The following is a 72,089-nucleotide window of genomic DNA, read 5'->3' as shown; positions in this document are numbered from 1 at the left end:
TCTCTATTCTTCTTTTTCTCAGGTCTTTCCTAGCCGTTTTCTTTGTCTTCTAGCACTTCGACGGCTAGTTTCTGCTGGATCTTACCGGACATTCATGACGGAATTATAAAAATTCCAGAGTTTCTTCTTCCTTTCTGCATGTTTTTCTATTTTCTTCATTACCCATGATGAACAACCACACCTGCACATGTAACTGCCTCAATCTCAACATGAACTCCAACAATCACTATAAGTCTAATGACTCTAATGGCATCTCACATATCACAAATACCAAAACTATCTCAGAAATCAAAGGTATCTCAGACAGCACAAGCATCTCAGGTATCCAGGCATCTCTGGTATCATTGGAACCACAAACTTCACAGACAATCCTAAGTTCTCCAATGTCACTAGGCTAGTTCAAAACTCTGAAAATCATTGCTATGAGAAACAGAGTACTAGCATCCTTGTCTCTGATGTTTTCTCACTTTAATGGTTATACCTTGAATCTAATCTTGGCTTCATGTCACCTGATGACAAGCTTCCTCAGACATTCACTGGATCAATACCTACAATATCGAAAATATTTCTCTGATTGAATCACAACCCTACAACAATTCAAGATATTTCAATCTCATAACCCATACCCCTAAACATTCAATTTCTACCAATAATCTATGGTACGTTCAAATCTCTTGGAAAGAATTCCTACAATTTCATGAAAGTGTACAACAACAACTCAAGTACTATAAACATTACGCCCAAATCCAAAAACATCCAAGACATTCCAATACCATCGAAACTAAACCCAAGAATCACAATTATCCTTACACAAACCACAAAAAAAAAAATTAACGCAAATAGTTCAAGTGTTAACAAAACAAACAAACCAAATATTCAAAAGCAAATGAAAAGTATACCCAACAGTACCACTCAACTTAAACCCACAAGCATCAGTCAAAACCTCAGCAGAAGTAAATTTGAAATTAAACAAGAAGAGTAACTGATTCTGTTACTGCAGATTGAGACGAGTCTTGCTCCGAGTTCCCTGAATCACATTCTGAGTTCGATTACGAGTATTGTGAATCACCGGATCAATCTTTCGTCGCTTTGGAACAGGAGTTTGATTCTCACCATCAGCAACTGCTCCATCAACCTCAGAATCTTTTGGGGAATCGTAAGCTGCACTTTCCGGGGTCTCGGGTACATTCATCTCACGAACAAATGCTGGATAGGTTGGATCGGTAAATGGCTCATAAACTGGATCAGCTGCTGGCTCTCCCTTTCCTGCAAAAATCGCACGACCAATCTTACCAGTAGCAGGACAGAACTGGGAAGCGCATTGGTTCGTCGCATCTTCAAGGTTGACTAGCCAGTTGATGGACCACAAATCTCTCATCAGCAGACAGAGTTACGGATCGGAATCCAACTTTACTCAACCCAAACACCAGGAAACGGTCATCAACAACATCAACTCCCTCATGCACCTCAAATGGTCCATACCTTGGATGAAAAGCATACAAAATCCGCTTTTCCTTCAACCCATTTGAGGATGACCAAAATATTTGGGAATTCCAGTAACATACCTCTCTCCACTACTTCCAGCAGTTCTCTTCTCAGATACAAATGGATTACCAGTGTCCTGATTGATGGGTGCAGGCTTTGGTTGATTGAAGAACTGCCAAAGACGATCAACTGGAGAATCCACCAGCATCTCATGCACAAATCCTGGAGGACCATCCTCTTGCAGACACTCCTTGATATTCACTTCTACATTATGTTGCAGATCATCCAAATACCAAGAAAAGTTTTCTTCAAATCCAGGCGATTCACAACCCTGGGGAAAAGCTATTCCATAGGGCTCGACAGCATATTATCGGTGATACCAGTGTATGCTTGGCTCTATATCAACCTCCACCATCTTTGTTTGCCTTTTCGATCTATTTCTCTCTAAGAATTAGACATGTTGAATGGATCGAAGTTAACAGGATGGAAGTAGAAATCAGAAAGAAAGAGAATGAGAAGTTAGAACATTTTCTAACTCTGGATAAAGAGTTTATAAGGGTCTTCATCAATAGGTGTTGGGACTTCTCAAAATTTATTGGTGATGATTCCCAAAGGAAAAATCCTTTCATCACCAAAGCACTCTTCCTCTGCTCCGTCGTTTCAAATTTCCCGCAACTAGACCATAATCACTTATAACCTAAGGTGTTTAAATACCAATTTGCACCACTAATTAAACATTATTTTTCATCTTTTGATAGATGGAGAGCAGCAGTGGACTAGCATTACATTTGTCACTAACAAGAGATCGGTGCATATGAAGGATGCATTAAAGCTCATACCAGTCACTCGCTCACAAATCAAATGCTCATAGAAAGGGTTAGCCCAAAAGATAAGACCCTTTGGCAAGAGGAAGTTTTGAGGAAGGCCTTCGCACGCCACATCCACACGAGAACGACTCAGGCCATCATCCATCTGAATCGAGTAAACTCCACAGCTGAGTTGCATATTAAACTGCGTTTGGCCTCTCTTCATCTAAATAACAAAACCGGTGGACAACTCTCTCACTTAAGGCTCAGTATTGCTATCCCTTTTGATCTCTCTTTAATTTTTCGTGTCCTTGTCTTCATTTTCTATTGGCACATTCATGAGGGAAAAAGCTGCAATAACCTAACCATGGTGCACGCTAGTCTTTCCTATCCCATAACCACACTTAGGAGCAATCAAGTCAATAATTCAGACTCCGTTAACTTTTTTAGAACTATTGGGCTAATTAATCATCACTATTATCATACTCTATTTTGCTCTGGAAATTGGTTTATTAACAGGTCGCTCTCTCAAGGTTCGCCAGTAGTCAATAGCTCCAATTTGGTTCGCCAGTAGTCAATAGCTCCAATTTGGTCAGTAAAACTAAGCAACAAGAACACTAGGTCCACATAGCTAGCACATGGTGCTTATACTTCATCTTAGTTCACATTTGGACTATTGAGCAACATCACTATCACCTTCAACTAAACAACAACTTGTACCTTAGACACACAACCCACATACACCTCGGAATTCAAATTAAAGTTCATAGTCTAAGTACTACACCCAATATCACTCTCTACACCACCAACATCATCACCACCACCATTAGAACTATTTTCATGGCCTCCTCCTCATGAACTAAATCCATAGATCAAGTGGAAAATCTTGTTAAACAAATGAACTCTATATTAAACATTTGAAGACCTATTTCCCAAAGTCTTTATGAATGCTCAAAATGCTTTACCTAAAAAGAAAGAAGACTGGAAATGGGTCTTCATTAGAAGATATTGTAGCAAAAGCTCTCATGAAACTAGAACTATTTCAAAGTTTATCAACTCAAATTGGGAACTTAGGAGAAATGTTGAAGTCTTTATCTGGAGGAAAAGAAGAAACTACTACTCTATCAAGCTTGGAAGCATAGAAGATTACAAAGTGTTTAGAAAAGGTGGTACAAGAGGAATTTTTGACAAACTTATAGTGCTTACTGAAGTCCCACCTGCTGGACCTGATTTTATTGATGAAGCAAATTTCTACAGAGTAAAAGAGTTCCAAGACATATCTTACCTGATATGAGAAACAGGATTCGGGCACTGGTTAAAAGAGTTCCAAGACATATCTTACCTGATATGAGAAACATCATTAGGCCAGCTGAAATCTTTCAAGAAGAAAAATAAAGCTTATGGAAGAGATGAAGATGAAAAGAATCTGGAAGTTGTTCTAACCATTGATGTCACTAGAGATCTAAAATATGGTATTGATGCCTATGAAACACCTACCATTTCCCACTTTCTGGAAATGGCATATGCTTTGAATGGTATTGCTTTCTGCAAGATTTGCAGAATTCTTGATCACCCAGGACCTCTATGTGAGAAAAAAGATACACAGCCTCAAAATGCTACCCACAAAACCCATCCATCAAATCTCAGTAACTCTTACCCCTCAACTTCCAATACCCCAAACAAATCCAATACTAGTAGCCCTCAAAAAAATATCAATATTAGACACTACTCTGATAAGGATGTTGGACAAGAGTTTGCTATCAAAATGAGGATAGGACAAATACAAATCATCATCGAAAATAGCACAGAAGAACTTGATGAACCTGAGAACTACATCATCTTTAAAGCTGGATTAAGTCAACCCATCAGTGGAGAAATCCCAACTACAAACATTAAAACCATTGCTTGTCAAAGGAAACACAAAAAACTTATTGATAGCAATACGAATAAGGATAATATGATGAAGAAGAAAGGTATCAACATCAAAGCTACTGCTAGGAAACATAACCCAAGTACTGAGACTAGTGTGGTAAATACAATCATTCCTGAGAACATTTTCCCCAAAATCAATACTGAGAATCAATACCCAAACATCATAAATTCAACACCAAATGTTTTTGAAGCTCTTCCTTTTCTGGCTGAGATACAAAACAAAATGAATGAAGATTTCAACAATCAAAAAAATATGCTCTGGGAGATAAGAAAGAAGGAACTTAAACTTAAGGTCGTAGACACTGATTCCCATCCTCAGTTGATTGACCCAAAGAGGAAGCTCTTCAATTCCCCTGCACCAAATGGTCAACCCCTTCTTCAATGGGACCAAACTCTACCTTCCAAGAAGAGCAACACTCAACCAATGCAATTGGAAGAAGATCACCTGACTGATATGAATACTGGATGCCCTGAGGGAGAAATTCCATTCTTAATTACTCAGGTATCTCCTTCCATAACTATCTCTTTGTCTCAGAGCTTGCACTATAATTATACAATGATAGTTCTAAGAATTCTATTCAAACATGGTCTAATCATCAACAACACTACCATGCAATTTAGTTTCACTTACTTAGGTCACATAATCATCATTTTCACTTATCCTATTGTCTCTTACTTCTGGCAATTTTACTCTATTATATCTTGGAACTGTGAAGGACTATGACAACAAAATACTAGTAGGCACTTGAATAATATGATTAACAAACACAATCCTGACATATTTTTCCTATCTGAAACTAAAAAACTAAATAAGAACCTAAAAGCTATGCTTAGCAATATAAGAGTCACTAACTTTTGGTTTGTTGATCCTGGAGGAAAATCCAAAACCGTAAGTGGACTTGTCTATCTTAGCCTGGAAAACAAAACCTAAATGTCACTATACAAGACTTCTCCAATCATCATATTAGTGTCACTGTTTATCCTAGTGTAGGGGAACCTTGGTTATTCACAGGCTACTATGGAAGTCCCTATACTAATCTTGATAAATTGCATTCCTGGAAAATGATAGAAAACACTAGTAAGATTAACACCCTACCTTGGCTGATAATGGGTGACTTAAACTTTATGTTACATGACCATGAAAAATTAAGTCAGCATCCTATTGATTCTTACGAAGCTAAAATCTTTCTGGAGAAACTGGAAGAAGCTAATCTTACTAATCTGGGTTATACTGAATGTCCTTTAACGTGGACTAATAGAAGAGCGGGCCACCTTCTTACAGATAAAAGATTAGATAGAGAGTTAGCTAATGAAAGCTGGCGAGAAATCCACCCAAACTCCACCATCTCAAACCTCCCTGCCATTGGCTTTGATCATAACCCCATAATTCTCAATACAAATCCTAATTGGAACACAGGGACATATTCCTTTCAATTTTTTTGGTCCCTGGCTAGATCACAAATATTTTAAAGAAATCATTGCAGAATGTTGGAAAAATCAACACAAGGGTTCTCTTGCTATCAAGATTGCCAGAAAGTTAAGGGACATTAAAGCCAAATTAAAGAAATGGAACAAGGAAATTTATGGCAACATCAATACAAATCTATAAGACAGTATTCAACAGTTGGAATGGATCACCAAAACTCAATTCAACAACAATAGAGGTCTTTCCATCAGAGAGGCTAAGAAGAAAGTTGAACATTGGCAGAAGATTCAAGAAAGTTTTTGGAAAACTAAGAGCGGGGACCAACTCATCAAGCTTGGAGATAAAAACACAAGCTACTTTCATATCTCTGCTAAGAAAAGATATAGAAGAAATAAAATTACATATATCCAATAAGAAGATGGTACTTGGCTACATAACAATGATGAGATAGCTCTTTGCTTCACCAACCACTTTGCTACTATGGCTACTTCTGAACCTATAACCATCAAAAAAAACCTCATAAATATCATCCCCACTACCATCACTAGCACTGAAAATAATAATCTATTAAGGATAACTGATGAAGTGGAAATCAAAAACATTATGTTTAGCATGGAAGGGGACAATTCCCACCAATTTTTTTCCAAGCTAACTGGGAAGTTGTAGGTGAGGACATCATCAACATGGTCCAAAATTTCTTCACATCTGGATATATTCTTAAAGAGATGAACTCCACCTTTATTTCTCTCATCCCCAAAACTGACAAACCCAACACCCTTCTCAATTCAGACATATATCCTTATGTAACACCACTTACAAAATCATATCCAAACTTCTTTCTCAAAGACTGAAACCCCTTCTTCCCAAGCTCATATCCCCATTCCAATCTGTTTTTATTCTTGGCAGGAAAATCTCTGACAACATACCCATAGCCCATGAACTTATTCACCACATGAACACCAGAGAAAGGGAAAAGGAGCTAATGGTACTATGGGAATTAAAATTAATATGGCCAAAGATTTTGATAGGGTCAATTGGGAATTCCTTCTCAAAGTTATGACTCAAATGGGATTCAGTACACAATGGTGCAACCTAATACACAAATGCATTTCCACCACCAATCTTGTTGTTCTAGTTAATGATTCTCCTGAAAACTTCTTCAAACCAACTAGAGGTCTCAGTCAAGGGGACCCTCTATCTCCTTACCTATTTCTATTTTGCATGGAGGCTCTCTCTAGATATCTAATATCTGTTGAATCTAAGAACCTTATACATGAAACATAAATTTGCAATGAATCTCCTGCAATTAATCATCTCCTCTTTGCTAATGACTGTATGATTTTCTGCAAAGTCAATATGGAAGAATGTCACAACCTCATCAAGACTTTCCAAGACTTTGGACAATCTTCTGGACAACTGATCAATTTTGCCAAATCAGGACTCTTCTTCAGCAAAAACACTGCTCCATATATTCCAGATAACATAAGTGAAGCCATGCATGTTCAAAGGATCAGCAGTACTGACAGATACCTGACATCACCTATCTTCACCAATAGAAGCAAAGTTTAAGCCTTGTGTGGATAAACTAAAAACCTGACTAGTTGGTTGGAAAACTAACTTATCAACAACAGGGAAAATCATAATGATCCAAACTGTCACCTCAACTTCCAGCATATACCAAATGAACTGCTTCAAGATACCAAAAGATACTTGTAAAGAGATAAATGCTATACAAAGGGACTTCTTATGGAATAAGGAGAAAGGTAAGTCCAAAGGATTATTTTACATTGCTTGGGATGCTTTCAATAAACTAAAAGACTTAGGGGGACTGAGATTCAAAAACATGGAATATTTCAATCTAGCTATGATATCCAAAATAGCATGGAGATTAATTAAAAAACCAAACTCTCTCTGGATAAACACTATGAAGGCCTCTCATTTTCCAAACCAAGAAATCATCAGAATGGATACCAAGCCAAAGCATTTTGATTCTTGGATATAGAAAGAAATTCTAGAAGGTATTTCCTGCATCCAAAAATATTACTTCTGGAAGATAGGGGATATGGAAAAAATCCACATTTGGGAGGATAGATGGATTGCCAACCTTTCATGACATTATCCAAAAACCCCCTCAATGCCCTCCAAGCCTCAAAACAGTTAATCAACTATTCAATACCCATGGAGAGTGGGATACTGACATCCTATCCCTCTGGTTCACACAAGATATCCAAAACCACATTATCCAGACACACCATAACCCGAATTCTGAAGATTCCATAAGATGGAGCTTAAATCATACAAGGAAATTTACTATCAAGTCGTTATATAACAAGCAAATCAATGATAAATATGCTAATGATACTCTTATAGCACCATGGAAGCAGATATGGAAACTTGACACCACTCCATCTATACATCTCTTCACTTGGAAATGTGCTCATGGCATACTCCCAACCAATGCCAAAACAACTAGCATCTTGAACTACATTGATCCCATTTGCACTCTATGCAAGAATGCTCCTGAAGACACTACCCATTAACTATTGGCCTTCCCAGCTGCTTATGATGTTTGGGAAAAACTATTTGGGGAGAATCATCAACTGTTTACTGCTTACAGTTCTTTCCATGACTGGTTCAATAGTTGGTTTCACCGTAACAACCCTTCTGCTAGCTGGAATACTACCTTTGCTACTATCTGTTGGTTCATCTAGAAAGCTAGATGTGATTGGGTCTTCAGGAATATTAGGCCAAATGCTGCTGAAACTGCTTTGAAAATCACTCAACATCTATGTACCTTTAATAAAGCGAATCATAACCTAGGGCATATCCTCAATGATATATACTACGAGGAAGATGACATTGATCAGATTCTAAGATCCAGTAGTCTGATCAGAAACAATAGAGAGAAATTTGGAATCACTATTAGCATACACATCTTGGAAATAAACAATAACATGGCTACTATCTTATACTAACCATGCTTTTATGGCAATATCTCTAACAGGTCATTGTGTGGGAGCAAGGAACATCAAATACACTACAATGGGCATAAACAAAGCAGACAGAGCAAGTAGAGGAGATCATCTAGTGCTGATCTGGGCCAAGGAAATGTATCAAGCCACCATTAACTTTGCAGCAGAGGATGGAGAAATTTCTACAAGACATTCAGAAAGGATACAAACTTGAAGTTCAAGAAAGATTTCAAGGAGAGTACACTCAAAATGAAGACAGAAATTTTGAATCCATAGACTTTGTCTTAGACAAACTTATAAAGGTAGCTCCACAACAAAAAATTACTGCTGCCAACTTAGCTAGGATATCTAGTCATTCTTCTCTTCTTCAAAACTTTAATTGGAAAGGCCCCGACCTCCAATTACTTTGGACAGCTTTACAGTTCAGTCCAAACCAGGATATTATGGATAACTGAAATAACTCTAACCTTATCTTAAGGGGACAACTTGGTGCTAGGCATAGCCCAGATTTTCACAATGTTTCTTCTTCGAGTAGGTAACTGAATTGAGTTTCCTTTATATTTTCTTATAAAAAAAACAATAATTATTTGAAATAATAAAAAATGTCTATGCATCCTAATTTTTCAGGGGTATAATTGGCAAGCAAACTAGAATATAACATATCTAAAAAACTATGCCTTGGAATTTAACAAATTTTATCTCGCTGGAAAGCTTTTAAAGAGATCTATACAATGAGTACAAACAACAATACCAAATTTAAGTTTTTTAAGAAAAAATCGAAGGTGATTGTTCTTTTAAGCATAATTTTTGAAAACTTGATACATAAGCATTACACAACTACCAAAAAAGATGCATTATATATTATGCAGACATCACAAAAGCTGCATAATACATTATGTAGACATATTTTGTTTTATGCATCTACTAATTTGGTTATAAAACCATTAAAACTATGTATATATACCTAAAAATTAAAATTTCAACAAGAGATGCATAACGAATTATATACCTATTTTTGTAGCTGCATAACATGTAATATAGTCGTTTTTATGTTGATTTATGTACTAACTAAAAAAGGTTGGTGCATAATGTATTAACCTTTTTTGGACTAGTGTAAGTCAAGTAGAGGTGGTCAAAGAAATTGTGTTGGTGGAGACCCAAACTAGCTTATAAGTCGTTGAGCAAATAGGCACCTCGCAATGAACCCAACCAATGGAAATTGTAACTATAAAAGAGAAGTATGGTACTCTTCGTTTCCGTAGGGATCTTCATGGAAGACCAAATCGAACCAAGTATACAATTATCGAAGACTATTTGAAATAACTCCCCCACTCATTGCTCCATTTGTCCACTGACGAGGTTGATGGAGATGGCAATTGTGGGTTTCACGTCGCTACAGAACAAATTGGTCACTTTAGAGAGGCGGTTATAGAAGATGTCACCCAATTCCAATATTTAAGAAATAAGATGGCGGAACAAATAATGAAGGACAAGGATTTATATATGAGATGATGAGGAGAGGATATAAATATGACAAAGAACAAGAGTTCAAAGAATTATATGCGCGTTTAAACTGCCGAAAGGGATTGAATACAATCAGAGCCAAGTATTGGATGACAATGCCTAAATGTGGATATCTCCTAGTGGACGTTTTGAATTGAGTGGTACATTTTTTTGTTCCTCCTATATTTGGACTTAGTATGACGTTTGCACCCAAAGGAACGGTTTGCGACGAGTTGGTTAAAGATAGAAGAATCGTTGTGGCATTTGTGAATGACAGGCATTTTATCGTTTAAGGGTAAAGAAAGATTGTCCGTTACCTCCATTAAGTAAGTGGCAAAATTAATTCCCAATGAACCATTGCAAGGATTGGGTGAAATAATATGAGTGCAACATGGTTGATCGGGATCGCGTCAATATGAGTGCAACATGGGATCGCGTCATGGACAACAACAATTTCCCGATGGTTTAATCGGGATCGCGTCATGGACAACAACAATTTCCCGATGGGTTAATCGAATTGATCAAAGATGATGATGATGATGATTAGTTGATCGTTACGTTTAGAAGATGTAATTTGAAACGTCTTTTTTGTACATGTTTTTTTGAAAATTCTGGGAAGATGTATGCTATAATCGGTAGTTATATATATATATAATATATCAACCGATTGTACAAGATTTTGTAAAGAGATTCAATCAATCTTATAATTAGTAATTATTAACTTTTCAAATTTAACTTCCGTTTAATTAATTTTCTGATTATTTTTTTGAAATTTTACTAGAATCGGTAGAAAAAATAGTAAACTAACTTCCTATTGTTACCAAACTCTAACAAAAAAGTTATAAAATTTTTCCAGATTCGGTAGACAAAATACTACAATAACTTCCGATTGTTACCAAACTCTGACAAAAAAGTTCCAAAATTTTCCTAGAATCGGTAGATAAGTGAAAATACTAAAATCAGATTGTATCCAAATCTGACAAGAAAATCTAGAAAATTTTCCTAGAATCGGTACATAATAAAAGATACTAACTCCCGATTGAAACAATCATTCTTTATACTGTAACCACGAACTTCAGGAATTCATAACTTCCATCATATATGAATTCTTCACTCTTTTCCACTAAGTAGTGTCTTTTTGCGAGTGTCTCCTATATAAACCAACAAATACAAAATAATGCTAAGTCCGTTTTAGTAAGAAAAATCACCGGTCTTATGTAAAAGAAGTATGGAAATACTTACAAATTGTTGGATCGACAAGCTTAAGTGGTTAGTGTTAAATATCCGCTTTTGTATAGTTATGTAATCATTTTCTCCTTTTTGGATAAGTTGGTACCGATTGTGAATTTGTTGGAGTGATCTTTGCTTTAGATTTTCATAGTCTCGCACAAATTGGATATACACCCTCCCCCACAAGACTTTGGGTGAGATCCTTCCGGCTATGACATCTTCACGTCTTGTTTAGGAATACCATGTTTTTAAAATTGACAAATCTTCAGCTGCGTCAAACGTTGCCATGCTTGTAAGTTGAGATATACAATGAATTAAAAAGAGTAGACGATAGAAAATCTATTTGTAGAATACACGACGCTATATATGTGTTTTTTGGTGCATAAATAAGAAGAGTTTACCCTCCTTATATAGATGAGAGTCCCAACGTTATATTTTTTTTTTTTTTGAAAATATGGCCGTTGATGCGTGCTGTTACAAGAATATAATGATGTTACGTACAATGAATGCTTATAATCGGTAGAAAAGGATTGAACACTTATTTCCAATTATACTTAATCCAAGTTATGTATTGTTATATATTACAGATTATTTGCAGTTTTCTCAACAAAGTTCTCAGTTTCATTCAACACCTATAATCAGAAGCTTATCAATATGTATTATTCACCAATTGTGTGTGGTTTTCGAGGCACGACTTGTTCATTTTTAACGAAACAGCTGTTGGCGAATAATCGGTAGTTAGATAAAGAATGAAAACAGCTGTTTCGTTAAAAATCAATCAATAGAATCATAACAATATCACCTACAAATCATAATAATTTGAAAATCATACCTATTGATTGATTTCCACAATTCTATTACAATGGCTTGTGATTAACGTCGTGGACGTCTTGGACGAGCCCTAAACTGATTAAATCTGTCAATCTCCTTAAGGATTCTGAAATGAGCTTCATAACGGAAGGTTGATGTTTTCCATCTCCGCCATTCCCGAGATTTCGTGATATAACCTCATCATTGGTTTCACCCCTCAATCGATATCACTAGTGGAAAACAGACATTCCGCGACCCTCAGAACATGTCATATATAAGAGTTAAACGACCTGTTCTAAGGTTCTCTGAATGGGTCGTTGATAAAGCGTTTTTTAATTGCACGACCCCTTACGCGTGGGTCTCTGAACAGAGACCGTTTCTTACGGTAACTAGATGCTGACCCCGTACGCGTGGGTCGTAGATTTGAATTATAATATAAAAAAGACAAATTCAGGTCAGCTGAAATGCCTGAATCTGAATTAATCTGACTGACATTGAAGTCAGACTAAAGTCAAGTCAAATTAAAGTCAAACTGAAATTCAAATGCAACTTCAAATTAACTGAAATTCAAATACAACTTCAAATTTGACTGAAATTTATAATCAAACTGAGAATTTTAACATTCATTCATTTTATCCATTGGGTTTAAAATTACACAAAAAAGGAGGAAATTTTGAGTTCAGAACAATATATGTCCAAGCTAGCTAGTAAGTTCAAACAACAACATGCTAAACTAATTGATAAACCAATAGACGATGTTCCGACAACGTGTGACAGGCAAGAATTGAAATGTTAAAACTGCAGAGCTGATGCCAAACCAAAAGAAACATATAAAAAATGCTTTGAGACTATCATGCCTCTCACTAAGGTGTAAGCTCCAAAGTAACCAGGATATCAAGAGAACCTACATATCAAAACACAACAATTCAGAAACTGTTAAGGATACGTAACAGTCATGAATATTACAAGCTGCAAAGATGAACAACTTACTCTACAATTAAGGAAACAACCTAACAACCCTTGTTACCACTTTCCATGACGAATCTTAGTACACCACTACAGGCCCTAAGCACAGAAACTTCATTAGTGATGCATAAAGAGATGGGTCAGTTATTGCTATTTTTGGATTGATTGGCAAGACAAACTAAATGTAGATGGTTCTAGGGAAAATAAATCCAAATTTTGCACAAGAGATAAAGGTCAAGGAGAAACAAATGCGTCCATTTCTGAAACTTACATGCAGTAGAAGGGGAGGTGTTGCACTATAGATTTGGCCATTTGTCCAAAAGCAACCAAAAATAGTCATCTCGGCAGCTGTTACAAACACAACACAAATTTATGAACGCCCATACCTATAAGTACCGATACTTTCAAGGTTTGGATGCAACAATTAAGAATTGACAAAGGATTTATTGAAAGTTAAGATACACAATGAAATTACTGTGTATACTTCTTTACAGTAAGGGAAATTCGATACGAAAAAGGCTTCTAGGCCATTGAAACTAACCTTTAACACATTAGTTGATGAAGGAAATATACCTGATTTCAGATCCTTTAGGCTCACGAATCCTGACCTGAAAGATGAACAATGGCATTTTAAAAGTTAAAGTAACCCATACAAACAGAACGTTAATAAAAAAACACCTATTCAAAAACCTACGTTACCGCCGTTAAGGATTTTCACTTTTGCCAAATGTACGTGCAATCAACATAAATATAGGAATGCCACCTTTGCCTGTATCTGTGACTGAATTCTCTGAAACCCTGATGTCCTTCACATAAAAAATCACAAAGCATCATTGTAGAAATAGAGAAAAGCATTCAAGCAGCATATGCTATGTAAAAAATTATGTGTAACTAACAAGTATAATGTAGCTAATCATTAACCAACATGTTGGTACTCAAGCAAGCCAAGGCATCCAAAAAATGTACCAACAACCCATCTATTCTTATACTATCTGGAATGTAATTCTCTTTTCAATACAGTGGAGAAAATAGGCATGTGCTAGTTTCATATTCAAAAGGGACTAAGTTAATTAAGCCCAATGATTAACCATTTAAATACAACCAAGATTATCTACCAGTAGCAGCATCTTCACCAATCTATGAACAGAATTCATAACAATGTGCTAACATACATACAACAAAAAAGAATAAGAAATCCCTCTGTTGCCTTTTCCACTATTATAAAACTTATCATTATTCACATCAAAGCTATCTAACATGTAAGCTAATAATCATTTGATGCAAAGAAACTGCTCATAGTTATCTAAGTGTTTCCCTTTCAAAGTAGTGCTCTTGAAAACTAATATGTAGATAATTTGAATTCTAAGTAGGAATTAATTAGTACATGAATTCCACTTGCACACATTACCATTTCATTAACTTATTAATAGAGTCCAAAATTCAGGGAAATGTTGAGATTACTTAACTTGACCTTTGATGGTAACTGACCACCAACCTTGCAGCACTCATTGGGACCTTTATACAAACACCTGGAGTGCAGAGTTGAGATCCACAGTGAGAGAGATTTTTGTTGTTGGGGTAAGGCTCACATATCCTGCAAACACGAATTCTACAAGAATTCCAACAAATTTAGGCCTTGATAGCACCCACAAATGAAAACAGAAAAGAAAAAAAAGAACACAATTGTTTCCACAAAATTTAATCCACTCATCATCAACCACAAAATAACCATTTATCAGGATTATGTTTAATCAAGTTAGACAAGAATTATGGCTCAAACCTGCAACAAAAACACAACAACCAGTTATTAGATTAAAAAGTACACAGATTTGTAATCAAACAATGGTGATAGAATTAAGAGGTGAAGCATGGTTCTCAGCACTTCCTTCCCAAACCAAGTACCTCAATTATTAGTCCCTCCACCTGCAGTTTTGAGAACTTTATCACTTATCACTTACAAAACAGAACTTCACAAAAGAGTTCATTCATCAGACCACATAGTACAAATTTGTTTGGACGACCACCAACACAATAATAACAAACAACTTAATGCAGAATCACCACCAATTCAAGAAAACCCCTAAAATTAAAGGAGAAGAAAAGATAAAAACCAAACCTCAGATCTCTTCGACATAATCAGTAGAGTTGCATGCTATATGAACCCTTTTTTTTATCACATCAATGTGAACTGGTGCATAATTGTTCAGGAGAGTTTTACTTTCCTACAAAAACCAAAATAAATCGTTAAATTTCAGTTTCATGAAAAACCCAAAAATAAATTTAAATCAAAATTACAAGCAACATGGTAGAAATAATCATAAAACGAACAATCAATTTTACCTTCTTTCTGGTAAATCAGTTGATTCTTCAAATGTTGGTGAAGCCAAAAACCAAATTCCCCTTAAAATGTTCGAGAAATTCAACTGAGGATGATAATTGGTCTTCTAAATAAAAATCCTACAAGAAAATCAAAATAAATTCAAAACCCTAACAATAACAAAATCTACAACAAAGAGAGAAAAGGGGGAATAAATGGTTTTACATAGAATATTGCAAATGGAGAGATGATAAAAATGGTTTTTCATGAAGATATGTTGGTTTAGATAGCGGATCTGGGAGTGAAAAAGAAAATGATTTTTCTTTGAGCTCGGCTATGAGAGAGCTTCAGAGAGTGAGACGATGGAAGAGGAAGAAAAAAGAAAACCAGACAACAGGTTTGAGATCTACTTGAGGGATTTCCGAGGAAGAATTAAGAGAAGGGTTTGCTAGCATGTTTGATTTAACGACATCTGGGGTTATTAATCAGAAGAAGAATCAAGAGAAGGGATTTCCATGGAGCTTACCGATTCGCTTCTTCTGTCGACAATAGCAGAAACCCTTTTTTAATCATCATCTTCTTCTATAGTTGCAGCGAACTCATCTCCTTCCAACCCCAAATTGTCTCCATCATTGTCTTCAAGATTCAGAGAAAACCCTTTCTCCAATTCTATCACAGACTCATAATTTCAGATTCGGAAACCCTAGAACACCCTAAAACAAACATCTTTAGCAGTAATCATCCATGAGATGATTATTTATTTAGTTAGAGATTTTGATAAAACCCTAGAATGATAGAAAAAAAACTTGGATTGAATATGTTCCCATCAGATTTGAGATTTACAATTGGACAAGTGAGTTGAGGGATTTTAGAATTAGAATCAATAGAAGGGTGGGTTTTTATTAATTTGGTTGAAACTACATCTAAGGTTTACTGATTTCTCAATTTCCATGAAGCCAGTTCCTTAGGTTAGATAGGGAGACCGAGAGCAGAAGAAGAAAGAGAAAGAAAAAGACTGGAAATGGGTGAGAGAAAGAAGTATCTATATGCTCCATAAAATAATAAAAAATTATCAAATGTGAATCGGTTTGGAAGGGTCGCGGGATCGGCAGTAGATTTAGGGTAAAATAGTAATTATTCAGAGACGGCTATAAATGCTCTCGGAATTTTTCCTTGTTTTTATCATATCAGAGACCCCTATCTTTGGTCAACGGTCAAACTACCATTACCGGTGGTCTCTGATGTGGGTTGCTAAACACCCATTTTTCACTAGTGTATTGATTCACAAGATAAGTTAAATGGACGAATTCTTCGACGTGTCCGTTTATTGAACCAACTCGGCAGAAAAGATCTCCTACGTAACGGTTATTTAGGTTACCGGTGTCGGCGCAGAATTTTTTGTGAATTCTCCCCAAATGACTCATACTCATTACACCTTGTTGTCTAAGTTCTTCTCCTCGTCTCGGATAGAATTGAACATAGCGCCTACATAAAGATAAATCTTCTTCTATCGTGAACTCCGTAGGATTAATGAACGGTTGGGCCATTATATTGAAGATGATTTCTTTGATGTTGGAGAGAGTTAAAATGTATAGGGGAAGAGAATACCCTCCTTATATAGATTAGATTTCCAACATCTCAATTTTTTCTTTAAAAAACTTGCCTTTGAGGCGAGGTGTAACATGAGTGTACGCAACATAAGACTCATGAGCACTAAAATATCATGTAATCGGAAGCAAATAAATTTACTAAATGTTCTGATTGTCACAATCAGAAGTTTATCGAGTCCACCATTAACTTTCGATTATTAGTTGCCTCAAATTTTGATTTTCCTATAATCCTTCATTTATTGAATTTTGAAATTCTCATAATCGGAAGTTAATCTAACTTTTCTATCTACCGATTATAAGTTGCCTCAGATTCAATCTTTGACAAAATTCATAGGTTTTGCGGGGAAAGAGACTACCATAATCCTTATGTAGACGAATTTTGAAACTCATATAATCGAAAGGATACAAAGTTATTCAATGTTCTGATTAAAATAATCAGAAATTTATCGAGGCCACCATTAACTTCCGATTATTAGTAGTCCGAATTCAATTTTGCAAAACAGATGAAATTCAATTTTTCTACTTTAACAATCAGTAGTTATCGTATATTGTTTATCTACCGACTATGTCACTAGCCCATTCTTAAACAATCTAATAATCGGTTACTAATACCACTATATAAACTACCGATTATAGAATGACATTTAGGCATTCTCCGAACATTTAGAACATCTCATCACCTTATCTATGGGTTGGGAATAAAAAAGTCGTCCCTAATTCTTTCGGGATCGCCCCTAAAAATACCAGGTTATTTTTGCTGATTTTACATTCCAATCTTATAAATTTATTTACGTTTCCATCCACGAATGCATCTTGGATTGACCACCAAGTATGGTTACACTCAGCCAAGTAATAGTAATCACCTTATTTAATTTTGTTTGCGATATGATTGTAGGAACCGAATACTAACATTAATTTGGTAACCTATTGCGAATCCCTTAAATAAATGAACTAGCTAAGACAATTTTCACGACTACTATCAGTTGGTTTAATTTACTCATTCATTTCTTGCAAAAACAAAAATCAGAATGTAAGCATGATACATGAGAGGCATACAAATAATCTGTTAAAGTAAACCACTCATGCACTGCCAAAGTTCCATTCACAAATATACATACTACTCTGCAAATTTTTTTTATGATTACTTGATACTAATGTTGCTTCCTTTTGAGTGGTTTACTTATGGGTTACAAATTGAGATGTGGGAGTATGCCGAACATTAGATACATAAAATCTATCTTGTTAACAGTAGTGACACTCTCTGCACTGGAGCAGCTGGAGGATTACTACATCATATGGTTAATTGATAAAGAGACATGTATTTGGTGTCCCGACCAAGAAAGAGTTCCAAATCCCAGTAACCCTGCTAAATAGTGATTCAACATGGATTCTACATCCCGGAACTATGTGAAATGCTTATAACTTGTGCCACCATAGACTACACCACACAACACCGTGTCTTTTGACTACAAATTGGGTTTTGCAATTTTTAATAATTATAGTTTCAAAGATTAAACTAATTTATATATATGCATTCATTTCTTTTTTCCAACGAACTTGAATTGTCACCATCTCCATATAAACTCTTAGATATACTTGAACATTATAACGATGAATCAAACATTACATTTGCTTGTTGCAACCACTCTTTGCCTTGAATAAAAGAATTCACTGTAAACCTCCCTGCTTCATCAGGTGTAATGGTGGGCTTGTATCCAGTCCAGTTAACTCTTTTCTCCACACCAGCTCCAGGCCCTGTATTCAAATATTCCCCATAGAAAATTGTTTTTGGTGGTTCAACGTTGGATACCCATGGAAGCCAACCTACTGGTTCCACAACTGCATCTATCTCAGTCTGCATGATCACAGTCGTCGAGAAATCCTTCCACGGCCGGCCCAAATACGTTTTAAGACTAACAACACCAAACGGCTTGATAGTACACCGTTGGATCGATATCCCCGTGTTTTGATTCGGATCTTTCTTTCCCTGTGCAGTAATCGTGTTAAACTGGTTCGCCATAGGCTGTCTCGGTTGGATTAGACAATTTTGTAAAACGACAGCTGCATTTCCAAAAATGAAATCAATTGTCCCGGTGATATCACAATCACGATAGAACTGACGGTTAGAATGCGCGTACAACGTGTCTTGGTACCCATCGAATGAGCATTGGTAGAACACAGAACGGTCTGATCCGGATCTTAGGGCTACTGCTTGATGTTTTGCTGGACCGGCTGTGTTTTCGAACCTTATTCCTTTTGCTATAAACCCTCTTCCAGTCACAACTGTATCATGAAACCGATATAATTACCACAAAATAAAACATGCGTAGTAATATGGTGAACTCAACAGTCTAAACACGAAGAGTGCTAAGTGGGTCAAACCTTATCATCATCTAACTAACTGTCTGCTAGTTGACTGTGCTTTTTCAAACACTGTTAGCCGTCCACCACGTTACACGTATACTGTTGCTATATGCATCATGGATGTGTGTACCTATATTTTTTTGGATTTCATCATCTCTGCTTAAAGGCCTTAAATTATGCATTAATGGCCTGTGACTTTGTGAGTTGTGATGATGCATTTCGAAACATTTGCAAATGCAGAGGACCACGGGCAGAGCACAGTGATGCGACAAAATTACAGAAAGGCAGTGGGGGATCACTTGTTACACTCAGTGACCCCGCAGCATGCTAATTAAGTACTAGCGGGACCGGCAACATGATTGTTAGCTGCGTGAGAATCCAATGTGATTAATCATAATCATAATCACAATCGGCATAATGATGTGTGTTGTTAAAAGTACTGAGCTGCTTCGGCCACTAATCCCAGTTATTGTAAAAATGGATTGAATAGGACATGAAATGAGAGAGCTTACCGAAAGTGGCCGTAGAGAAAGTAGGAGTGCCGTCGATGTTGTTCAAGCTGCCACTGACGATAGTCTTATCTCTCCCATCACCGTACATCATGATATTCCAATGCCCCTTATCAATTATCACATTCTCAATATACTTACCAGCTTTAACGTAAATCACAACCCTTGTTTCATTCTTCTTCTTCACCGACAAAATCGCTTCTTGAATCGTCTTAAAATCACCACCACCATTTTGATCAACAGTTAGATCCGGTTTGATCACATCCTGATCATCTTGAAGTAATCTCCTATCTCGTGGATTGACCCATTCTGGAAATCTTTTCACTGCGATGACTCCCTCTTGTTGTTGACTCAGTAATTTTCTGTGAATCGGTATCTTGAATTTCTCAAGCATCGGTAAGATCTTGGCGACAATTGCTAAGCTGTTGCTAGTGAACTCAGTTGAATTCTTCATGGCTGACTTGACTCGATCATGAATCGGTGAGCTCGTATTCATTTCGGTCAGGCCGTCCAAACATGTTTCTTGATCAGTGATTGCAGTACTCAACCAAGTCTTGATATTTTCAATCTTCACCGTCGATAATAAATCCTGAACATCACCTGCAGTTGTGATTGATGAAATTGACGAGTTTAGTTCATCAATTGCATCATCAAACAACGATTTACAATCAAGTAATGCGTTCTTAACTTTCCGATCCACACCGTTGATTTTCTTCGAAATCATATCATCCGGCAAAGAAGTAAGACCTGAAAGTTCCTTCACCGTTGATTTCAATGATAACAAGAACAGTTCTTTAGGATCAACAGGATTATCTGATGATCCGTTATGTATTGAGGAGATACTAGTGTAACAAGAATCAGGGTATTGTGTAACAGAACAAACGGCTTTGATTGATTGAGATAATGTTAACGGTTTAGTTGATGATGGCGATGATGATGATTCAGTGGTTTTCTTGTGTATCAAAACTCCAGCAACGGAAGCAATTACTACTACAAGTAAGATGATGGTGGAAACGGTGATGATGGTTATACGCCGTCGTGTTTTCTGCCGGAATGCTCGTTCTTCAGCTTCGTCTACTTTGCCGTAGCCTTTGAATGAATTGATGGAATTCATTGATGATTATCTATCAGAGCTGAAAGCCTGAAATGGGTGTGTTTTTAGTGAGGTTTTGAGAGCAGTTTGTATGGTATAGGGTTTCTAGGAAGAAGTGGCTAAGCTTTTAGTTGTTGTGTGTTGGTTTGTATAGTCCTACTAGGTAAGATTAGTGGAAATTTACTTAGATTTTCGGTTAACTAATCCGTGTTGATTTAACTTAATGCTGAAAACTAGCGGTACTTAAGACTAGCTAGGTTCTTGGAAACTTGGAATTAGGAATAGTTGTTGTTTTATGACTTGTGATATTCTCCACACCTTCACTGGATAAAGGGCTTAAAGGAAGTCGGTTCCAAAATTGATTGGTATATAAGGCTGATTACCTATGCAACAATTATATTCTAGTGATAACTGATAAGGAAAAATAATCAGGTCCTAATATGCATTTTCTGTTTGCCCCATTAGAAATTCTGGTAAACAACTTGTAACCCTTATCGAGCAATTGTGTTGGAAATAGTATCTCGAGGAATTGATTGTGTTTCAATAGAGCACTTAATTAGTGAGGGAATTGATTATTTGTTTATAGAGCACTAATTAAAGTATGGTAGAGGACTAGAGGGTCCCTACAAGAAGATTTGATTGAGCACACCTTATAAATTTGTTCCCTACATCATGTGAAGTGGAGCGACAAAAACAAGAATACATATCCCAACAATTTTAGTTGGTTAAAGGCAATTTTTATGACAACAAACTTATTATTTTGTTTAGCCGAACAAACTTCATTTTCCACTATAGGAAATAAAAAAAATGAACAAATCTGATATCTTAGGGACTCATTAATAATTTAATATAAACTAATAAGAATTGGGTCCCATTAATGATTTTATTTATATAAACTAATAAAAGTTTGGTCCCACAGATTATTTAATTAATAAAACAAATAATAAAAAATAAATCCTAAATATAATAATCGGGTGGGAAAAAGAAAAGCAGGGGCGTTTTCGCTTCAAACGCAGGAGTTTTTCCTTCCAATTCCGGCGTTCTTCCTTCCAACGCCAGCGATTATGGCACGATCACCCGACCTTCCATCACGCGCGCTACATGTTTCATCTCACTGAACAAACCAACAAATTTATTGGCTTGTACATCTATTTTTCATGTTTGTTGAGTCTATAGTGGTATCAAAATCAACAAATTTAAAGTTTGTTGAGTCCATATGAACTGCTCTAAGATGATATTTTTTGCAAGAAAATATTGTCATGAATAGAGAAGAAAAATTACATAACGTTAATCTAAATTGGGACAGATGAAGTATATTTTTTCGACAATATCAATAGACACACAAAGAATAAACTTTATTAACCCATCCGTGGTTGTGAAAGTCGGATTCTACTAGGTATAATTTTCACATACAATTTCAAGCCAATTTTCTAAAGAACTCTCTCTCTCTCTCGTAAGAAAAGAAAAAAGTTGGAATAAGCAGCTAAATAAAGTGAACGGCATGAGTGATGTGATGGGACACAAAACTAGCTAGGGAACAACAATAAGTCTCACCAACATGTGCTGTACTTTCTCTAGTCGACCATACGTTTCATCACAACACCACCATTATAATGTCCAACGACATATATATATATATATGCACTTTGTTCTTACCTCGAGTATATATGTGTTGTTGGTTAGTCTGGACTCTGGACCTTCTGGTCCCAGCTAGCCCAAGCTTTTTTTGTATGCGGATGTTAAGGTTTGTTTTCTTTTGCTTTCAATGCAAACAGCAAATGACGATATTAATTCGTGTAGCTGTACTGTTGAGAAGACAAATAGTAATACCAAATAGAGCACTACCCCGTGCAGTTGTTTTTTGCTCATTTTCTTCCCATATACGCGCTTACGCTTTCCAGAATGTCTCCCCAACCGCGTCATCTCTTATCTCTTCATAGGATGTTGCTGCGTAGCAGCGGATGATGGCCTACCAATCACAAGTTAATTCAAAGGCTGATTGTTTTTTTTCCGAGTGAAAAAGGGTATATATTAAAGAGAGAGTAATTACAGGTTATTTACAAGAGGTGCAGTCAAAGACTACAATGCCGGCTAAAACTTAAAAGATCCTATACTCAATTCATGATATCTCCCCACTGGAACAGTATTTGGTTCAATGAATACCCTCTAAATATATCTGTACTTGAGGTCCATAAGTGAATGTCTGACTTCATAGCACAGATCAATTCATCTTTTGATTTCATCCTTCCCCCGTGCACCATACGGTTCCTTTCTAGCCATAGCTCCCAGCAAATAACTATAGGAATAAGATGCCATATTGTCTTACATTTCTTTGAGAAAACTTGAATGTTCCAACTCAGTAAAGTCTTTGTCAAAGTATCCTGCATAACCCATTTCACCTGCAAAGAGTTAATGAAGAAGTCCCAACACTGTTTCGCCCATTCACAGTGTAAAATAGATGATCTTGCGATTCTATATGAGTGTTACATAACAAACATCTATTTGAAGCAATCTCCACCCGTATGTTTTGAAGCATTAACCTTGTTGGAACTGAGTCATGAATTGCATCCCATATAATAAACATAGCTTTAGGTGGTGCTAATTTGCTATTCACCACATTCTTATACTCCCACTCTTCTTCAGTCTCTGCAATCTTTGTATACAAAGCTTTTGAAGTACATAACTCTTCAATTGAATCTTCTTCACCTGCAATCAATCTAACATCTCTCAGTTCAAACCTTATCTCCAGCAGATCAATGCTTTCAGATGGATTCAGAACTCTTGTGAACTCAAAATTCCAACTATTGCTTATGTTGCCTGCCATATCCTCTACAGTTTCAAACTTTTGGTTACTGAGCTTATACAATCTTAGGTATTTATCCTTGAAAGCATACTTTCCTTTCCACCAGTCATGCCAGAATCTAATGCTCCTGCCATTCTTTACTTGAATTGTACCTGCCAAACAAAAATCTTGATTTTCTCTTAAAATATCAAACCACATACTTCTCCCAACAGCTTCCTTAGTTTGCAATGGAACCAAATAATGCTCCTCAGACTTTGTTTTTTCACAAACAATTCTTCTTCACAATGTTGTTTTCTCTTTGCAGTACCTACCATGCCATTTTACAAGTAAAAATCTATTGATATGCCTTAAATTTCTTATTCCCAGACCACCATGTATTCTTGACTTACATATATTCTTCCAAGACACCCAGCTCATTTTTCTCCTTTCCTCATCCTCTCCCCATGGAAATTTCCTCATTATGTTGTTCAATTTTTTCTCCACTAACACAGGAAGATGATAAACTGACGTAAAATAATTAGCAATACTCTCAAGAGAAGATTTGATAAGAGTTACCCTACCAGCCTTATTGAGAAACTTCCTTTTCCATGGTGCCAATTTCTTCCTCATTCTTTCTATTATCACATCCCAGATAGCCACACTTCTTCTAGTAGCCCCAATGGGCATTCTCAAATAAGTAATGGGCAGGGAATCAATCTTACAACCTAACTCCAAAGATAGCTCTTGAATGTTCTCATCTGCACCTATACTTGTCATGGAGCTTTTATCTAAATTCAGCTTCAATCCAGTCATAAGTTCAAACAACATCAAGATAATAAGCAATCTCCTTACCTCCACAATTGAAACATTAATCAGGACAATTATATTATCACCAAATTGCAGATGAGACACCACAGTTCCACCTTCCACCACTTGAAAGCCTCCAATCATGTTGTCTGCAACAACTTCGTCAAGTAACAAAGATAACACTTCAACTACAATAAGAAACAAGAAAGGTGACAAAGGGTCTCCTTGTCTAATTCCTTTAGAAGGTCTAATAATATTAGTAGCTTCTTCATTAACTAGAATAGAAAATTGAGATCCTTTGACACACCATTCTATCCATTCTATCAACTTCTCTCCAAAACCATTATTCTTCAAGATCATGAAAAGAGAATTCCAATTGACATTATAAAAATCCTTTTCCATATCAATTTTGCACAAATTCCTGATTTCTCCTGTCTTACTCTACTATCAATGCAATCATTTACAATAAGAAGTCCATCCAGAATTTGTTTATGCTTTATAAAGGCTCATTGAGCATTTGAAATTAGACTTGGAATCACCACTTTAATTCTGTCAGCCAACACCTTTGAGATGATTTTGTAGAAGCTACTAATTAAACTAAAAGGCCTGAAATCCTTGACAGTAGCAGAATCTTCTTTTTTAGGAATCAACTTCAAAAAAGCCATATTTAACCTCCAATCTAGTTTCTCTTTGCAGTGAAACTTCTTCATAGCAGCCATTACCTCCACCTTTAAAAAGCTCCAGCAAGCTTTGTAGAACTCCATGTTGTACCCATCTTGACCAGGATCTTTATTAGCACCACAATTATTGATAGCCCTAACCACTTCCTCCTCATCAAAAGCTCTTTCTATCCATTCTTGCTGCACTGCATCAATATTTTTGAAATTCAAATTATCAAAAGAATGAGTCACAGCTGCATTTGCAGTGAAAATAGAAGTGTAAAACTGTTGTATCTCATTCTTAATGACATCTTGATTGAAAACACCAACACCTGCCACCTCCAGTTTAGTAATACAGTTCCTTCTCCTCTTAGCATTTGCCATTTTATGAAAGAATCTTGTGTTCTTGTCACCCTCCCTAAAACCCTGAACTTTTGCTCTTTGATGATCCATTCTAGCTCTAGTAACTTTAACAGTATTATGATCAACTAGAAGTTTAGCTCTCTCTTCAATCTGTGTTGGAGAAAGATTAGTTGATTCCTCAGCCAAGTTTAAGATCTGAACTTTGCTAGTTAAGTCTTCCTCACACTACCAAAAGTCTTCTTACTCCACTTCTTAATAAAAAATTTCAAGTTCTGTAGTTTCCTGAAAAGTATGTAATCTGGAGATCCTTCAAATTCCATTGCTTTCCACCACTGCTCCACTAACTGAATAAAATAAAGATTTTGAAGCCAATGATTCTCAATCTTAAAACTTGAATTGTGTTTGACATTAGTGAATAAATCTAGCATTAAATCATTATGATCTGACACAGTTCTGAGAAGAGCAGTTTGAGTTGCATTAACAAATTTAGTACCAAATGCAGAACATACCAAAAATCTATCCAGTCTACACAGCAAAGGTTCATCATGCTTGTTACTCCAAGTATACGCTTTTCCATGCAAAGGCAGATCAATCATCTCCTGCTCCAGAATAAAATCATTAATGAAGTTCATATTTCTTGTATCCCCACCAGTTTTGTTTCTCTCTGCATCACTCCTGACTGCACTTAAGTCATTAACACAGCACCAAGCTTCAGAACACACTGCCTCACTTCCACCAAGTCCCTCCAAAACAACTCTCTCAAATTGTAATCACATGGTAAATAACAGTTAGTGAGAATAAATTTGAAGCCATTACTTCTGAATCTGAATAAGCAAGAAATGGAAGTAACTCCCAATCTTTTGTCTCAAAGCTCTAGTAAAGAATTGTCCCATATAGTTAGCAACCCTCCACTGTTACCAGAAACACCTTGAGATGGAATGAACTCCCAACCAAAATCAGAATCAAACCAAAGTTGTCTTACAAACCAACTTGAAATGTTCAACAACTTAGTCTCTTGAACAACACAAGCCAAGCACTTGTGAGACAAAATTAAGTCCTTAACATCTATTTGCTTGTTATAGGCATTCAGACCCCTTAAATTCCAGTTAATAATCTCAGCACCCATCTGTCACCACCAATTCCCTTGAGCTTACTTCATACATGTCATTTTCTTTGTCTTGTGATTCACAGCTATCTTGAATCTGTTTCCCTTCAGCAAGAGCCTTATATCTGTCTCTGTATTTGAAGAGGATCTCATCAATCACAGCCTTTTCCTTTCCGTCATCCTTACTAGAAATACTCCATAGATTACAACATAGTTCCAACACCATCTTAGAGGTTGAGAAGATAATCTCATTAGAATCTATATCTGAACCCTGTAAGTTTCCAAGATTAATAACAACTTGGTTTTCCATCACATGGAATAACTCTTTTGGGCTAGTAATCTGCAGAGCAAAGTATCTTGAACCAATTCAAGAGAAGCACCACCAGGAAATTCAGAACCATGTAAAGAAATTTGTAGGTCGTCAGGCCCTCCAACATCACCTGAGGAAAAAAAACCATTTCCATTTGAGTGATCCTCTACAGTAGCAGACACTTTCTCATCCCTTCTGTTGTTTATCTGTATAGGTGTACTCAATTTGATTGGAGTACTCTGGTTGTAAGAATGTGTACCTTCATCCCCTACACTCCTCCAACCCACTATCAATAAGATTCAACCTAGATGAGTTAGGTCCTTCCCCTTCACCTTCATCCTCATCTAAGATTAAAAACTTATTGTTAGTTGGAATGATAAAACCAGTTTGAGACATGGGAACACCCACTACACGTTCATTCTCAAAATTAGAGTTAGAAAAACCCTTCTATTGATTTAGAATAAGACTCCCCTCCGCCATTCTATTCAAACCAAGAGGAACAGTTTGAGAGTACACAACCTCTTGTGTCTCCCTAACTGAAGAAGAAGATTGATCAGTATTCGAAACTTCCAACGACACCTTTGACTTGTTGCTCAAGTCAATATTGTTTCGAATCCGCTGAGTCAAATCTTCTGCCACCGATTCCTCAATTCGATCTGATTTCGCCCCAAGAATAACGGGAGTATCTTTCTTTGAGTTTAAATTGCTTTGCATGCATTCAAACTTCGTTAAAAGTCTTTGATACTCCTGTAAATTAGCCTTATTCTTTGGGTTGAATTTGAAATCCCATTCGATTAAAACGGCCCATTGCTGATCTTCTTCTTCAACCAAGAGAATCGCCGGGATTGTCGAGAAATCCCCTTTGACAGAAATTCTGAAAATTTTCAGACTTTCTTTTCTCAAGGTATTGTCAGCTACATCCATGAAGCCTCCTAAGGCATCACCAATAGACCTGAACATCTTATAAGTCCAACATTGATTTGGAATGCCTCTTATTTTTAACCATTTCCTATATCTTGACATGGCATGGATAGGGATAATGATATCCTGCGCTAGATTAGCTTTATCCACCTCCTTATGTTTTGTAGTAGCAGAAGCAGTAGCATGTTGCATTAAATTAACTACAACCTCGTCCACAATAATCTTCTTCGGCCTTCAGAGATCTAACCAATAGTCTTTAGTTAACACAATATGTGCAGACTGTTCATCAATTATTTCTAGATCCACAAAAGAATCCATTGCATCTGCTTCAAAACCTCTCTAGCCACTCTTTGCCATCTCACCATACCACCTACTTTGATCAATCCCTTGTAAACTGCATCCTTCTTTCCCTGTGAGCGATTACTTTGAAAATCTGATCTATTTGGAGGAGTTTGAAATCTTCTCATTTGCAGTTTGTTGTCACTAATAACTCTCTGCACTTCCTTGAATAGAACTCCCCAGTAATAAGCTCTTTCTCCACATGGAATACATAAAGCATATGATCTAGGACCATCACCCCTTCTCACTCTTGATAACCTTAAATATCTCCTTGCTTCATTATCTTTCACCTCAGCAAGATAAGAGTTTTCTCCTTCCATTCTTGGCCACTTTCGTTTTTCACAGTGCACATCCATAGCTTCTGTCATCACATCGAGTAACCAAAACGCAGCTTCAGTAAAGAAATGAATCCATGATCTGAATCCTCCTCGCTTCTTCTCTTCCATTCTGATCCCATCTGTATTGCCAATTGTCTCCATTGAAACGAAGAAAATTTCCTCTCCAGATAGAGCTCTTTTTGCGCTCTTTTTCTCTCCATCCTCGCTTAATCATCAACAACCAACAAGTTTAAAAGGGACATCAAAGTGCTTGAATCGATTAAAATTAAAACCAGGATACGGCAAAATTACATATTATAGAATGCGTTAATTATTTTTTTTTATTTTTTTTTATAGGAGTGTACATAATGTAATGTTCAATTAAAAATTAGCTTATAATGAATTTTCATTTGGGCGTAACAAAAAAAGTTAGCAACTGAATATCGAGATAGTTTTAACGTATCATCGTCATGAAATCCCACTTTCAAGAAAAAAATGACATTTTCCTAACGCGTTTGCACATTTATGGTATATTTGGTTATCTAAAACTTCATAGCGAAATTTTGTTTGAATGTATCTTTTGGAATGAGAAATACCAACAATACACGCAAGTGTAATTCTACCAGCCAACTGATACAGATCTCTTGGCCATATCTTTGTGTCCAAATTAGTTGAGAAACGGAAACAGTTTTAAGTGGGCAGAGCAATATTGTGTTAGAAATATATATACAGTACACATGAATGCATTAATGGTGCAATATCTTGACGATTACGTGATTTTCTGGCCTTTCACAATTGTCACGTACATGACATTTCTTTTACTAGACTTTTTGTGCCAATGTGCATAACAAAACATTGCAGATCCAGAATATGTAGCATGCACTAAACTTGCATTGAAGGTTTTAAGAAATCGGATGTGATTTCTATACCCTGTCATCAAAACAAAGCAAAATTCTTGATGATAAAATCAGAACAAACAACAACAACAAGAACAATAGAACAAGAAGAAGTAACGAGTCTATTTCTCATTTTACAAGTAGTTTATATCATGTCTATGCAGGCATAAATACCATTTTTTAATTTTTTTTCGTTCATTTATTTGCCGTACAATCCGATTTGAACTGGAACTCCTGTAGGTTTAACCCAATCTCCAAGGAAGGGCTCGACTGTATATTTCATGGCTTCATCTTTAGTCATGCTACTCTTATAACCAGGCCATTTAACCCTAGCACCGGTTGCTGCACCTGGTCCTTTGTTTTCGTATTCTACATAATTTAATGTCTTAAGTGCAAAGTCTCCTTGCCATGGCATCCATCCTTCTGGTGCTATAAGGTTTCCAATCATCGATTCCATGATAATTGTTCGCGAGTACTCCTTCCATGGCCTACCAAGATAACTCTTAATCTTAAACTTTACAGGCAACAATGCATAATTTGCCTTGATAATACAATTTTGTATAACTAGTCCGGTGGTTTCACGCTTATCAGCTCTTCCTTGGGCTGTGACAGAGTTTTGCTGGTTATCTAACGGCCTCCTAACAATGAGCGTAGAGTCTTGTATGATTGCAGATGCATCACCAAAAATGAAATCGATTGTGCCCAAAACTGTACAATTTGTGTAGAACTGACGATGAGTTTGAGTGTATAATGTATCTTGGTAACCATCAATTCGGCAGTTGTAGAAAACTGAACGATCGGATTGGACTCTTAGCGCCACAGCTTGGTGCTTTTCGGGACCAGCGGTATTCTTAAAACACATGTCTCGGGCCATGAAACCGTCCCCTAGAGCCACTGCAAACAGGAAAGCAACAAATACAAGTCATAAACTACCATTTGACATATCAATCAAAACCATGTCAATTTTCATATTTCTTTTTTGGAGGATTCAATCTAGCAGTCCAGGAACTTACCGAAAGTTGCAGTTTGGAACGTACGAACACCATCTACAAAGTTTTTGCTCCCTGTGACTACGGTTTTCTCTGGTCCATCTCCATACATGGTAACGTTCACCATCTTCTTTCCCACGGTTACCGTCTCATCGTAAACCCCTGTCTTCACGTAAATGATGTATCTGATTTCCAAGAAACAAGAATAAAAGAAAGGCATTGAGCACAAACAGGAAGTTTGGATTAGGAAACGAGGTTGTGATACGACAAGGCTCTCTCTGAAAAATCTAATACCGATTAAAATGATCACATTAACAATAAAATACCTTCCGGTGTATTTAGCAGGCATGGCAGCCAAGGCCTCACTAATGGTCTTAAATGCCCCGCTGCCATCCTTAGCGACAACAACGTTAGGCTTCAAATCGGCAGTACCAGGAGCTTGTTGTAGAGCTCTACGGTCTTCATGGGACATCCAATTAGGACGTTTATCTTTTTCAATAGTAGAAAGTTCATCATTTTCTTCTTTCCCTAGAAGGCGACGATGTGTAAGTCCTGGTACTTGAAGAGCTGATAGAATTGTGGTCATCTCCGAGACAATGGCAAGAGAATTACTAGTTAATTCTTTTGCTGTTTTAAATGCCTTTTGTATATCAGATTTCAATTTCCCGTCGGGGAATCCGTCAATGCACGTCTCTTGGTAAGACATGACAGCACTTAGCCAATTATCTAAGTCATGGGTTCTTTGTGGGAGCTTTTCAATATCGTTTCCACCAACGTGATCCGCGGAAGCATCCAACTCTTCAATTGCATCTCCAAGAAGAATGTGGCAATCATCGAGCGCCTTACTCTCGTCAGGATTATCCGTTTTGAATTTCGAAGACACGTTGAGAAAAGAAGTTTCGATCTCATCAATGATAGCAAAGATTGCAGCTTTGAGAAGATCCTTAGGATGGTTAGTAGAATTTGAACTCATTATCTTGCCTAGCTTACTTTCACATGTTTGTTTGAAATCGGTAGCATCGCATATCATTTTGATCCCATTTGTGGAATGGGTAACTTGTTTTGTGGTTCCAGCAGTTTCTTGCTTTTTCGCGTTATGTCCGGATCGATAAACAATGGCTACAACACAAGATGCTATGATGAGAATAAGAACTAAAACTGAGATTACCGCAACGGTAATCTTCTGTTTCAGCCTTTGTTGCTTTTCTCGTCTTCGGCGCTCTGACAAATCGCCAAAGTCTTGGAAGGCCATCTTTCCTGATGATGCAGAGGGATTTCTCTCTGCTGCCTTAGATTTTTAAGCTAAGGCAGAGAGAAATCACGTTTTTTCGTCTATTTTCTTCAATCTTATTTCTGCCTCTTTCTAATGAAAGGGAATTGATACTTGGACAGCTTTCTTCAGTTTCTTAAAAGTTAGTTATTTGTTGAATGAAATCAACGGATGAAAAAAGGATTCTTAACCGTATATTAACCGCTTTTGGAGGGAAATCTTGTCTATTCTTTGTGAGACAAGAATAGTTATTTTTTCTAACAATAGGAAGTTCTTTCTTGACCTCACAAGTATTTTCATGCACATGACATTCCCTTTTTATTCTCTTCCAAATTTCGCTTTGTTCGGAATTAAATTGAAAGAGAAATGCCAATCAACACATTTGGTAGTGTTTGTTCTCGATGACAGCTTTGATCAGATTCAGATTTACCCGAGGTTATATGCCTTTTAAAATTACACGCGACCAGAAAATAATGGATTTCCATTCATTTCATGAGATTAATGCATGTTAAATTACAACTACCAAATTATGAACTTAATCAAAAAAATTTGATTACAATAAACCGTTAGAGAATGGTATATTTGTAGAAGGTATCCATGTATCTACCATAGTAAAATTATAAACAGTAAAATTCACAGCTTGATCAGCATTCATCAAGTTATAACCAGGCCATTGTACTCTCATACTGGTATTAGCTCCTTCTCCATGATTTTCGAATTCACCATAAAAAAGTGTACTCAATCCAACTGTTCCATTCCATTCCAACCATCCAACTGGATCGATAACGTTATCAATGTACGACTGCATGAATACCGTCCTCGAGTATTCCTTCCAAGGTCTACCCAAAAATGTCCTGGTTGAGTTTAAGTCAGCTGCTAACTCAGGACTGGCTGTAATTGTGCAATTATGGATTGAAATGCCTGTGTTCTGATTTGGGTCTGTTCTACCCTGAGCCGTAATTGCATTTTTCTGCCTTGGCATTGGTTTCCTAGCAATTAAGTTGCAATTTTGAAACACTGATGCAGAGTTGCCAAAGATGAAATCAACTGTGCCATACACGTCGCATTCCCTGAAAAATTGTCGAAGAGAATGAATGTAGAGAGTGTCTTGGTATCCTTCGAAGCTGCAACGGTAGAACGTGGAGAGATCAGCATTGCTTCTGACTGCCACAGCTTGGTGCTTCTCTGGCCCTGTTGTGTTTCTAAATGTTATGTCCATAGCCACAAATCCCTCACCCGAAACAGCTACAATAAAATCAAACTTTTAAAGTTAGAAAAATTCCATAACCACGCCATACCGTTACCGGGCAGGCACCACCAAATGTTATGCACTTACCAAATGTAGCTGAGCTGAAAGTAGTCCAACCATCAACAACGCTTCGATTTCCAGAAATAAGGGTCTTATTAATACCGTCTCCGATTAACACGACGTACTTCTTATACTTAGGAATAACAACATACTCATCTTCATAAATCCCTTCAGTGATATAAACCACAAAATACCCATCTCTATCAACAATATTCTTTGTATTATTTGGTGCAATGGAAATAGCTTCACTTATCGTCGTGAAATTCCCAGATCCATCTTTCGCAACAATAACTGTAGTATCTTCACTTACTTGCGTCCCAACACCTTCTGTTAATTTCCTGTTGCCGTTTCTCATTCTCTTCTTTATCTTCTCAACCCATCTTGGTTCTGATAAATAACAACACATCCAAGTTAGTGAATTTAGTACACTCATTATTTAATATGCTTGACTAGATTTTACCGACCCCAAACCAATCACATGGAAATATTAAAGGAGACTGGCAAGGTCTCTGAAGCTCATTATGAGAAGTTAAATCTCGGTACTAGAATTATTGGCATCATCCAGAGAAAGCTGTATTGTGGGGTCTAAATTTAAGGTCAGTATACCCACTAAGGCAAGAGTGGTTAGATACTCATAGGTCATAGATAGGAAATATCGGTGCTATAGTGAGCGAAAGCCACACAAGTGATGATCCTAAGTATGCAGGTGGTAGCAAAGCTACAAAAGAAATGAGTCTGGCGTCTATGTCGTTGTTTGCGCAAGTTGTGCAACATTGTTGAAAAAAATTACATCCTTTACCTGATGAATCAGAATGGAACATACCGGCTCTCAGTCCAGAGTCTACGTCGTTGCCGTTGGTGGTGAACCGATCTGCTGCTGGGACTTTTCCTGGTTTTCGTTTTCGCTTACGAGTCAGACTCAAAGCGTGACTCACCAACCCTAGTGAAACGCTATACAACTGGGTTGTGTTAGAGAATGGAACATTCAGCACACTTGGAATTCTGCTTCCAGAATCTTTAAGACCATCTAAACATGTCTGTTGGTTAGTGATTATAGCACTTAAAAGTGATTGAACTCTGTCAACTAGTGCTAAAGATAATGGTGACTCGGCCGAGTTCAACTCGTTTGATATAGTAACTAAGTAATCAACACTGAGTTCAGAGAGTTGGCTACAATCGTTCAATGCTCTTGACTCAGCGTGACTCATATTAGACCGTTTCTTCTTCTTTGATGAATTCAAAAATTGGTTTATGAGGTTAGATGTTCTCCTTGCTTGTTTCTTACATTCCTTGACTGAGAACTTACCATAGTTTTCGTAAGAATCAGAGGCGGGTGAGGAATGGATGGTTGAAAGGATGGAACGGCAGAGTTTAGGGTAGGGTGTTGATTTGCATGCTAGGGTACGTGATTGTAGTGGTGTTGATGGTGGTGGTGGTGAGGAGTTTAGCTGTTTAGAGCAGTTGAAGATATGAATAATAATGCATTTGTTATAACAAGAAGAAGCAGAACAAAAATAGATGGCATTGCCATAATGTGGTGGTGGTTTGATGGAGTGTAAATGATGATAAACAAATCTATATTTATATATAAAGAATGTGGTGGGATGGTGCATTACAAATGGGAAATAGAGTGGAAGCGCGTGGGATATAAATGGTGGTGGTTGAACATTTGTCAGCAAATTTATTAACCATGATTCATCTACCTTTGACTAAAATGTAGATATAACCAAATCGTCATTAATGAATTACGTTTTCATATGCATATGGGCACATGGCAAAATCAAAGAAGCACTATTATTATCCTTTTGTAAGCTTGCATAGTTCTTCCATATAAATATCTAACTTGATGAGTGATGATCCATATTGAATCTCTAGCTAGCTAGCTAGCTTGTAAGATTAACAGCTCACTGCTTTCAACATTTTCGTTCCTCTTGTTTGTAATTTTCGATCTTGACAAGAGTGAATTAATATTGCTTTTGTTTCATGTAGGTAGGTGTCTGTAGTAAAAATTTATATATACCTAATCTTACTACCTTAAGTAATTTCATTAGCAGCTTTATTATAACCTAGCTAGCTACAATTGTCATCACCTAGATCAAGCAACCTACCAAGCTATTGCTGGCTAGCTTTCTTCTACAAAACCGACAATGCTGTCGAACAACTTGTAATTAAATGGCTAGACACCCACGGAGAAAAAATTGGTACACTATTTTTAAGCCATTAGATATTTTCCATGGTCAATCTAGAATTGCTGTATTTCAAATTAAGTACCCATCTTGTTCATTCATCGTATATTCATGCAAAAATTTATTGGAAATTCGACATACGCGTTCATTCACGGCATAAGTACTGTCGGAAGAGTGCTCATTAATTAGTAGACTCAATGACTGTATAAACAGTACTGTTACAGACAAATATATAAGTCAAATTGGAACCATACCTCCACTCACCGGTCCACACGCCATTGCGACTTTTAGTAGCTTGGCCTTGCAAGAAATAAAAATCAACTCCCAATGATTTATATGATTCTAGTTAGGAAAGCAAACTTCCCTACAAGACTAATGTTTTAGCTTGAAATGGTCTCTAGATAGCAAGTCAATGATGTAGCAGAAGGACGGGCCACTACTTGATATAATGTCTGTTTGGTCTCATCGCAAAGATCTCAAAATTTGCTGCCTAACTTGATCAGAGAGTTGCACAAAGTCATCACTAGTGAACCAAAGACAGATGGGGGATAGCTGCACTGTGCAGAGGTAAAGTCATATGTTTGCATGTGTATATAGACTGTAGAATGTAACCATCCCCACCCTAAACGCGTTATACGCATTGCCATGATTGAAACCCTACTTTCTATTATATAATGACCGCTACTCCCTCCTCCTCTCATCAGAACATGCAGGAGTTTACAGGTTACAATATCCATATAAAACAATTATTCTCACTGCTACATCTACTGGATTGGTGATCTCTATAGCAACCTTGAAATATTGGCGGAACTTGTAAAACCTCTCCACCTATGCCAGAGCCAGCCCATGGCATGGGTTTGCAATTGTCCACCCTGCAAGCCTAACTTCCACTACACCAAATCCAGGATTTTGTCACAGGACATATCTGTTACTGATTTCATTTGTAACACTTACAGACCGTTGGTAAAACGCTGTTATAAATAATTTTTGCAATATGTTGCAACGCTTTTTCTGTGACAATTATTAATTAAAGTCACATTTTACAGCGTCACAAATTAAACAGTAACGACTGAACTAATTTTACGGTTGCGACACGTGACTACTGCATAAACAAATACAACGGTTTTGATTGTTACTTAATAATTACAACAATTATGCTGTAGACACGTGTCCCTTACTGTCACATATACAACAATAGATATAAGTGTGAATAATTAGTTTGCAACGATTGGACGTAGGACACGTGTCACATTTGGTCACGGTTATAGTAGCACATATACGAGTTACTAAGTTTACCCACAATTACTTAAAGGACACGTGTCTTTGTTGTCACGATTACTGTAACGTTAAAACTGTTACTTTAAGTTGTAACAAAACAGTGATGCTGACAGGTGTTTCTTTTTGTAACAATTTCAAAAATAACTGTGACAATTTTTAAAATAACAAATTAAAATATGGATAGCCCGGGTCACTATGGTGGACCTGAGCTTCCAGTTTAAAGGCCTGCAATACAATTACTGGGCTTCCAGTAATACAATTAAAACTGACACACAGACCTGCACTTTCTTCTTTTTCATATACACTCCGATTCTCAATCTACAAATCATCCACATTATACTGTGATCCATGTATTCATTACAGAAACCCAAGTACAAAAATTTCACCGTAAATAATCTAAAGCCATCAACACTGTGAGATGCGAACAAATAAAACCAAGATTAACTTCTCAATAATACCATATGATGAGCTTAGACAAAGTTACCAATTCATGTAATTCCGGCGTTTGGAATTCAATACACAAGACCTGTCCAACAATAAAAATGAACACGTCAATGACAGAAGTTCCAAGTTTCATTGATCAAGAGAGGAGTAAAGATAAAAACAGGTTAAAGAAAAAACTAAATTGTTTATTGATTTCTCTTCATAAACTCCACACTACAACTTAGCTATTTTTAAATCAAAACATAGACTGTAGTGGGCATTCCACTTCACATGACTACTACTTCCTATAGTGTAAGTAAACAGACTCAACATGAATACCTACAGTTCAGCACGTCCTATACAAGTTACTTAACGAGGACAATGATGATATATGACCAGCTGCGGCCTTCCATGAAGCTGCAGTCGGTAAAGGTTTATCAGGTGTACCATGTAACACTTGAGGAACTGTCGAACTGGGTGACAGGAACATGGACAAGAAGAAAAATAAGCAGCTGGGTATTTGCAGTAACAGGGGTCAAAAGGAAATTCAGATTGACAGGAGACATGAGTTGGCCGAATTATGACCCCAAAAGAAGCATACCGGGTTTTAAGTCATAATTTCCACAGGATACACCGAGGGAAAAGGAAGCAGTAAAAACACAATAAACAGTATAAAGAAGAAATGAAGTTAAAGAATCTCAGGTTCGGCTGAAAACACCATATGTTGTACTCAGGGGGAATGTTAAACCAGGGCAGACAAGTGATCCTGTAGTTGGCTTTTCTACTGCCACAGGCCTTCGTGATGCTGGCTTAACACCACCTATACTAGGAAAAAACATGGCTGCTCAAATGCGCAAGTGATTCTACTAGCATGGCCCCTCAGAAAAAGCCTAAGGTTTGATTCTAATTTTTGTTATAATTTAGTGAGATAACTCAAAAGAATGTATACGTACCCTGCTGATATCAGTAAATTATTTAAATATATATTTGTTTCCCATGCATCATCATGTTCATATCCAAATTCAGTCACTAGAAGAGATCTATCCACCTGGACATAATAACCAAATTCACATTGCAATTATTATGACAAACCCAAACTTTCTTTGCATATAGTATAATATGCAACAAACTTAGATTAAATAAAGAACAAGACAAAATTGATGCGTAAGTTACTGATAAAATTATCTAAGCAACCAATACTCACCCGATCAGTTTCGCTAACATGGCTTGTCTGTCCATTACAGAAGGCCTCGCCACCTGCAAAACCAATTGCCCACATAAATAGTTAACAAAGACATAATAAACAAAACAAGACTGCAATAAGTAATCAGTAACATCCATACCGGCTGATGTAGAAAATGTACGGGTATTCCAACACATAGGACCTCCAACAAAATTCAACCTGGACATGAAGTTGAGATGCGCATAAAGACAACACAACCAACAGCTAACCTCCAGGTACAAGAGTACCACCGCCAACACAGACACACACAAGAACCATCCAGCCAACCAATCCAACATTAACACATTCCCCTCCACCACTTCTTTCTCACCATAATCAGACCCCTACAATAAAATCAGAAATCGGAAATTACACATCCAGCAGTTCATTCATAGGAATAAAGAAAACACCACAACAAAAACCTAACTAAAAAAATTCCCAAACCTATTTTGAATCCAAATCACATTCAGCGGTTAAATTTTGAAGCGTTTCCATATCTATACTCTGCATAAAACAAACAACATTATCAAAACCATAAAATCAAAACAAGAAAAATACATAAAACAAGTTCTAAATTGAGAACCAAAGGATTTACAAATTTGAACAAATATTAAGGGCTTTTCTCAGTAGTAAGAGCTGTGTAATCTAGGGTTTGAGGAGAAATAAGATCAAAGGGAAAGTGAGATCAAGGGTGCAGTACAAAGAGAGAGCGAGAGAGAAATACCAATACACTATGAATGAACTGGCAATTCAGCTTCATATCTTCCAGAATCTCGGATGCCAACGATCACTTCAGGTTTGGATTCCTTACTAGTTGATTATACTGTGGAATAACATTGACTTCGAGGAACGCCCATGAATGAGTAGTATGGAGTTTATTAATCCTACTTTTAAAAGCAAAAGTAAAGGATTAGTAGCTAAAATTAGTCTGCTTTAGGTATATATAAATTGAGTACAAATGGAGCTTACCCCGCATTCCAGTTTGAGGATCAACGACAGGATTTGTTAGCCAAGCTGCGTTGTTGGAGTTTTCACCCATACTCATCTACAACAAATGAGAAAAATAAACAAGAAGTTTAACTTACACCAACCAGGTATTATAAGATTATGCAGCTACCCATATCATAAATACTTCTAAAGAAAAAAATTGTCACGACACTCTTTTACCGATAGGACTTGCATCAGTATACTCCATGGCAAACCTGACTGTTTCATTCACGAGGTTCGTCTCCTTGACAGAACCTTCACCTTGCCCTGTATCAGTTTGCACATTGACATTTCAATAGAAAACATAAGTGTTATACAAAATAACAAACATCACATAAGCAAAGCCATATTCATGCTAAGAACTACTGCATTTCACTTATAACTGTTATCTGTAATTCATTCTTACATGCTCAGAACCCAAAACATATGCAAAGATTTTTTCTCTTCTAGTGATATAAGAAACAAACCCAAATTTTTAGATAACAGATCAAACCCCTAATTTGAAATAGCCGAATATCAACATAATAATTCTAAAACCCTAATTTGAAATAGCAGAACAAACCTAATTAAAAAGTTGGAAACGAAAAGTTAGATCAACATCACGTCTTCTTAGATCTTCTATCAGTCTCCTCATTCATCCCCCCTTTTGTCCATATTTGTCCATATTTGGAATACACAGAGCAAAAAATTCATATTTGTCCACACATGAGTGACTCACTGACAAATCTGACATCAATCAAAGACAACCTAATATTCAATTCATTAGTTTGCTATAAACTTATCAATAAAGCTAACCTGGAATGGAAACTGAGGCCATGGTTCAGATACAAAGATTAGAAGTTCAATAAAGAAGAAAGAATTATAGAGAACCCGGAGATAAACCTAGACAGTAGTTCAATTGAAATCTGCAATCCCAACGAAGCCATTTAAAATCGACTGCAATTAGACCTGAAATAGCTACTACCAAGTTAAAAAAGATCATTCAACAATAGGGAATTACGAGTTACTAATAACAAAATTAGGGAACTAGGGTTTCTCCGTAAACAAAAGACCATTCAAAATTAAGGAAGTAAACCATTCAAAATTAGGGAACTAGGGTTCCTGTGCATAAATGAGCTTACCAAATTCATATATGTATTAGGGATAAAAGAATTATATCTTTATCCAAACTGTTAGATTGAAGCAGTTGATTTTGATTTCCTGTTTTGCCTCGATTGAACTTCTGAATCATCACTTCAAACCCTAACTATCAATTTTATTTTCAATCACCATCATTTATTCTTAGAACCCTAAATTTCCTCCTCTGATATCACTGCTTTCTCCAATTTTAGCTCAACATATCGATTTATAATGCTCAAATCACCAAACCCAATCTCTAATTTCTTCTTGTTTATCACTAAATTGAAACTTCAATAAAATTCAAAACCCTAACTTTTCAAATTAAACTCCCCATCTCTACGTCTTCTCGAAGCCTGTTTCCTCTATCAGCATCACCTACACGAACTAATTCCTATCTCGATTATAAGGGTGAGGAATTGGAAGAAAAAACAAAGAAAGTAAAAGCTTCGGTGGTGGAAGTCGGAAGATGAGGAATCGAGGCTGTGTTCAATCGAACGAAGAGATAGTTATATGTATGAAATAACTATCCTCTCTTCAATTTCATGTGTTCAATCGAACGAAAATGAAGGTGGAGGCGTTATAAGTTAGGGTTTTTTGAGCGCGGAAGGGAAAAGGTGGAGGCGTTTAGAGAGAAAGAGATGAGCGGAAGGGAAGAGAAGTGTGAGAGAAAATTTTCGTTTTTTATATAAATAAATGTGGACGTTGATTAGATAGTCATACGGATTCTTGAAAATCTTTGGACGGTAATGATTTGATTTAAGACATTCATACGGATCAAACAAATGTGTTTTCTTTGTGCTTCTCTTTGTGTTTTTGTGCTTTCTCTTTGGTGCTTTCGGATTGAATTTCAACTAGTCACATAGGTCATGAAGTAATTTTGACTAGTTATATACAGATCATGAAGTACCTTTAGTTCATAATGGTAGACTCAGTTTAGTAGATACCTCATCGAAATCGATAAATATGAAGCTCATTGTCGATTTGAACTTCAAATATGGTATAACGACATACAAATTATGAACCAAGAAGCTCCGGGTGGGTTCTGACTTCACGATTATCAGGATACATCCTCAAATCGACAAAATGAAGTTCAGTGTTGATTCAAACTTTAAATGTGGTATAATGACATACAAACTATGAACCAAGAAGTTCCGGGATGGTTCTAACTACAAACTTAGCAGGATACATCATGAAATCAATAAATATGAAGCACAATGTCGATTCGAACATCAAATTGGATATAATGACTTACAAACTATGAACCAAAAAGCTCTGAGAGGGTTATGACTTCAAACTTAGCATGATACATCATCAAATCGATAAATATGAAGCTCGATGTCGATTCGAACTTCAAATTCAGTATAATGGCAAACAATCTATGAATCATGAAGCTCCGAGAGGGTTTTGACTTCAAGCTAGCATGATACGTCATCAAAATCGCTAAATATGAAGCTCGATATCGATTGAACTTAAAATGCAGTATAATGTGATACAATCTATGAACCACGAAGCTCTAAGAGGGTTTTAACTTCAAACTTAGCATGATACATCATCAAAATCGATGAATGAAGCTCAGTGTCGATTCGAACTTCAAATTCGGTCTAACGACTTACAAACTGAGTTCGACTTACAAACTGAATATGAATATGGACAGATTGAGTTCGATTTCAAGAGATTTTGATGATTTCAAAGAGAATAAAATGGGAAGGAGAAGAAAAAGGTATCAGGAAAAATAAAAAGTGAGAGGGAGACTTGAGAGGCGAAGGAAAAATAGAAAGAGATTAGGTTTGAGTAATTTTCTCTCTCTTCTAAGCTTATGTATGAAAACCTAATAGTTTTCTCGACTAACTAATCAACGAGATAAAGGGACACAATATCTTGTTTGTGTTTTCCCCACATATACCTTAGCTCGATTTTAGTGTGATAGAGATGTACTATCAGTACATATGATCCCAATTTAATTGGTCCACAAATTTGATGGTCAGCTTCTTGCAATGTGTCAAAGATAATTTATTCGGTTCCCATGGTTTATAATAGGGGTGCAGTTTTATTATGTTAGACCTTGGTTTCTATTTAGTTAGTCCGGAAAAGATTAGTAGAGTTAAACCTTAGTTTCTATTTAGCTTTCTATTTAGCTATTTCCGATAAGGGCAGTCTCTTTGCAGTGAAGTTGTGCTGCAGTTTTCTGAACTTGCCTACAATCTTAGTTTAAGCCTGCAAACTGTTGTAAGGTAGTGCAATACTCAGTTTTATGAACTGATGTACATGCTGTAGACTGTGAGATTTTAGGCTATGAAGCTTGTAGTGAGAAACTCAGTCTCAGACTTGCTGTGAGTTTTATGAACTGATGTACATGCTGTAGACTGTGAGTTTTAGACAAATTTTGCTCCCACTTCCCGCTTTCACCCATTCACAGTAAAACACAACCTCAGTAAATTTACCATAGTCCAACTCAAATATTTGATTAACAACCCCATACCACTTGGTCAATACATTTTTGGGATTTTTATCGCCTTTCTTGCTCCTAAATGTGGTGTTTGCTGTCATGCAAACACCACTGTCTTGACTAACAACTATTTCTTCATGATACTTGGGAGAGAAAACAAACCCATTCACACGGTACATAACAAACTCTTTGGCATCAACAAAACCTCTTACATATCGCCACAACAATGTATCCGTTTTATTTTATTTTATCAGCTACGAAATAAAATAAAACACCACTACCATTAATAGCAAACCAACATACATTTTGCAAACACTGTCAGTATAAAGTAGACATTTTGCAAACAACTGGCATGAGAGCGCAAGAGTCGACACAAGTACTAAATGTTTCAGACCCGCTACACAGCTGGTCATATGAATATTACATTGTCCTCAATGTAATTGAGTCGTAGAAATCAAGGTGGGAAATTATAAATTGCAAAAAAAAAAAAAAATAGAGAAAAGGGAACAAATCTGATGGGTTGACTCCCACGAAGCGAAATGTATTGTTTCCCTGCCTTCAATAACACATAATCTCAAACAAAATGAGGTTGATACCCCAAAGTAAGCTGCCAATCAACCCAACCAATCCGGTTGCCAGTTCAACCCTATGAAATGAAGTTGTAAAATATCAGAATTTTCAAACTCAGTTTGCCAGATTACTAGAGATAGACCCGAGGTTCTCATTCTGGTGAACTGAATTTGTGAAATATCAGAATTTACAAACTCAATTTGCCAGATTACTAGAGATTGACCCGAGGTTCTCATTCTGGTGAACTGAAGTTGTGAAATATCATAATTTACAAACTCAATTTGCCAGATTACTAAAGACTGAACCGAGATTCTCATTCCGGTGAACTGAAGTCGTGAAATATCAGAATTTATGAACTCAGTTTGCCAGATTACTAGAGATTGACTCGAGGTTCTCATTCCGGTGAACTGAAGTTGTGAAATATCAGAATTTACAAAATCAGTTTGCCAGATTACTAGAGATTGACCCGAGGTTCTCATTCCTGTGAACTGAAGTTGTGAAATACCAGAATTTACAAACTCAGTTTGCCAGATTACTCGAGATAGAGTCGTGGTTTTCATTCCGGTATACTGAAGTTGTGAAATATTAGAATTTACAAACTCAGTTTGCCAGATTACTCGATATAGAGTCGTGGTTCTTATTCCGGTGAACTGAAGTTGTGAAATATCAGAATTTACAAACTCAGTTTGCCAGATTACTAGAGATTGACTTGAGGGTCTCATTCCGGTGAACTGAAGTTGTGAAATATCATAATTTACAAACTCAGTTTGCCAGGTTACTAGAAATTGACCTGAGGTTCTCATTCCGGTGAACTGAAGTTGTGAAATATCAGAATTTACAAACTCAGTTTGCCAAATTACTCGAGATAGAGCCGTGGTTCTCATTCCGGTTAACTGAAGTTGTGAAATGTCAGAATTTACAAACTCAGTTTGCAGATTATTATATGAAACGATAAAATTACCCTTGCCGAAATAAATATAGCAAGTATTGTGGAGACTGTGAAAATAACCGAACCACCGTTACTTGAACAAGTGAAGCGAATTCAAGAGATCGTGAAAATGACCAAACTACCCTTATTAGAATAAATATATTATCTAAGGAATGTAAAAATGACCAAACTACCCTTATCCCAGAATCTAAGAAATGTAAAAATGACCATATTACCCTTACTAGGAATTAGTGCAATAAATATCATGAAGATAGTTAAAATGACCATACTACCCTTATCGGAAATAAGTAAAGTAAATATTACAGATTGTGAAAATGACCATATTACCCTTACTAGAAATAAGTCAATAAATATCATAAAGACAGTGAAAATGACCAAACTACCCTTATCAAAAATAAGTAAAGTAAATATTATAGACTGTGAAAATGACTATTCTACCCTTACTGGAAGTAAGTGCTATAAATATTATGGAGATTGTCAAAATGACCAAACTACCCTTATTGGAAACAGGTGCAATAAATATCACACAGACGGTGAAAATGACTATACTACCCTTACTAGAAATTAATGAAATAAATATTATGGATACTGTGAAAATGACCAGGCTACCCTTATCAAAAATAAGTAAAGAAAATATTACAGACTGTGAAAATTATTATTTTACCCTTACTGGAAATAAGTGCAACTAATATTATGGAGACTGTCAAAATGACCAGACTATCCTTATCAGAAATAAGCAAAGTGAATATTACAGACAATGAAAATGACCATACTCCCCTTATTGGAAATAAGTGCAATAAATATTATGAAGACTGTGAAAATGACCAGACTACCCTTATCGGATATGAGTAAGTAAATATTACATTCTACTAAAATGACCATTTTACCCTTAGAGGAAATATGTGCAACAAATGTTACGGAGACTGTCAAAATGACCAAACTACGCTTATTGGAAATAAATGCAATAAATATCACACAGACGGTGAAAATGACCCTACTACCCATACTGGAAATTAGTGAAATAAATCTTATGGAGATCGTGAAAATGACCAGACTACCCTTATTGGAAATAAGTAAAGTGAATATTATAGCCAGTAAAAATGACCATATTACCCTTACTGGAAATAAGTGCAATAAATATTAAATATTATTGAAACTGTGAAAATGAACAGATCACCCTTTTCGGTTATGAACAAAGTAAATATTACATTCTGTGACTCTGTGAAAATCACCATTATACCCTTAGGGGAAATAAGTACAATAATAAATGTTATGGAGAGTGTGAAAATGACCAGACTACACTTATCAAAAATAAGTATAGTAAATATCACTGACAGTGAAAATGACCAAATTACCCTTATTAGAAATAAGTGCAATAAATATCATGGTGACAAAGAAAATGACCAGACTACCCATATCGGAAATAATCTAAGTAAATATTATAGACTGTGAAGGTGACCATTTTGCCCTTACCGGAAAATGACCATTTTACCCTTACGACCGTAAGGGTAAAATGGTCATTTTCACATCTCCGTAATATTTACCGCACTTATTTCCAATAAGCGTAATATGGTCATTTTCACAATCTGTAATATTTACTTTACTTATTTACGATAAGGATAGTCTAGTCATTTTCACGGTCTCCATAATATTTATTGCACTAATTTCTATCAAGGGTAATATGTTCATTTTCACAGTTTGTAATATTTAGTTTAGTTATTTCCGATAAGGGTAGTCTGATCATTTTCACAGTCTCCATAACATTTAATGCACTTATTTTCACTAAGGTAAAATGGTCATTTTCAAATACTACAATATTTACTTTACTTATTTTTCATAAGGGAAGTTCAGTCATTTTTATAGTCTCCATGATATTTGTTGCGATAATTTCTAGTAAGGGTAATATGGTCATTTTCACAGTCTCAAATATTAACTTTACTTATTTGTAATAAGGGTAGTCTCGTCATTTTCACAGTATTGCACTAATTTCCCTTAAGGGTAATATGGTCATTTTCACAGTTTATAATATTTACTCAACTTATTTCCGATAACGATAGTCTGGTCATTTTCACAGTCTCCATAATATTTATTGCACTAATTTCCATTAAGGGTAATATGGTTATTTTCATAGTTTGAAATATTTACTTTACTTATTTCCGATAAGGGTAGTTTGGTCATTTTCACAGTCTCCATAACATTTATTAACCTTATTTCCAGTAAGGGTAAAATGGTCATTTCCAAAGACTATAATATTTACTTGACTTATTTTTGATAAGGGCAGTTTGGTCATTTTATAGTCTCCATGACGTTTATTGATTTCTAATAAGGGTAATATGGTCATTTTTACAGTTTGTAATATTTACTTTACTTATTTGCAATAAGGGTAGTCTGGTCATTTTCACAGTCTCCATAATATTTATTGCATATGTTTCCAATAAGGGTAAAGTGGTTATTTTCATAGTCTGTAATATTTCCTTTACTAATTTTTGATAAGGGTAGTTTGGTAATTTTCTTTGTCTCAATGATATTTATTGCACTTATTTCCAGTAAGGGTACTATGGTCATTTTTAGTCTGTAATATTTACTTTACTTATTTTTGATAAGTGTAGTTTCGTCATTTTCATAATCTGCATGATATTTATTGCATTTATTTCCAGTAAGGGTAATATGGTCATTTTTACAATCTGTAATATGTACTTTACTTATTCTTGATAAGAGTAGTCAGGTCATTTTCATAATCTCCAGAATATTTATTACACTTATTTCCAGTAAGGGTAAAATAATCATTTTCATAGTATGTAATATTTACTTTACTTATTTCGGATAAGGGTAGTTTGGTCATTTTCATAGTCTCCATGATATGTACTGCGCTTATTTCTAGTAAGGGTAATATGGTCATTTTTATAGTGTCCATGATATTTATTGCACTTATTTCTAGTAAGGGTAATATGGTCATTGTCATAGTAAGGGTAATATGGTAGTTTTCAAAATGTGTAATATTTCCTTTACTTATTTCCAATAAGGGTAGTCTGGTCATTTTCACAGTCTCCATAATATTTATTGCACTTATTTCCAGTAAGGGTAAAATGGTCATTTTCTTAGTCTGTAATATTTTCTTTACTTATTTCTTATAAGGGTTGTATGGTTGTTTTCACAGTCTGTAATAATTACTTTACTTATTTCCGATAAGGTTAGTCTGGTCATTTTCACAGTTTCCTTAATATTTATTGCAATAATTTCCGTTAAGGGTAATATGGTCATTTTCACAGTCTGTAATATTTACTTCACTTATTGCTGATAAGGGTAGTCTGGTCATTTTCACAGTCTGCATAATATTTTGTTGCACTTTTTTCCATTAAGGGTAGTATGGTCATTTTAACAGTCTGTAATATTTACTTTACTTATTCTTGATAAGGGTAGTATGGTCATTTTCACAATCTTCGGAATTTTTATTGCACTTATTACGATAAGGGTAGTCTGGTAATTTTCACCGTCTTCGGAAGAAGCAGATATGTCAAAGTCAAATTTTTATAAAGTCATGACTTGTTGACTTGGTCTTGATCTTGTTTTCTAATAAGAAAATTAAAGAAAAAAAAGAAAAATGTATTTTGATTTATAGAAATGAAATATAATTGTTAGTTTGTACAAATATGGGAAAATTAGTGACAAGTAAAATTCAAGGTGTTATAATTTTGGGGTTGTTTTAGATGTGTTGAAATATTTGGATGGAATCATCATTTTGAATTATAATTGTGATTGTCTGTAAAATTGTCAACAAATATTATTGTGACTAATAAAAGAATTTAATATTCCTAATTATTATCACGAATACAAAATTTAATAACAGTTATAATTGTTGCAGGACTTATCACAGGTGTATCTGTGACTAAAAAATAAACTGTGACAGGTTGCACTGTTACAAAATCCTGATTTTGGTGTAGTGTTCCAAGCCTAATAAATTTAAGTATTTGGGTTTCAAAGCCTATTTACTCATTAGGGGTGTGCAATGGACGGACGGTTGCGGATTAGAGATCACCCGCAACCAAACCGTCAAAGTTGCGGATTTGGAAAATTGAACCGTGACCGGCCCAATCACCCGCGGATTTGACCTCTATAGATTAGCGGATTGTCTCCACACGTGGACGGAGTTGAGGTGTAATTTCAAAAACTTTCCAACTAAATCAAAAAGATTTTTTAGTTGCAGATGTTTTTTTCTTCACCTCCTTGCAATTGTTGATGTTACTCCCGAAAAAAAAAAAGTTTCACATAGAATGCACACTGAATTCCATTGGAAACGCTCATAGGTATTGGAAATGCTATAGGTATAGTTCGAGTTGCAGGCTGGGCCTCATCAAGGGCAGATACATAATACAATGAACCATGTTTTAGGGCGTACCATATAAAGACAAAAATCGGTTATTAGATAGTAATCATAAAAGTCCCTTATCCATATATTTTATTTAATGCCAAAACTGCCCTTATTTTTATTTATTTTTAAATTTAAATTTTTAAAAAATTATTTAATTTATTATTATTTTTTCTCTTTTAGTTTTCTTTTTTTTTGTATTTCTTAAATTATTTGTTTTTTAAAAAGTAAAAACAAATTTTTTTCTACTATTTTCTTTAAAATAAAAAGTTTTGATCTTTTTAATTTTTTTTTACTTTTTTTTAACTCTTTTTTTAGTTTAAAAAATAAACCAAAAGAAAGACTAAAAAAGAAAAAAAATAAAAAAAATATCTTTTTTCAAAAATATTTAAATGATAAAATAAATAATAGATAAATAAATTAATAAAATCATTAAGGGTAACTAATTAATTTATGTATCCTTGAATATCCGTTATCACCACACCCTAGTTAGGATAATCATTTTGTATGCCCTAAAATTAATTTTCTTGTATGCCCTAAAACATGGTTATATACAATGGGATGGATCTGCTCCAAGAATAAACCCAAGCTTATCAGAAACAATCAGGATGGGCCGACTGGCAAGGCTTGTCCGTTCAATTCACCTCGGCAGTCAGCAAAGTTGAAGGTCTTTTTTCTCTCTCCACAAACCTATATATCAGTGGTTCTCTATGAACCGAGAAAAAAAGCAAAGGCAAAACCGCCTCTCACAATCTTTTTTGTGTAGGTCCCAGTGGGTCCAGTGTCTTTCGGGAGACGTGCAGGGAAAGGGTTTGTGCAAGGGGAGGTTTTGTGTGTGGCACATATTTAGTGTGGGTTTTCTCCCGGTTCATAGAGACTTTTTGTACATATATACCCTATACCTAAAGTCGGAAAACCCCAGTTCCTCAAATGATGTCAGAAGAAGAATAACGAAAGATTTTGGAAGAAGAAGAACATCTTACTCTTTCTGCTGCTTCTGCAAGTTAAAAGACTTTGAGATTTAAAGGTTTAAGGGTAAGGTTTTTAATCCTATCTCTTCCGTTTTGTACACTTACACCGAATTGGCACCGAACAAATGTAATGAACCCCCAGATCTGTTCTTGTGCCACTGTTGTTGTAGAGAACTCCATAATCCCATCCATCTGCTTCACTATTTGTATCTCTTAATGGAATTCCGGCCCCAACTCAACCCAAAAACCATCACCTGCTTCTTCTCGACCTAGTATACTCTCACCGTCAATTCATGAAGATACAACTGCTTGAAGAGAGAAATGAAAATCTATTTTCTTTGTTTTGGTAAAAGATAGAATATATATATATATATATATATATATATATATATATATATATATATATATATGCCTTGAAAATTCAACAGAGAACTGTGGTAGGAAATAGAGCTGGAAAACAAGCCAAAACCCGCGGGTTTTCCCGGCCCGGCCCGTAAAAAACCCGCACCCGGCTCGGCTGGTGCCTAAACAAGTCGGGTTAGGGTTAGAGAAAAGCCGGCTTGTAGGAAAACGGGTTAACCCGGACCAGTTTGTAAAACCCGCGGGTTCAACCCGTTACCCGCAATTCTATTTCCCCACATTTTTACGCCGCGTTTCACTTCAGGATAACTGTCCCCTCAGTTTCTTTCTTCTTCATCTTTTCTTTCTCCTTTTTCGTTTCTTTTTCCTTCTTCGTCCGCAGAGAGATTCACAGAAAGTGAGAGAAATTGAAGCTAAAAATTATCTACAATTAAAGTGGAAGAAGATGATAAGTTCGATAAATTTTTTCATATGGATCGAAGTAGGGTTTGATTGGTGAACTGAGATCTAAAATTGATGAGGATTTAAGAATTCAGAAGAAAAAATTCAATTATCAAGATTCTTTTATTGAATCGAAGATGGGTGTTGATCTAAAATCTTTTGGGTTTTGATTTTCTAATGTTTATGTGAATACAGAAATGAGTAATCATGAAACTGTCGGTGGTGATAATAAACTCAGGAGATATCGAGAAGAAGTTGTTGCCGCTGAGAAAATCAAATTGATGAAGAGATGATCTGTTGCTGCTGAAATTGATGATTTAGGGTTCTGTTTGAGATCGATTTAAAGAATAGTGAATATGAGAATGCAGTTGATGGAGGTTTTGTTAGTGCAGAAATTAGAGAAATTAGGATTCTTGGATAATGAACTGGTAGTCTGTGAATTGGAAGAAGAAATTGAAGCTCGATTTTAGAGATAAAGGAATTTATTGGAGGAGATGATTAATGGATCTGTGAGGAATCAAAATAAGATGGGTTTGGAGAGCTTCAGATCAACAATTAAGGAGATTGATGGATTGTTAGGACAGGGTTTGATGGAGTTGATTAGTTGTACAACAATGGATTTGTGTTAGTAGCAGATGGAGTTGTTGTGGCGGTGAGAGATAGAGAAGAATTGAAAGAATCAATTGATAATGGTTATTACAGGGAAGCTGAAGGTGTTGGTAGTACTGATGGAGTTGATGCTATTGGTTTTGGTGATGCAAAGTTGTAAGCAGAAGGGTTTGGACGAGAAGATAATGACTTTGAATGAAATTGGTGGTTGTTGGTATTGGTGTTTACTACCAGGGTTAGGAGATGCTGAGTAATTGTAGATGCAGAATAGTTTGTGTTAGCTGAAACAAGGTGGGATGTGAGTCTGTGACAGTGTTGCAGAACAAGACAGGGAAGGATAAATTCAAGTTGTGACTTTGGCTTGAGAAGATAATGGTGGTGATGTTCTTCTTTTCTTTCTTCTTTTTCTTCGTCTGCAGTTGTTGTTGCTATTGTTGGAGAGATTGTAGGAGTGTGTAATGACTTGAATGTGCGATTTCAATGAATGAATTATATGAATGTTAGGAAAGGAAAATAAACCAAAAAACAGTATTAACGAAATTTGTTTACATAGTATATATTTGTTTCTCGTCGCTGATATTTAGGGGTTTCAATTTGATCTGTTTCCAAGTTAAATTCTATCGCTTTCTTCATATTTCTTGTTTCAATTGCAATTTATGTAGCTATATTTTCATACATTCGTAAGGGCATTGTTAATTGATTCATAAATCAGAGGAAACTCTCTCAAATCGGTTTCTGGTGAGTTGACTCACCATAAACGGGTTAACCCGTGAACCCGCAGGTTTAACCCGTTACGGGTGAGGGTTGATGAAATGACCACCCGTGAAGAATATCAACCCGCGGGTTTTGACCCGTGTTAACCCGAACCCGTGTAACCCGTAACAAGCCATCCCCGGCCCGCCCGTTTTCCAGCTCTAGTAGGAAAGAAGCCATGTCTCCCATTTCCCTTTAGCTACTAGTGGGCCGGGCTTGATTGATTCATGTTTCCATCACATACGTGAGCCTTGAGTGGTGCTGATATAGGAATACCATGCCAGCCACATTCAAAGTTCTTGTGGTCCTTGCGCAGTGAGCAACAATATTGGTCCTTGTGCAGTGAGCAGCAATATTGGTCCTTGTAGTCGCAAATGCCATTTAGCTTTCAATTAATCCATTTATCTTCGGAGTGAATGAATTCACTTGTAATTCCTGTAAACGACTTAAAACAATATTATTAGCCAAATATCGGGACCTAGCTAGTATAAATGTGGGTATAAAAATGTCGCACTTACGTGCTTATCAAACTCCCCCACACTTACATTTTGCTAGTCCCGAGAAAAACAAGAAAAAATTATATCCGCTACACAGCTGGATATAGAGAGACGTCTGCTAGACAGCTAGATGGAACCACTAAACAATGATTGAGCAATGTCTGCTAAACAGCTAGACGAATCCGCTAAACAATTGGATTAAGGGTGTCTGCTAAACAGCTAGACGAATCCGCTAAACAGTTGGATTAAAAATGTCCGCTAAACAGCTAAACAAAACCACTAAACAGTAGTGTAAAAAGACCGCTAAACAGCTGATCTTATCAAGTAAAATTTCCACACTTTTTTTATTTTATTTTTTAAATCATTAAAATGTACAAGCAAACAAAGAAACAATGAAACCTGAATATGCAGACAGAGAATCAGAAAAGCATGGATTTAATTTACCTCTAACTCCCCCACACTTATTTTCTACATTGTCCTCAATGTGGCAGTGGTTAAAAAGAGTTCAAAGGTGGAAAGGGGTGATCAGCCAAGCACAAACATATTATTCATGATAAAGAAAAGAAAGAAAATAAAATAAAACTACATTATTTTACCAGTGTCGCAGATCAGTTCGGTTGCATTTAGCCCATGCAACAAGCCTTTAAACCTCAAGCTCGCACAAGAGGATGAGTTTCGTCTCGTGAGGGCTTCCAGCTGTGATACCCACAAACACAAGGGTTGTCTCCCTAAAGCGCTGAATTTTATGTGTCCATCCAGACATATGCAAAACACAGCTGTTGATGGTGGTTTTTAGCTTAGGGTTAAAATCGTAAAACCTTACATCTGACATTACATCACTAGGACCACTAGCGCATTTATTGAATTATTCAACACGCCTACGTAAGAATTACCAGGGTACCTTTATTTTTACATATATATGTGTCATGTTCCACGGTAGAACCCTTAGTATTGACCGACATCACCTTCGTACACCAGACCCTAAATTCTTACACCATCGTGTCAATGGCAAACCATTCCAGCCACGTCTCCGCGCCAAGGCATGCCAACCATGTCAGTCGCACCACCGTGCCAATGGAAAACCATGCCAACCACGTCTCCGCGCCAAGGAATGCCAACCATGCCATCCGCATGTGCCAATGTCATGTCGTGCCAGACACATCTCCGCGCCAAGGCATGCCAACCATGCCAGCTGCACCACCGTGCCAATGGAAAACCATGCCAACCACGTCTCCGCGCCAAAGAATGCCAACCATGCTAGCTGTGCCATCCACGTGTCCGCGCTAAACCATGCCAACCATGCCAGCCGCGCCACCGTGCCAGCCACATCTCCGCGCCAAGGCATGTCAACCATGCCAGCCGCACCACCGTGTCAATGGCAAACCATGCCAGCCACGTCTCCGCGCCAATGCATGCCAACCATGCCAGCCACGTCTCCGCGCCAAAGCATGCCAACCATGCTAGCCGCGACACCGTGCCAATGGAAAACCATGCCAGCCACGTCTCCACGCCAAGGCATGCCAACCATACCAGCCGCACCACACGTGCCAATGGCATGTCGTGCCATCCACACCTCCGTGCCAAGGCATGCCGACCATGCCAGACGCGCCACTGTGCCAATGGAAAACCATGCCAGCCACGATTCCATGCCAAAGCCATGTCGGCCCCGCTACATGTCGCTGGCTGCCAAAATGAAGGGTTGCAACAATCAACGGCCACCCTTCCATCTTAGATGCAAATCTTAGCCGTCCTAGGTCACCAACCAACGGATGGTAACCTTTGGCCCAACGCCAAAACCCTAGTTTTGGCCACACCTAAACCGCGCCAAGGCATGCCGACCATGCCACATGTGCCAATGGCATGCCGTGCCAGCCACATGTGCCAATGGCATGCCGTGCCAGCCACCTTGCCGCGCCTAAACCATACCATGCGGGCCTTCCCTTTACGGCTTCCAAAACGAAGGCGTGTGACAATCAACGACCACCCTTCCATCTTATAGGCAAATCTTAGCCGTCCAAAGTCGCCAGCCAACACATGGTAACCTTTGGCCCAACGCCAAAACCCTAGTTTTGGCCACGTCTAAACCGCGCCAAGGCATGTCGACCATGCCACATGTGCCAATGGCATGCTGTGCCAGCCACCTTGCCGCGCCTAAACCATACCATGCCGGCCTTCCCTTTACGGCTGCCAAAACGAAGGCGTGCGACAATCAACGACCACCCTTCCATCTTAGATGCAAATCTTAGCCGTACAAGGTCACCAACTAACGCATGGTAACCTTTGGCCCAACGCCAAAATCCTATTTTTGGACACGCCCAAACCGCGCCAAGGCATGCCGACCATGCCACATGTGCAAATGGCATGCCGTGCCAGCCACCTTGCCGTGCCTAAACCATACCATGTCGGCTTTCCCCTCACAGCTGCCAAAATGAAGGCGTGCGATAATCAATGGCCACCCTTCCATCTTAGATGCAAATCTTAACCGTCGAAGGTCACCAACCAACGCATGGTAACCTTTGACCCAACGCCAAAACCCTATTTTTGTCCACGCCTAAACCGCGCCAAGGCATGCCGATCGTGTCACATGTGCCAATGACATGTCGTGCCATCCACCTTGCGGCGTCTAAACCAAACCATGTCGGCCTTCCCATCACGGCTGCAAAAACGAAGGCGTGCGACAATCAATGGCCACCCTTCCATTTTAGATGCATATCTTAGCCGTCCAAGGTCACCAACCAACGCATGGTAACCTTTGGCCTAATGCCAAATCCCTAGATTTGGCCACGCCTAAGCCGTGCCAAGGAATGCCGACCATGCCACATGTGCCAATGACATGACGTGCCAGCCACCTTGCTGCGCCTAAACCATACCATGCCGGACTTCCCATCACGGCTTCCAAAATAAAGGCTTGAAACAATCGACAGCCACATTTCCATCTAAGACGCAGATCTTAGCCGTCCAAGGTTACTAGCTAACGCAGGGAAATCTTTTTGCTTGACTCCAAAACCCTAGCTTTTGGCCACGCCTAAACTAGGCCATATTAAAGCCATGCCGGCCATGCTTTGATTTCACTGGCTACCAAACAAAGGGTTGCAATAGTCAACGACTACCCTTCCTTTCAAGATCAAAATCTCATCGTTGAAGGTTACCACCGAGCCGAAAAGTCTCCCAAGCTCAACTTGCGAAACAACAACATGTTACATGTTTTCCACGAAAACACTCGAGACATCAACACATGTCACAAACTGGGGGATGCTCATTGGGTATTGGTTTGGCGGTTTATAGCGTACGGCCATGCTTCCCTTCACGGCTTCCAAAATAAAGGCTTGCAACAATCGACGGCCACATTTCCATCTAAGACGCAGATCTTAGCCGTCCAAGGTTACTAGCTAACGCGGGGAAATCTTTTTGCTCGACTCCAAAACCCTAGCTTTTGGCCACGCCTAAACTAGGCCATATTAAAGCCATTCCGGCCATGCTTTGATTTCACTGGCTACCAAATGAAGGGTTGCAATAATCAACGGATACCCTTCCTCTCAATATGCAAAATCTCGACCGTCGAAGGTCACCACCGAGCCGACAAGTCTCCCAAGCTCAACTTGCGAAACAACAGCAACATGTTACATGTTTTCCACGAAAACACTCGAGACATCAACACATGTCACAAACTGGGGGATGCTCATTGGGTATTGGTTTGGCGGTTTACATCGTGCAGCGTACACTACGCCCGTTATAAGACAGTGTCATAAGGATGAGGCGGTTAGTAAATACAGGGAGTAATGGTAAAACGTTTTCTTTTATGGAACATCAATTCCAGGGGTTACCGGTTACCACCTCCTCCCATTTACTCACTTCGAGACCAGAGTACGTTTCACTTCGACTTGTATAAATAGGTCTTACCTATTTCCACCGAATAACAAGTTCTGGTCAGGAGCATACAACACTCAGAAAACGTTTGCTATCTTTCCCATCTGTTAGCTTCCCATTTTGTGATGCAAGTCACAAAACAACTACTCTTCCAGGATCAACTATTCTGTTCTCAACACTCTCTTCACTTCCCTCCCCAAAACCAACCCTTCTCCTCCTCTTTGTGACCGAAGCAAGTCTGGAACGGCCATTTCTTGGTTTAGGCTGGATTTGTACAGATTGATCTCTTGAATCTAAAGTACTCCCTTGCAGTATATTATTTAGGGTTTAGACTCGTTTCTCACCTACACACCCGAAATTACCGAATCAGCAGAAACCATTTTCACCCTCAAACAATTGGCGACCACAGTGGGAGATTGATCTTTCGGTTACAATGTCAATTTTCAATGCTCGATCTCATATTTCGACCCAGACGTCAGGACGGTAGAATCCAAACGACCCGCCATAGGGATCGACGGCTCAGTTACCAGACGTCCCGGTTACCAGTCATGACACGACAAGGGATGACTGGGGACTTTCCATAGTCACGACGGTGCTTTCCACAAAACTCGGTCTTACACCCGGGAGATTCCTTTTCAGGAGATCCAAAAAACCTAGTAAGTCTTGTTAGACAAAATACATGGTCTACTACTTCAAATCTTCACAGGGAGATAAAAAAACCGATAGCCATATTTTTCCCGTATTTCATGCTTTCTACTATCGCACAACATTCACAATTCCATGACATCCTTGGGGTACTCATGCAACTTATATTCATAACCAAAAACATCAATATTCTAAAACAATTCATTCCAAATAATAATCCAAAACCCTCAGGGGTAATACTTGTCTATCAACCCAAAGATCCAGAAAATCAAAACCATAAACCAAGCGCTTTGTTTGCCTTTCAAAAAAAAAAAACCCAATCACCTACCCGTACGTGCCTACTTTGCATAATAATGATTACCCGTCACTATTCATGAGGTAGCCGACGTTACTACGGTGATATTCGAAGAGAAATTGTTTATGAAGAAATGTTTCTACAAGTTTATGAAAGGAATACCCACGGCTAGGGTTTACACCAGTTCAGAAGAACAATATTTCTACAGATTTATGGAAGGCATACATATGGACAGGGTTTTCACCAACACAAGAAACACAAGAAAAAAATTGAAAGATAAACGCTGGAGTACATAGCTGGAATATGCTTGCCCACTTTATTGCTACCGCGCTACCGCTAACACCAGGACGTGAGAACAAAGATACGAGATAAAAAGGAGAGCCAACCCCTTTCATATGCATAATACTTTTGGAATTTGAATAAGGAAATGATTTCCTATTTGAGCTACGTATGGAAAGAGGCAACTGGGCCCGTAAGAACAAGTTGGCGCCAAGCCAACAGTCCGCGCCATACCAAATCCAAGCCAGCGTCCATGCCAAGACAGCGTCCACGTGAAGCCAGCGCCCATTCCAAGCCGATCCAGCGCTAACAACTTACATCTTTCCAGCGCCAGAAGCATGCATCCTTCCAGCGCTAACAACTTGCATCTTTACAGCAGCTCGCTTCTTTCCAGCGCCAGCATCTTGCATCCTTTCCAGCGCTAACAGCTTGCATCTTCCCTGCACCAGTAGCTTGCATCCTTCCAGCGTTTCTCTTGAACACCCAGTAGAAGGGAATCATCAATCTAATTTCATTACACGAAAAGATCAGGAAAAAATTCTCCAAAATCGAAGCAAAGAAAAATCATCAACCCCCCTGAGTTCACAAAGACTCTTTTCCCTGTCAGAAGATGCATGATTTCTGGGGACTTCGCCCGCAAAATCGTGCAGTCTATGATGAAACATTTATGTGAGATTCTATATTTCCCCAATGCGCAACATCAAGGCATATTTCAGGGAAGCAGCTGTTTCCAACCATAGAAGTCGTTCCAAAACCCCAACCTCTCCTGGAAAGCACGATTGATAGATGGAACTGGGAGCTCCTAACCATTGTTCGCTTGAAGGGTGTCCAGTTTGACAGCACACTGATTAACGCAGCCGCTCCGCTTCAACAAACTCCAAAAGCGACTCCGCTTCAACGATCACTCCGATAGCCGCTCCGCTTCAACGCTCACTCCAGCAGCCACACCGTTTCAGCGTTCTCTCCATAAGATTCTCCAGGATCCGAAGACGAGGCTTCAGCGTTCGGCTTCTTAAGTTTCAACATCTTCTCCAAGAGACGAATCTGCTTCAACGACGCTTCTTCCTGCAAAGGGTCGTACCACCACGCTCCCCATGTCAAGGATCATGATCACAGCCAACCAATCTTCGTAGTCATGGACAGTTTGCTCGCTTACGCATCCAGCCAATCCTTTTACTTCCATGGATGCCCGCACAACTCCAGCCAATCCTTTTACTTCCACGGATGCCCATACAATTCCAGCCAACCTACTTTATTACCACGACAATGTATTCTCTTCTGATTACATCTGCTACCAAGAATTGTTGACGCTCATTTGTTGATACCAGCCAGAGCTTCACCACAGCAGCAATCTCTACGAATATGGAAACATGTAAACCTTACTTGAGGACTGAGGATATACATGGAATCCCTTCAATGTCAAAGCTCAGAAGACACAGTCAACCAAAAGGCCATAACCGCAACAAGGTCATCAACTCTTCAAGGGAGCAGCGCAAGAATATTATCACCCCTCTGTCTATAATACACCTTCAACACTTTACGAGGCCGCGGAGGATCCCAAGCCTGCTCAAAAGAAAACAACTTCAGAAACTGAAGAAAAATGCGACTGGGGACTTCTCTTCGTTGTCCATCGACGACCATCAAAGAATCATGAGATAACTCCAGAGACGCGGCCGAAACATTTTCTTGAAGAAACAGAGGGATCCATGATAAACAACATAACTCTCTCATTCCTATATCTTCGCTATCCAGAATATTTCGTTCATGCGATATCCTGAGCATCCCAGCATCACATCCAGAAGAGTAGGATAAGCTTGTATAATATAACGTGTATTCAAGGCGATGCAATGAAAATATGATACACATGTGGACTACCAGCATGAGACGCTTTCACTCCCCTCAACCAGGTTATTTCTGATTTCAACATCCGCAGGAATTTCTCAACACGAAGCCGTACATGTACACTGAATACTTCAAGAGCACGCCACAAAGATACATTCACATATTCATCCATGCCATCGGATCAAACCGAAGTATAACTGGGGATTTCTTACAACATCTCATTTCGGGCGCCAGAAGTTTTCGACCATACAACCATTCACAACACATCATCATCACGATCAGAAGGTCCAGGCACTGAACAACCTAAAGCCGAGGATGGACCGACACCGCAACCACAATCTCCAAGATTAACCCTGAAATTATCTTTGCCGAGCATATATTCCATCCATCCGTCCCAAGAATGCAATGGAGTTTGGTAATTTTGGAATCCACTGGAGAGACACTGCAGACGAAAGCGCGGATACAAACGAGCAACAAAAAACAGAAGAAGGTCAATACCTCTTTTCATATGGACGGAGTTTCTAGAGTTTTGCAAGAATAAAGTTCCCTTCTTGCTCCATGAACGGGAACAGATGACTCGGCGCGACTATGCTACCCCGGGCCCGCAACATCCCTCCTGAATTCTTCCTGAGTTTCACTGTCGGGCCGTTTTCACATCCTAAACGAGCTCAAAACCTATATATTCCCGCGAAAGGATATAGGAAATTCTTTTCCGGTCAGATGGAGGGGCGAAAAGTCAAAATCGAAGTTCATATGAGAATTCTGCAACGATTTTAGTAAGGAGCGCTAATTAGGGTTTCAGCATCCCAAACCCTGATTCCGACAAAGTTTCCAGGCGCCATCACTACCATTTGATAACCGAAGTTCCAGCGTCATCACCATTGTTTGGTAGCCGAATTTCTGAAACCAGTTTACACCATTCTGCGGACTGAAGACAGTTTCCACCATTCCGCTGACCGAATCCAGTTTGTTCCATTCCAAGCCGACCGACGCCTTCGGCTCCCATTCCAAGCCGACCAACGCCTGCGGCTCCCATTCCAAGCTGACCAACGCCTGCGTCTCCCATTCCAAGCCGACAATTTATATCTCACCACTTCGCGGTCTAGCCAGCAACACCACAAGTAGAATCTATGCAAGGCCGTCAACATGAGAAAGGTTAGTCGAGTCTTCTTGACCATCTTTTCACGACTTGTCATTTCAATTTTGTCCTCGCCTGTCACCGTTTTATGCTTACCTCGTAAGAATGCTCCTTTTCCGAGCTAAGAAGGGGACTTAATGTTGATGGTGGTTTTTAGCTTAAGGTTAAAATCGTAAAACCTTACATCTGACATGACGTCACTAGGACCACTAGCACATTTATTGAATCATTCAACACACCTACGTAAGAATTACCAGGGTACCCTTTGTTTTACATATATATGTGTCATGTTCCACGGTAGAACCCTTAGTATTGCTAGACATCACCTTCGTACACCAAACCCTAAATTCTTACACCACCGTGCCAATGGCATACCATGCCAGCCACGTATCCGCGCCAAGGCATACCAACAATGCCAGCCGCACCACCGTGCCAAAGGCAAACCATGCCAGCCACGTCTCCGTGCCAAGGCATGCCAGCCGCGCCGCCGTGCCAGCCATGTCTCCGCGCCAAAGCATGCCAACCATGCCAGCTACGCCACCGTGCCAATGGCAAGCCGTGCCAGCCACATCTCCGCGCTAAGGCATGTCAACCATGCCAGCCGCACCACCTTGCCAATGGAAAACCATGCCAGCCACGTCTCTGTGCCAAGGAATGCAACCATGCCAGCCGCACCACCGTGCCAATGGAAAACCATGTCAGCCACGTCTCCGCGCCAAAGCATGCCAACCATGCCAGCCGCGCCACCGTGTCAATAGAAAACCATGCCAGCTACGTATCTGCGCCAAGGCATGCCAACCATACCAGCCGCACCACATGTGTCAATGGCATGCCGTGCCAGCTACACCTCCGCGCCAAGGCATACTAACCATGCCAGCCGCACCACCGTGCCAATGGCAAACCATGCCATCCACGATTCCATGCCAAATCCATGTCGGCCCCGCTACATGCCGCTGGCTGCCAAAACGAAGGGTTGCAACAATCAACGGCCACCCTTCCATCTTAGATACAAATCTTTGCCGTCCAAAGTAACCAACCAACGCATGGTAACGTTTGGCCCAAAGCTAAAACCTTAGTTTTGGCCAATCCTAAACCGCGCCAAGGCATGCCGACCATGCCACATGTTCCAATGGAATGCCGTTCCAGCCACCTTGGCGCGACTAAACCATACCATGTGGGCCTTCCCTTTACTACTTCCAAAACGAAGGCGTGCGAAAATCAACGGCGAACCTTCCATCTTAGATGCAAATCTTAGCGGTCCAAGGTCGCCGGCCAACGCATGGTAACCTTTGGCCCAATGCCAAAACCATAGTTTTGGCCACGCCTAAACCGCGCTAAGGCATGCCGAACATACCACATGTGCCAAAGGCATGCCGTGCCAGCAATCTTGCCGCCCCTAAACCATACCATGTCGTCTTTACATTTACCGCTGCCAAAATGTAGGCGTGCGAAAATAAACGACCACCCTTCCATCTTAGATGCAAATCTTAGCCGTCCAAGTTCACCAACTAACGCATGGTAACCTTTGTTCAAACGCCAAAGTTTTGGCCATTCCTAAACCGCGCCAAGGCATGCCGACCATGCCACATATGCCAATGGTATTGATGGGTGCCAAATAATGTATATATTTATCCCCTTTTGTTGGCATTTAACTCATCTTTTGCGCATTAATTCTACATTTTATCCCATATTCTGTATTTTCATTGTGTTCAAGAATAAATATTTTTCTTACTTAATTTTGCATTTTTAGGTAATAAATAAAGTTTGGATGAATTGCGGAGCGAAAAGAGAAGAAAAGTAGTGAAAAGACGGGAGAAATTACGCAAGGAAGCCGCGAAGAATGTCGTGCACAAGACCAAAAGGCTAGAAGTGGGCTTGAAGAGGAAGAATTGTTCTTAAAGAAGATATGGTCTTGGCATACCCAAGGCCCAAAACCCTTACCCAAACCCATTTTCTATATCCAAGCCCGTCTCGGATTTCAGCCGTCAGATCGAAGCATTTCAGCATCCTACGGTCGCTCCATCATCGCACATCAAACTCCGAAGCTCCCGCTTTACATCGCAACACCCATCTCCATCTTGGGTCGTCCGTTTTTCTACATCCCTTCATCCGACGGTCGCTCCACGCTTACCTCCGTATCGCCGTTGGATCCACCTACCATCTTCCCATCCATCGCTTCTTGTCGCAGATCATCAAACCTCGCTGAACCCTCCTAACACCCAAGTATCGAACACCCTATACCCAGCCAAACGCACCTTTCTTCTTTCTTCTCCATCTCTTCTTCCTTCAGAACCCGTACCACCACCATGTCCGTCTCCATCACCACCATCTTCTCCCCAAATCACTCCACCATCTACGCCACCAAACCAACCCTAAACCTAAGCCCATCATCACCATCACGTGCTATCTCTTTATCAACCACTAATTTCTCCAATTTCTCATCTCTCTTCTCACTGAAACCCTAGGTGAGAAATTGGGGATATAAGTGATGTTAAAGCAACAATTGGAGCATGAGATGAACGAGAAGAAGTAATTGGAGAGTGGGTCGACGAGATGGAGTGAGTATCTCAACACATTAGGTAAATCAATTTTACCTAATTTTCTGTTTTTGGGGAAAAGGGGTTGGAACCCTAATTCTGATAGGGGGAGTATATATTTGTAATGTTTTGTGTGAGAGAAGCGGGGGGATGTTCTCTGGACTAGCCAGTAGAAACTTGAAACAAAATTCATGCAATTCCAAATTTCAGTTCATCTATGCAGTTAACAGTGAAAGTTGTGCTTGTTTTGATTTATTTTGAATGTTGATTATTGTGTTTAATTTATCTTATATTATGAATGTTATTGTTATTATCATGTGTAGTATGAGCTAATTAGCAACAAGCTAAGGCTTTGATGAAGCCTTGGTGCACTGTCAAATGGTAAATTGCTAGGATAGGATGCCATATGCTTGTTTTTCTTGTGCATTGGGAAGAAAGCAGTGCTATGATTGCTTGTGATTGATTGTGCTGTCAAAAGACAGTCAATACTAGGGGTATTTCTGTTAGCAAGCTGTTTTTCTTTCCTTTCTATTGTATGCATAGGACTCAACTCAACCTAGGAATATGCTATTTGATTAGGACACAAGGTGGAATCTAAGCCTTAGCTTAGCCACAATTCCTTTCTTCAGTCATTTACAATTCCTGCTCTGCTTTTATTCACTGCTTAGTTACATTCCTTTACTGTTTTGCTTAGTTCTTGCATTTTGAAGCCTATTGTGCACTGAAGTCAGTGCACAAACTCACCTCTGCCCTTGGCTTCCAAGCCTTGGTTCTTAGCTGTTTTCTTTGCTGCTTTGCTTTACCTTGCTGCTTTGGTTCTTTACTTCTGCCACTTTGTATGCCATATTGCTTTGTCTTGATCACTGTCTCCATTGTTAGCTTAGGTTTCTCTTATAGTGATCCCACTCCCTGTGGACTTTCCCCTGCTTTCCTTCTATTCTATAAACTTGGCCTTGTATACTTGCAAGTTTCTGTGTGTTTTCCATTGGCACACCAAGTTTTTGGCGCCGCTGCCGGGGAGTGGTGTTGCCACTGCTGAGTTCCATTAGCATCTCTGCCTTGCAATCATTGCAGGCCTGCTTCACTATCATTGCACTCTGTGATCATTGCAGGTACCACCTTGGCTGTGCTGCTGCTGCTGGTGCCTTCTCTGCCAAGCTGTGCTGTGCTGTTGCTGCCAAGCCAAAGCCTGCTGCTGCCAAAGCCTGCTGCTGCCAACTGGGCTCGCCTATTTCTGTTGCTGCCCGGCTTGTGCACCCTCTGCTGCTGGGCTCTGTTCCAACCTTTGTTGCTGGGCTTGAACCAACTGAGCTGGGCTTAGTAACCTCAATTTCGCTGGGCTTGCAACTTCTGCTCCTGGGATTGCCTTTTCTGCTGGGCCTGTGTTGCTGAGTCACTTCAATTGCTGCTGGGCTTGAGCATGAGCTTAGGACGATCCTAAAGCCCAACTGGGCTGTGCAACTAAAAGGGGACTAAAAGCCTATTTTTGGGCTTCCCTCCAAAAAACAAGTAAGCCTAACCCATGAGTTAACCCACTTGGGCCTCATTTAAATTCAAATTCGGGCTTGTAATAATTAATTTAATTATTTATTTGGGATTGTAATAATTTTTATTTATTTTCTTTTTCTTTTTTTTTATATTTGGGACTGTAATTATTTTTTTTTTTTTTTGTTTTTTTTTTTTTTTCTTTTATTTTTCTTTTCTTTTATGGGCTTGTCTTAATTATTATTATGTTTTTATTTTCTTTTATGAGTTGTGCTAATTTATGCTAGGTTTAGTTCAAAAATTTTCCAAAGCCCAATTTTAAACCAAAAACAAAATCCCTTGTTAGTCCAACACCCATTCAAAACCAAATCTTCATAACCCTTGTGGGCCAAATTGTTTCCGATTGCTCTGTCTGACCAACATGTTAGTTAAGGTACCTACTAGGACATGATTGTGACCTACAGAGACCAAACAAACAGACTTGTTAGAATTAACCCAGACGAACCTATCGAAATTCTAAGTTCTGAGGGAGACAGTCCAGATCAACCAGAAACAATGGGAGAACCCCGTACCCTCAAGGATTATATGTACCCAACTAGAGCCAGTCAACCTTCTTGTATTGTGCTACCCGAGGCTAATGGCCATTATGAGCTGAAATCAAGCACAATACAGATGCTTCCTATTTTTAGAGGTGTTGAGAATGAAAACCCGTACCACCACGTGAGAGAATTCGAGGAAATTTGTGGAACTCTGCGTTTCACTCAAATGTCCGACGAAACCCTAAAGTTAAGGCTTTTTCCTTTCTCCCTGAAAGATAAGGCAAAGGCCTGGCTCTATGCTTTACAGCCTCAATCCATCATGACATGGGATGACCTCATAAAGGAGTTTTTCAAAAAGTTTTTCCCGAACCACAAGACTGCGACAATTCGTCAAAGTCTGAATAGCTTTGTGCAATTAGAAGGTGAGACCTTAGCTAGATACCTGGAGAGATTCAATGAATTATTGCTCCAATGTCCCCATCATGGTTTTGAAAAATGGAGACTTGTGCAAATTTTGTATGAAGGTCTAGATGTGTCCACCCGAACAACGGTTGAGTCGATGTGTAATGGTCTATTCGTAGACAAAACTGCTGATGCGTCTTGGGACTTCTTGATTGAAGTAGCTGAAAAGACGCAACAGTGGGAATCCATCCGTGAAACCAGAAAGACTACATCCGAAGCAAAGGCTTTTAGGATTGAAGCGGATTTGAGGGAAGAGCAAACATGGCATCAATAGTTAGGAGATTAGAAGAGTTAGAACTACATAAAAATTCAAAACCTTCCACCACTACTCTCCGAGAACATGTCGCTTCGTCTGTTGTGTGCTTGTAACGACCCCAACCATCAATTCCAAAATTGTCCCGATTTGCTTGCAGTCCAGGAATCTAGGCTTGAACAGGCACATGCCATGTTTCAAAAACCAGAGCATAACCCTTATTCACAGACCTACAATCCAGGATGGAGAAACCACCCTAACTTTTCATGGTCAAAAGGACCCACTCAGGGAGGACCATCTCAACCCAATCAGAGCTATCAAAACAATCAGGGATATCAGAACAATCAAGGTTATCAACACCCGAGAAACCCTCAACAACAATCAAACTCTCAACAACAATCATATCCTCAACACAATACCGACAAGAGATTATCCACCCTAGAGGAAATGTTCCAGAGTTTGATGCAAAGTCAGAAAAATCTAGATCAAAAGATGGATCAAATGTGTGAGAGAGAAAAGGGTAAACTTCCGAGCCAACCCCAACAAAATCCAAAGAGGATATTTCAAACAGGCACAACATCCTGCACTGAAACCTCACCCGATCAAGTCCATGCCATTACCACCCTCCGAAGTGGTAAAGTCATCGAGAACAACGTGGGCGAACCTAATGAATCTGATACAAATTCCACGCTGTCTCCACAACCCCAGAAAACCAAAGAACCTGAGCAAGTTGGAAAATCTGACAATTCTACTGCTGTGAATGTCCCTTTGCCAACTCATTCTCCTGTTGCCCCATTTCCTCAAAGATTGATCTATCAACAGAAAAGTACCCATTACAATGAGATGTTAGATCTGTTCAAGAGAGTCAACATCAACATTCCTTTTCTTGAAGCAATCAAGCAAATCCCTGCTTATGCCAAATTCCTCAAAGACTTGTGTACTCAAAAGCGCAAGCTCAATGTGCAAAAACGTGCTTTCTTAGCTGAGCAGGTGAGTTCCATCATTCTGAACAAAACTCCACCCAAGTTTAGGGATCCAGGATGTCCAACAATTTCTTGCACTATAGGAGAACACACGGTCAATAAAGCGTTATTAGACCTAGGTGCAAGTGTTAACCTACTGCCATATTCTGTTTATGAGCAGTTAGGTCTTGGGGAGTTGAAACCAACATCTATCACTCTACAACTGGCAGACCGATCTGTCAAGATTCCTCGTGGAGTGGTCGAAGACGTTTTGATCAAGGTTGACAAATTCTATTTTCCCGTAGACTTCATTGTCTTAGACACTCAACCTGTACAAAACCCAGACTGTCACATTCCTGTCATCTTAGGACGTCCTTTCTTGGCTACGTCCAACGCGATCATTAATTGTCGTAATGGAGTGTTGAAACTGTCTTTTGGTAACATGACGGTAGAATTGAATGTGTTCGATATTAGTCAACAACCTGTGATGATGATGATGTGCATGAAGTTAATATGATTGAAGGATTAATGCAAGATTCGTTGACTAACATTCTATCCGTCGACCCCTTTCAAGCATGTATGGAGAACTTTAACCCAGATTCCTATGATGATGCATACTGTAGTGACGTCCTATCTCTGCTCGAATCTGTACCTCAAATGGACGTCACTGAAAGGAAATATGAAGTGGAACCACCCTTACTCTCTGATTCCAAGCTTATTCCATCCATTGTTGAGCCACCCAAGCTTGAATTGAAAACATTGCCTAGTACGTTGAAGTACGCATTCCTAGGTTCTTCTGATACTTTACCTGTCATTATTTCATCATGTTTAGACACGGAACAGGAAAGTAAGCTTTTAGAAGTACTTAAGGAACACAAAGAGGCCTTAGGATGGACCATCTCAGATCTCAAAGGAATTAGTCCCACCATTTGCATGCACCACATTAACCTTGAAGAGAATGCCAAACCATCGAGGGAAATGCAAAGGAGACTTAATCCTAACATGAGAGATGTAGTCAAAGGAGAGATCCTGAAACTACTTGATGCGGGTATCATATACCCAATTCCCGATAGCAAATGGGTTAGTCCCATTCAAGTTGTGCCTAAGAAGTCAGGCATTACTGTAGTTCAGAACGACAAGAATGAATTAGTCCCTACTCGTACAACCACAGGATGGCGAGTATGCATCGACTACAGGAAGTTGAACACAGTAACAAGGAAGGATCACTTCCCGCTCCCTTTCATTGACCAAATGCTAGAACGTGTGTCTGGACACAGTCACTACTGTTTTCTAGATGGCTTTTCCGGTTATAACCAAATTCACATTGCTCCAGAAGATCAGGAAAAAACTACATTCACGTGTCCATTTGGGACGTTTGCTTATAGACGTATGCCCTTCGGGTTGTGTAATGCACCTGCTACTTTTCAGCGTTGCATGATGAGCATTTTTTCTGACATGATAGATAGTTTTCTCGAGATCTTTATGGATGATTTCTCTGTTTTTGGTTCCTCGTTTGACGAATGTTTGAAGCATCTTGCCCTCGTGATATCCAGATGTAAAGAAAAGAACCTTGTTCTAAATTGGGAAAAATGCCATTTTATGGTGAATTCAGGAATAGTTCTAGGACACATCATCTCAGAAAAAGGAATTGAAGTGGATAAAGCTAAAGTTGACCTCATTCAACATCTACCACAACCTCGCTCTGTGAAGGAGATCAGATCATTTCTAGGTCATGCTGGTTTTTACCGGCGATTCATCAAAGATTTCAGCAAAATCTCCAGACCTCTGTGCAGTCTTCTCTCCAAAGATGTTGCCTTCAATTTCGATGCTTGTGTGAAGGCATGGGAGGAATTAAAAACCCTTCTCACCACCGCTCCTATAGTCCGACCACCCGATTGGAAGCTTCCGTTCGAACTTATGTGTGATGCCTCTGATTATGCTGTTGGTGCTGTTTTAGGACAGCGAGTTGATAGACTACCATATGTGATATACTATGCTAGCAAAACCCTTAATGATGCCCAACTCAATTATTCAACTACCGAGAAGGAATTGCTTGCCGTCGTTTTCGCATTAGACAAGTTTAGATCTTATCTGATAGGTCTAAGATCATCATATACACAGACCATGCGGCTTTGAAGTATCTTCTTTCCAAGAAGGATGCTAAAGCTCGCCTTATTCGATGGATACTCTTATTACAGGAATTCGATCTCGAAATCCGTGATAAGAAAGGTTGTGAGAATGTGGTTGCTGATCATTTGTCTAGATTAACTTTAGAGTCTATTGATGAATTTGAGCTGATTAGAGAATCATTCCCAGATGAACAGCTGATGTCTATCTCAGACCTTCCTTGGTTTGCTGATATTGTTAACTACCTCGCTACAGGTAGGATGCCCTCACGTTGGTCGAGACAAGACCGCTAAATTCTGGCTGAAGTTAAACATTTCCTTTGGGATGACCCATATTTGTTTAAGTACTGCCCAGACCAAATCATTAGGAATGTGTCCCCAACACGAACAGAAAGATGTGATATCTTTCTGTCATGACCAAGCATGTGGAGGCCATTTCAGTGCCAAGAAAACCGCTGCAAAGATCTTGCAGTGTGGATTCTATTGGCCATCATTGTTCAAGGATTGCCATGATTATTGTGTTGCTTGTGAACGCTGTCAAAAGCTAGGAAGCATTTCGAGGAGAAACATGATGCCATTGAACCCCATTTTGATTGTGGAGATTTTTGATGTTTGGGGGATAGACTTCATGGGTCCATTTCCCATGTCTGACAGCAAGTTGTACATCCTAGTCGCAGTTGATTACGTTTCTAAGTGGGTAGAAGCCATAGCAACCAGAACAAATGACCACAAGGTGGTACTTTCATTTCTAAAGGAAACATATTTCACGTTTTGGTACCCCTAGAGCTATCATCAGTGACGGTGGCTCACATTTCGCAAGTACTTTGAGTTTTAGTACGCAAGTATGGAATAACTCACAAGGTTGCTACTCCGTACCACCCTCAGACAGTGGACAAGTGGAAGTTTCTAATAGGGAAATTAAGCACATTCTGGAGAAGACGGTAACCCGTCAGGAAAGATTGGTCATTAGATTGAATGATGCTTTGTGGGCCTATAGAACAGCTTATAAGACACCAATTGGCATGTCCCCCTATCGTCTAGTGTATGGAAAGCCGTGCCATCTACCTGTGGAATTAGAACATCGTGCTTACTGGGCAATCAAGCAACTGAACTTTTCTCTGGACGAAGCTGGAATTCGGAAACTTCAACTCAACGAGTTGGAAGAATTGAGAAATGAGGCTTATGACAGTGCCAGGTTATATAAGCATAAGATGAAGATATTTCATGACAAGCGTATTCTACGCAAATCCTTCACTCCTGGTCAGAAAGTCTTGTTGTATGACTCTCGATTACATCTTTTTCCAGGAAAACTGCGTTCCAGATGGAAGGGTCCGTACCTAGTACGCACAGTTTTTCCTCATGGAGCTGTAGAGCTGGAGGATGTTTCCAACAAGAACGTTTTCAAAGTCAACGGGCAGAGATTAAAACCATTCCTTGAGCCATTTCCACCCGACATTGAAACAACCAACCTGGAGGACCCGGTTTATGTGGACTAAACTGGTCCACTCTTTCCCTAAATAACCAAAAAGTTTTCCAAATGTCTCCCAACAAAACCAAATTTTTCCCAAAAAGTCCAATCCCATTAAAAACCAAATTTTCTTGTAGATAATGTGTTAGTTAAATTTCCTTTTGTATATATTTTGTGCTCATCCATTGTGACTCCTAATATGATGGATTTTTGCCTTGAAATAACGGAGCTTTCGCCGTACAATCGGGTATTCTCTCTCCTTTTACTCTACTCAGCATGTTCCTCTTCATATATTGTTTTATAATTCTTTCCATATTTTGAAACATTGAGGACAATGTTTAGTTTAGGTTTGGGGGTATGGAATGTATACCATGATAATATGCTACAATTGAAAACGAACTCCTTCTTTTGAAAAAATCGAAAAAATTCAAAAAAAAATTAAAAAAATGAAAAAACATAAAAAAATGGAGCTCATTTACCTTGAAATGTTGACTCTTGTGCAAATATGTAATTATTAGGAGTCTTAGTCTAGATATTTAGGCACCCTGATTCTAGCACAATTCACATAGTGATAAGAAATTTGCACGCGCACGATCTACCAATACATGTATGGCCTCGATCTTCAAGGTGTTTGATAGGAAGTTACGATTGCCAATCACTTTAGAATACTGAACGAAACTTGACTAGCTTGTTCTTTGGTTGGTTGGGATAGAAGGTGGAGGTTACATTAAGAAAGACAACCATCGAATTTAACTGGGTGCATCAAAAAGGGCTACCTCTTGCAAAGTGTCATGTAATCTTTTGTTTCCTTTTGTATTTGTTTCAAAAGTGTTTCCTTGTTCCAAAAAAAATAAAATAAAATAAAATAAAATAAAAATAAACGATGTATATTCAGAAAAAAAGAAAATATCAGAAAAAATACAAAAAAATCATGTATTTTTCAATTCCATTCTCTCTTGTTCCAAAAATAAAAGAGAGTAGTCAATGTAAATAAGAGTCATGTAAAGAGTCATCTTTTGTGTTTTATTGTAATAAGCAAGGAGGGTGTATGCCATTGATGTACAACGCGAGTGATTGTGAAATACCTCCTACTCATTCACAATTCTCGTAAAGTCCGGACAGCTAGCTAGATTTCGACCTTGGTTCTTAGCCTGAGAAACTATCTCTTGGTGATTAGTAGTCATAACTTTAGATCTTTCTTTACACATGTGTAGATACACTTTACACTCTTATCACATGTCTTTTTTTTGTTATCAGTGCTAGGATTATGCCTTTGATAGCTAGATTGACATCTCCATTTTGCTGTGAGCTTAACTGACTTGCACATGTCACATTTGATGGAATCTGAGCTTATATTTTGACCTAGAACTTTGTAGGTACGTTCTAAGCAAACCTTCACGAGACTTCAACTCGTCTACTAGGGACACTTAGTGGTTTAAAAGGCTTAGTGCATACGCTAAATGCATTCGAGAGACCAGCGACAGTGGTATAGGTAGGATTTCCTTAGTTTTGTTTTACTTGAGGACAAGTAAAATTCAGGTTTGGGGGTATTTGATGGGTGCCAAATAATGTATATATTTATCCCCTTTTGTTGGCATTTAACTCATCTTTTGCGCATTAATTCTACATTTTATCCCATATTCTGTATTTTCATTGTTTTCAAGAATAAATATTTTTCTTACTTAATTTTGCATTTTTAGGTAATAAATAAAGTTTGGATGAATTGCGGAGCGAAAAGAGAAGAAAAGTAGTGAAAAGACGGGAGAAATTACGCAAGGAAGCCGCGAAGAATGTCGTGCACAAGACCAAAAGGCTAGAAGTGGGCTTGAAGAGGAAGAATTGTTCTTAAAGAAGATATGGGCTTGGCATACCCAAGGCCCAAAACCCTTACCCAAACCCATTTTCTATATCCAAGCCCGTCTCG

At 38.3% G+C, this 72,089-nt stretch overlaps 4 protein-coding genes and 1 long non-coding RNA gene across 5 annotated transcripts; all 5 read right to left on the bottom strand.

Moving 5' to 3' along the window:
• Nucleotides 1-12,760: 12,760 nt before the first annotated feature.
• Nucleotides 12,761-13,537, bottom strand: LOC113326136. The gene is made up of 3 exons (XR_003348325.1): nucleotides 13,402-13,537; nucleotides 13,175-13,220; nucleotides 12,761-13,068 (listed from the first exon to the last, which is right to left on the bottom strand). It is a non-coding gene; the product is annotated as an uncharacterized LOC113326136 (long non-coding RNA).
• Nucleotides 13,538-18,430: 4,893 nt separating this feature from the next.
• LOC113326785 (pectinesterase 3-like) lies at nucleotides 18,431-21,322 on the bottom strand. Its single transcript, XM_026574438.1, has 2 exons — nucleotides 19,934-21,322; nucleotides 18,431-19,340 (listed from the first exon to the last, which is right to left on the bottom strand). The coding sequence occupies exons 1-2, from the start codon at nucleotides 21,042-21,044 to the stop codon at nucleotides 18,661-18,663; spliced, it is 1,791 nt and encodes a 596-aa protein (XP_026430223.1). The 5' UTR covers nucleotides 21,045-21,322; the 3' UTR covers nucleotides 18,431-18,660.
• An 8,299-nt stretch (nucleotides 21,323-29,621) lies between these two features.
• Nucleotides 29,622-31,913, bottom strand: LOC113326769 (pectinesterase-like). Its single transcript, XM_026574422.1, has 3 exons — nucleotides 30,838-31,913; nucleotides 30,536-30,696; nucleotides 29,622-30,416 (listed from the first exon to the last, which is right to left on the bottom strand). The coding sequence occupies exons 1-3, from the start codon at nucleotides 31,761-31,763 to the stop codon at nucleotides 29,722-29,724; spliced, it is 1,782 nt and encodes a 593-aa protein (XP_026430207.1). The 5' UTR covers nucleotides 31,764-31,913; the 3' UTR covers nucleotides 29,622-29,721.
• A 381-nt stretch (nucleotides 31,914-32,294) lies between these two features.
• On the bottom strand, nucleotides 32,295-35,555 carry LOC113326312 (probable pectinesterase/pectinesterase inhibitor 25). Its single transcript, XM_026574063.1, has 5 exons — nucleotides 35,541-35,555; nucleotides 35,418-35,477; nucleotides 33,890-34,799; nucleotides 33,118-33,477; nucleotides 32,295-33,026 (listed from the first exon to the last, which is right to left on the bottom strand). Exons 1-5 carry the CDS (start codon nucleotides 35,553-35,555, stop codon nucleotides 32,335-32,337), a joined length of 2,037 nt encoding a protein of 678 aa, XP_026429848.1. The 3' UTR covers nucleotides 32,295-32,334.
• A 2,227-nt stretch (nucleotides 35,556-37,782) lies between these two features.
• Nucleotides 37,783-38,457, bottom strand: LOC113325941 (phosphatase IMPL1, chloroplastic-like). Its single transcript, XM_026573770.1, has 3 exons — nucleotides 38,321-38,457; nucleotides 38,182-38,234; nucleotides 37,783-38,025 (listed from the first exon to the last, which is right to left on the bottom strand). Exons 1-3 carry the CDS (start codon nucleotides 38,385-38,387, stop codon nucleotides 37,891-37,893), a joined length of 255 nt encoding a protein of 84 aa, XP_026429555.1. The 5' UTR covers nucleotides 38,388-38,457; the 3' UTR covers nucleotides 37,783-37,890.
• Between the last annotated feature and the right edge of the window lie 33,632 nt (nucleotides 38,458-72,089).

The sequence above is a fragment of the Papaver somniferum genome, unplaced genomic scaffold (assembly GCF_003573695.1).
Source record: "Papaver somniferum cultivar HN1 unplaced genomic scaffold, ASM357369v1 unplaced-scaffold_10, whole genome shotgun sequence".
NCBI lineage: Eukaryota > Viridiplantae > Streptophyta > Magnoliopsida > Ranunculales > Papaveraceae > Papaver > Papaver somniferum.
The sequence above is the reverse complement of the archived record's forward strand: the minus strand, read 5'-3'. Positions and strand labels throughout refer to the sequence as shown.

Coding starts and splice junctions, on each gene's coding strand:
- LOC113325941 (XM_026573770.1), bottom strand. CDS start 38,387: ATGTCCAGGTTGAATTTTGTTGGAGGTCCTATGTGTTGGAATACCCGT. Junction 38,235..38,320: donor TACATTTTCTACATCAGCCG/GTATGGATGTTA, acceptor TTGGTTTTGCAG/GTGGCGAGGCCTTCTGTAAT. Junction 38,026..38,181: donor ATGTTAGCGAAACTGATCGG/GTGAGTATTGGT, acceptor TATTATGTCCAG/GTGGATAGATCTCTTCTAGT.
- LOC113326769 (XM_026574422.1), bottom strand. CDS start 31,763: ATGGCCTTCCAAGACTTTGGCGATTTGTCAGAGCGCCGAAGACGAGAA. Junction 30,697..30,837: donor CCTGCTAAATACACCGGAAG/GTATTTTATTGT, acceptor CTTGGAAATCAG/ATACATCATTTACGTGAAGA. Junction 30,417..30,535: donor GTTCCAAACTGCAACTTTCG/GTAAGTTCCTGG, acceptor TCCTGTTTGCAG/TGGCTCTAGGGGACGGTTTC.
- LOC113326785 (XM_026574438.1), bottom strand. CDS start 21,044: ATGAATTCCATCAATTCATTCAAAGGCTACGGCAAAGTAGACGAAGCT. Junction 19,341..19,933: donor TTTCTCTACGGCCACTTTCG/GTAAGCTCTCTC, acceptor TTCATGATACAG/TTGTGACTGGAAGAGGGTTT.
- LOC113326312 (XM_026574063.1), bottom strand. Junction 34,800..35,417: donor CTTATGCCGTGAATGAACGC/GTATGTCGAATT, acceptor TCTACATTTTAG/TCAAAGGTAGATGAATCATG. Junction 33,027..33,117: donor TTTCAGCTCAGCTACATTTG/GTAAGTGCATAA, acceptor ATTTTATTGTAG/CTGTTTCGGGTGAGGGATTT.